General features: G+C 44.7%; 1 protein-coding gene and 1 pseudogene across 1 annotated transcript; one reads left to right on the top strand and one right to left on the bottom strand.

The window, feature by feature from the left end:
• The first annotated feature begins 1,134 nt into the window (after positions 1-1,134).
• LOC114080338 (butyrophilin-like protein 1) lies at positions 1,135-18,126 on the top strand. Its single transcript, XM_027921909.2, is given in 13 exon segments — positions 1,135-1,498; positions 4,292-4,573; positions 4,681-4,881; positions 5,154-5,174; positions 5,263-5,289; positions 6,435-6,461; positions 10,538-10,564; positions 10,919-11,445; positions 16,538-16,718; positions 16,721-16,846; positions 16,849-16,884; positions 17,909-17,914; positions 18,071-18,126. Coding segments are annotated over 13 exon segments (1,881 nt in total).
• Positions 18,127-24,177: 6,051 nt separating this feature from the next.
• Positions 24,178-51,184, bottom strand: LOC114080339 (testis-expressed protein 38-like; annotated as a pseudogene).
• Positions 51,185-72,089: the final 20,905 nt, after the last annotated feature.

Genomic DNA, 72,089 nt, shown 5'->3' with positions numbered 1-72,089 from the left:
AACCCTGGAGAAGGAGAAGTGAGCTGTAGGACCATTTGGAAGGAGGGTTCCTGCAGGGGGAGGAGCCTGTACAGAGCTGGCAGTGTGCTGAGGTGTGAGGAAGCTCAGAGGCCAGTGTTGCTGGACTAGAGCCCATGGAGAGAGAAGCAGCAGGTGAGTTCAGAAGGGTCTTGGGAAGGAGGGTCAAACTAGACAGGCCTGGGGAGAAGTGGGGAGCCACGTGGAGGCTTTGAGCAGAGCAGCAGCATGGATCAGCTCACGTGTTAAAAGGATCACTGAGGTCAGGAATCCTAGTCATTCTCCAGTTGAGATTTAATGGTGGCCGAGACCAGAGTGGAGAGGTACAGGATTTGAGAGTAGCTCTTTGGAGGCCCATTGCAGTGTGTCCTGCAGAGGAGTCATGTGGTAGCCTCAGAAGCCCAAGAGCCCCAAGAGTGGAGAGTGAGGTGAACTGCTTCTTGAACATGCATTGATGGGGGTTTCCGTGAATTATGAGAGCAGGATTTTCATAGCAGTAAGTAGCATTTGACTCTGTGTTTTAAAGTGCATATGTATTTCTCTCCTCCCTCAGTGGAGGAGAAAAATATAGACTGAAGTAAATAATTTAGAATAGGAAGAGGGGAATTTCCTGGGTGTGACTGAATGACCAAAGAGTGCTGACCCAGGCCGCATGTGAGCTCTTTGTCAGTTTTCATGTTTGTCCTGAGACAGGGGTTTGTTAGACCTGGGGTTCCCAGGTCCCAATGTGTGCTCCTCAGACCACCCTTGGAACTCCTTGCAAATGCACATTCATTGCCCGCCCCCCACCCCAGATCTAGTGGATGAGACACTCTGGAGTGGAGTCCAGTGATGTGTGCTCTATAAGGCAGCCTTATGGTTCTGGTGCATGAAAGTTTGAGAATCACTGAATTAGAGATTTCTTCATGGGATGGCCTGGGACCAGGAGCAGAAGACAATGAGGGAGTGTCTTTGGCATTATTTCTGGCCACATGATAATGATCAGAAGACCTCTTCCAAATCCATCAGACTTCTAGGGTCATCTCATGTGGCCCCTGCCCCGGCTTTCCTGGCCTTCCCACCTGATGTTGTATGTTCTCGTTTTTTGGTCTGTGTCTCTCTAGCTTTCTCCCCACTATGTCTGTGCCCACAGAGCAATTCCAGGTCATTGGCCCTCGACACCCCATTTTGGCAGTGCTGGGTGAGGATGTCATACTTCCCTGCACCCTAGTTCCAGCCATGAATGCAGAGAACATGGAACTTGGGTGGTTCCGCACCACATTCTCACAAACAGTGTTCATCTACTGGAACCATTGGGAACAGACTGAGGAGCAGATGGCTGAGTACAGAGGGCGGACTTCATTGGTGAGGGGCTGCCTTACTGAGGGGCATGCTGCCATGCACCTCCGCCAGGTCCGGGTTTCTGACAATGGAATGTACACCTGCTTCTTCAGACATGGAGGCTTCTATGAAGAGGCTGATTTGGAAGTGAAGGTGGCAGGTTAGTTACTTGATGTCTATTCTGGAGACCTTGGGAATATTGGGTTTGATGGGAATATCAAGGATCATCTAATTTAACCTAACATTTTATAGGTGAAGTGGAGAAAAAAGTGGCTCATCTTTTATTAATTGATTCAATACAAACACTGTATAGGGAGCATCTAAAATATTTTGGGACTTGTCCTGTGCACCAGAGATATATCAGTGTAATAGAGATCCCAGCCATGAGGAGTTTACATTCTAGAGACAAAGGAAGAAAAATTATAAGAAATAATTCAGTACAAGATGGCATAAGATGATAAGTACTTAAGACAAAAGACCAAGTAGATTTAAGAAAGGGGCTCAGGATGTGGGCTGAGAATTTAGGACAATCCATAGTGTTACATAGGGAATTGGGCAGAGTCTTATTGACAGTCTAAACAAGGCTCAAAGGAAGTAGGTATTTAGCCAGGTGGATATCTGTGGGGCCAGAGTTTAATGCAGAGGGAGCACCTGCTATGAAACCTTTGAAGTAGGAGTTTGGTTGATTATTCTGGGTATAATGAGGCCATCATGGTTGGTAGGAAGAGTGAAGAGAGGATGGTAAGAAGTGGCAATACTGGAATAAAGAGATGGTCCTGTATTAACACCACTCTCAGGTGTCAGGATGAGGTCATTAGGAGTAGACACCTGGGCTGGCACAAGAGCCCTGGATGTTGATGGGCTGGAATGTAAAACAGCAGAGGACATACAATATGGTGATTGTGGCTACTTGCATTTGACTAAATAGTTCTTGGGGTTGAGTGTAAGGGCTCTGAGGATCTCAGATGGTGGAGTTTGGGGACAAGTGTTCAGAGAGGAAGACAGTTACTGGATCAGTAAAGGCTTTCTGTGCTGTGTTATGGAGTTTGGATGCAGAGTAGGGGGAATCCTAAACAGAGCCAAGCTGGGAATGCTCATGTTGGCAGTTTGAATGGATGAATGGGAGGTGAGCAAGAAGGAGGCTTGGAGTGCATTTGTGATGTGGAGAGAATGATTGCCTGACCTGAGGCATGGTAGTGGGGTGGGAGAGGAGGAGTCAGACAGGTTTAGAAACCAGATTCAACTAAACAGATTTGTGGGCACAAAGTTTGGAAGGGGAAGAGAAGTGTTCAGAGACTTCCAGTGTTTTATTTGAACCATTGTTGTTTCATGGCAGGACTATTGATAATTATGTGTCAGTTCTACTGCTGTAATAATGCTGTGTAACAAACAGCCACAATCTCAGGTGATTTGGCAATAAAAATGTATTTAATTCAGGCACTAAGGGAGTTCAACTAATTGGGGCTGAACTTGGCTAATCTCACCTGGGTTTACTCATACATCTTTGGTCATGTTTCAGAAATAGAATTAAAAACAAAATCTTCCATGCTAGGAGAAAACACTTTTATTACTGAATAAGCAACAAACCAGATTGTGATACATATTATGGTGATCTGTGAACGGATCACACAACTTGAAAGGAATTTCATCTTTGTTTTTAGAGCGAAGCATATATAATCTCCTGTATACTTATTTTGAAAACGAAGAATAACTAATCCTCAATTAAGAGGGCTCAAAGAACTATTGTTCCACATAACTCATCCTAAATTTACATGGTAGTTTGGGAGATCATCTGTGTAATCTATTAGGCTTTATCTGGAAGCAAAATGAACTCCTCCAGCTTTATGACAGGAAGCAGTTTTACAACTTGGATCAAGATGCCCACATAAGTTAGGCTCCTACCTTTCCTCAGAAAAGGGGGCAAAGGGTTGCTATCTTCCCTGATGTTTACATTTCAAAGAAATGGTTCCCAGGTTCTTGAGAAAGTCATTCCTGAGCCACAAAGCTGGCAAAAAACCTAACTAGTTTTCAAAATCATGTATAAAAATTTCAAAAGAGAAGGAAGTATCTATTTGTAATTGCAATTTCCTAAAGCAAATGGTATAAGAAAAAGGAAGAGAATCTTATTTTATTAACAGGGAGAATTAAGCTTTTTACTTGTAATTTTTATTTGTTCTTAAGTTAGCAGAAAAGTTCACCAGGTGCACCTTGGTTGGGTGTGCTGATGTTTCAGGTGGTCATGTGGCTGACCTAGGGCAGCAGTAGCAGGTTGACCAGGCAATGTTACATGAGTCCATCCTCAACTGGGTAGACCAGGATTGTCCTCCTGTGGAAATGGCAGAGGGAATAAACCATGGTTCATTAGTCATTTTTGCTAATTTTTCATTGCCAAATTGAATCCATTACTGGGCCCAGGGGCAGAAGGTAAAGGCAGTAAAAAATTAAGTGGAATTTCTAGAACTGACTATAAAGAAGGGTGAAGTATTGGATTATTTTAATAATCATTTTATCACAAGTGGTGCAAATTAATGAATTCAGTTCTGAATTTGAGTTTGAAGTGTATGTGAGGAAACCTGGTAAAGATAACTCATAGGGACATGGGTGGAGGGTAAGATAATTCAGGAGTCAAGGTGGTCACTGAATACGATTTTGGACATGATATACACAGAGAGGGTGATGTCCCAGGAGAGTGTGTGAGGTGAGAAGACTGAGATCCAAGGAGGGAGCCCTGGGACAAAATTCTTCCTGTTTTTTTCTTTGGGCATCACAGCTGGGGACAAGAGCCTACTGCCCTGTGTGGGTCCCTGTGCTCCTTCCATTTATTCTGTCTTTCCGTAGAATTCCCAGAATTGAACATGAAAACCTTCCCCCTGAAGTTATGTAATGTCTTGGCAACTCTGGGGTCTCAGAGCCCAAGGTGGCCTCCTGGGGCTACACAGCTTCCTTCCCACAGGTATGGGCTCTGACCCCCAAGTGCACATAGAAGGGCCAGAAGAGGATGGAGTGCGCTTGGTGTGCAAAGCCTCAGGATGGTTCCCAAAGCCCCAGGTGCAGTGGAGAGACCTCAGTGGAAACAAGTTCCCAGCGCTTTCTGAAACCCACTCCCAAGACACTGAGGAGCTGTTTAGTGTGGAGGCCACTCTGGTGGTAAGAGACAGTTCTGTGGGGAATGTGACCTGCTCTGTCCTCAACCCTGTCCTGGGCCAGGAGAAGGCCATGGCTATTTACATCCCAGGTCAGTGCTGCTTCCCACTCCCAGCAGAGCTGTGGGGAGGGGCTGGCCTCTCTGAGTGTGCTGGTCTCCTGGGTGTGCCCCTGACCTGCTGTCTGCCTGGGCCACAGAGCCCTTCTTCCCTCAGGCTTCTCCCTGGAAGCCAGCATTTGCTGTGATCCTGACCATGCTCGGGCTCCTACTCTTGGGGGCTTGCTATTTTATCAGAAAAGCACATTCCAGAAGGATGCAGGTGAGGCAGGAAAAGGAGCATCAGCAGCGGCTTAAGAAGCAGGAACAGCAGGCAAAGGAAGAGGTGCTGAAGGCCATCGGTAAGACCACAAAGGGCAAGTGCAAACCTGGTGGTGAGTGGGACAGCTGACGGGGGCCAGAGTCCGAGTCCAGCTCTCTAGGGAGATCCAGGGTCCTGGACTCAGAGGAGGTGACTGAGGAGATCAGAGAGGACAGCTAGAGACTGGTGGGGTTGAGTGGGTTTGTAGTTAGAAATTCTAGTGAACAGAAATGTTTTCCTTAGGTTTTTCAGGCACTCAGTCTTTCCTTTTCTTGGGGATGGGCGTTCACACTGTTTTTCATTTTCTTTCAGGTGAACTCAAGGCAGATCTCAGTAAGTTCTGCTTTCCCTTCTGAATTTTCTGTTTCCTTGGTAGCAGATGTTCTAGTTCCTAGCTCCCCTATTTCTTGTTGTTTTTCAGATCAGAGGAAAGCTGCTTATCTCTCTGGTAAGTGACTCTCCCTCCATGTATTCCTTGTTTCCTTATCCAACCTGTGTTATGGTGTCCCTTCTCCTTGTTTCTGTCTAGGCACAGACATGTGGGGCCTTATCCCTGGGAAGCTAGTGGATGCCAGTACACTGGTCCCTGGCCTTTCCTTGATCTGGTCTACTATTTCCTATCTAGCGTGTGGAAACCTGAGTTTGATGGTGACCTGTGGTCTGTCATGTATTCTGCATCTTATTTCAACCCTGGATTGCCATATATATATATATCAGTCTTCAATGCATCTAGCAGTTGGATTGCATCTAGCATATTAAAGGCAGATATTAAGATCATTAAATGATCTATATAAGTAAATGGAGTCATTAAGTTTAGGAGTATGGCCTTCTGTTCATCTCCCAACAAATCATCAGTGAGGGATTATGTTTTCTCCAGCTCCCGAAGGTGCTAATCCAAGAAGGCTGCTCACCACAGGTGGGAAAGTGATGGAGTGAACCAAGTACTTCCTAAAAAGTGGTTCTTATTCTCTGGAAATATTTCACATGTGAAAAGTTGGGCAGTTTTACTGAAGAACTCATTCCTGTCTTTAAATCATTCTTCATTTTTGGCAATTTCCCAAGTGTCTTTTTTAATTTTATTTTTTCATTTTGTGGTGCGGAGGCATGAACCTGGAACCTCGTGCATGCTAGGCCATCCCTCTACCATGATGTACATCCCCACCCCTTCCTCAAATGTATCTTTTCTTGAGAAAGCCTGGATATAATAATACCCCTCACAATTGTGGAATGAATTATATTTATTCTCTCAAATATTTTCACACATAGTGTAATTTTGATCCTTAGTGGCAAAACTGAATAAAGACAGATAGAATATGGATTTTTATGAGTTTTGAGGCAGACAGTTTTCTGACAGAGAGAAAGCAGTGGGACAGTGGTAGTAGTTGGCCTGTAAAGCAGCCGTCTTGATCTGTGGTCCAGGGGATTTCCCACAATACCCTGTGGACTCTGATACTGCAAGAGCCCATCTACTTTCTGGCTCTCTCCTCCTGTGGGTAGTCCCATCTTTAGAATGGAGAGGAGGCCAGGGCAGGTACATTCATGCTGAGCAGGCTTGTTTTAGCTGTGGTCTCACCACTGTGTGTTCCCTTTCAGCCTGGAGGAAGGCCCCCCTGTATGCAGGTAAGTGACTCTGATGTGTCCTTGGCCTTCCCTCCTCCAGGATCCTCCTCTGCCCTTCTGTGTCAGTGGCCTCTACCCAGGATGGGATTAGGTTTCCTGCTCTCTTGTCTAATTTGTTTTTCACCTTCCCAGTAAATACTATTAACTTCTCTTGTTTTTTTTTCCCTATAATCCTTACACATTAATCTGCCCCATGTCCAATCTAACCAAAGCCAAGTACAATAGGAAAGCAAAATTCTCCTAAAAGGAGAAAAGATAATTGTAAAAGATAATTGCATTGGAAGACCACAGGGACTTCTCCCTGGATTGGATCACAGAACTCATATCACATTCCTGTCTTTTAATCATTCTTCATTAAAAAAATTTTTTTTTTAGTTGTAGGTGGACTCAATACCTTTATTTTATTTTTATGTGGTGCTGAGAATTGAACCTAGTGCCTCACGCAGGTAGGGGAGCACTCTACTTCTGAGCCACAACTTCAGCCCTAAATTATTCTTCATTTTTGGTAATTTCCCTAATGTCTTATTTAATTTTAATTTTGTTTTTTCATGTTGTGGTGTGAGGAGTGAACCTGTTCTAGGCTTATCCTCCCCTGCAGGTTAGGGTTAAATGCACCCTCTGAAAACATTGTGTTTGACTGGTATTTGTTGTTGGTGCAGTGACACTGGAGAGTTCAGTTGTGGGCAGAGCCTGGATGGAGCAGGTTGGAACTGTGGATAGGAATTGCTGGTCTCCATGAAATTTCAGAAATCATATTTGACAGCTTAGGACTTACATCTTCCTAATGTGGGGCCTTGATTCTCTATTCCCTTTACCCTGGATTTTTATCGTTTGGGTCCATGTTTGGTTTTCTTGTTTCTTCATGGTCCTCTGGATATTGGTCTTCTCTCAGCCACCTCCTACTCTGACTCACTGTCCTAGTTTGGTTTCTTCTAAGCATCTAGGTTGCTGAGAAATGAGTTTCTGGTGTTCAGAATTTGGGGTCCAGGATGCTAGGTGATCTGAGAACCACTTGAAATTATATGCAAAGTCTGTGTTTGTGTTTGTGTTACAGGAACACAATGCAATTTATATTGATCACAACACTTTTCTCTGATTTTAAGAGAATTTTGCTTTGCCTGTTGGGCTTGGTCTTTGTTGTTGTTGTTGTTTTTAAAATGTGTGAAGATCATAAAAGGAGAAACCTGGAGAGTTTAATATTATTTACCCAAGAAAGGGTAGAGAACAAACCAGAGAAGAAAGGATGAGGTAGGAGGAGAGAGGAAGTCAAAAGGAAAGTAGAGTGCCCAAGATTCACATAGACATTTTGGTTGTGCTGAAGCAGTGAGAGCTGGAAGATTACATCCAAGGTGGTTTGAGTTGAGTGTGAAGAGGATTTGCAGGTTCTTTGTGTGCCTGAAATGTAATCAATTCCTTGATACATCTTTGAGAGTTTTCAGTTAATACATTGTGTGTGTGTGTGTGTGTGTGTGAATTCCATTAATCTATTTCTAAGTAATCATCTCATTGAGTTTGCTTGTGATAATGAGACCACCTGAACCTTCCAGTAGTAGTTAGGAAAGGCATATGCTAAGGCAGTTTCCAATTCAATGAGAAATTATCCAGAGGACTCTTTAACTCTGGGGGTGAGTTTAGGACCTGTGCCATCTGAATTTGTACAATATGCCCTTTTCCTACTCTGGATGTTTCTTTTTCACATCAGGGATATAGACTGTGAGTGACAGAGGAAGGTGAGCCATGGCATCAAGAGGCTTTGGATTCAGATGTTTGAGGAACATTCTTTGAGAATCTTAATGATTTTCCTGGGGACATTTTTATTAAAAAAGAAGAATCAAATTGTCTTTATTTTTACCATCTCCCCATTCTCTACTGAATTAATATCTATATGTTTTCATGTATAAATTGCATACTCTTTTATTTTGTAAGAATAAACACCATAACTCTACTAGAATCAACACTGTCATATTGAGAGGTCCATAGTGTGAGGTGGACAAATGTCTATCTCATCTTGTTCATGAAATTGTAACAATGAGCTATATATTCAAATTTTCAGTGGGAATTATATGAAGGCTGCATTAAAGTGCATAGCATGGCACTTGACACACTGGAAAGTCTCAAAAGGTTTTTCTCTTTCATTCCTTCTTTTCTCCCCCATCTGCTTCCTTCTCCTCCATTTTCTTCTTCTTTTTTTTTTTTGATATTCTCAGTCAGGTATTATATAGAAAATTATAATTGGATTTTATCTAATATCTTGGTGAAAAATGAGCAAAACTTACTTTTCTTCAAGGATCATCTGGGTCTGCTCAGACATTTTATATGATCTAGTTTCTATTAAGCAACTCCACAAAGATGGAAATACCAATGTATATGATTGAACCTGTATTAGTGGAAATATGGGGCACAAATTTAAACACAAATCTTTAAGAAAGAAAAAATTTTGGTTAATGACCTTCCTATCCTGTTCCGAAAATGGAGTATGGAGGTTGGAGGAGACTTATGTGGCTTTGGAGCAGTGGGGGAAGAGGGACCATGGGTTTTCTCTTAGTTATTTCAGGTGAACATCAGGAGGCTAGTCTGAACTGGTTCATAAGACCCTTGGTTTGGTGTCTCCTGAGTAAAGGCAGGTCTCATCTCATTGCTTGGTCACCCTTCCCGGACCCTGAGGTAAAGTCCAAAGTCTGTGTCACTTATTCCTAGTAGCCATTGGGTTTTTTCCTTTAACCTTCAGACTTTCTCTGGTTCACTGACTCACTGGGAACCTACCTTTTCACCATCCAGCAGAGCATGTGAGACTTTCTGGGTCCTCAGCTTCCCGAGTGCAGGAGACACAGAGATTCATGTTTTCTGCCAGCACATTTCTCTGCCAGTGCTTTTTTCCACATGGGGTGTGTCACCTAAGTGGGCATATTAGCTTTCTATTTGCTGCCATGTTAGTACAAAATTAGTAGCTTCAGCCAACATAAATATGTTATTTTAAATATTTGTAGGTCAGAAGTCCAAGAAGGTATGAACAAGGCTGTGTTCCTTTGTGGAGGCTGTTGTCTTGTGTGGTTTCTAGAGGCCATCTGTATTCCCTCATTTGGGGGCCTGTTCTTCCATCTTCAAAGCCAGCAGCACAGCATGGTTTTGACCTTGTTTATGTGATTCTATCTGCTTCTCTGACCACACCCAAGAAAGGTCTGTGTTTACAAGGGTTCATGTGATGGTTTGGACTCATCCAGACAATCCAGAATAACCTCCTCTGCTCAAGAACCTGAATCTTAATCACCTTTGTAAAGTTGCCTATGTATTTAACCTATTCACACACTCTGGAGTTTAGGACTATGGGTTCTATCATAGCTGGAAGTTTTAAAACTCTTTAGGCAATTCTTGTGGGAGACAAATGACTAGATCCGATATTTTTTGGGTTCTCCCATATGTGTTTTTCTCCTATTGTTCTGTGAAAAGTTGAAGAAAAGTCACTAGTGTTAACCTCTCACTGGATATATTTGTTTCCTGCTTTGAACTTCTTTCTCTCCCATACTAAAACACTATCCATTGCCTCCTAACTGGGCAAAATTTCTCTGAGTTCCCTGCACTCATGATTTATAGTCATCCTCCAAGTTTAGCTAAGCTAGATGTAATTCTCAACTCATGGCTTAGAGGTACCTTACAAGTGCAGCACAGTCAGTTCTTTATAAGTAAATGGAGGTCTTGGAAATTTTGATAACCTCAATTCTATATCAAGATAACCCAGTTGTCCGGATGGTTATGTGTCTGTGTCTTGAGAAAGTATTATTTGGTAGCTAAATCTGAACAGTGACCTTTCAGATTGATATCCAGCATTTTGATCCTGGGGTGTTAAGCTTTTTGGCTTAGTCCTCATGGGAATGCTGCAGCAGGATGTGTGAGTGGTGTGTGTGTGTGTGTGTGTGTGTGTGTTTGTGTGTGTGTGTAAGAGATAAATACAGCACGTGAATGTTTTCACACAGCTTTTCCCTTCTTCCTCCCACATTGCTGTTTCATAAGACTGGGTGCTGACCTTGATGTGTACAGACTCTGCAAATCCTTGATATCAGATGTATGTTCTCTCGTAGATTGGCGGAAGGAACAGTTCCAAGCCTGTGAGTGACTGTGTGCTTCTAGATGTTCCTCCTGTTGCCCTCATGGCTTCTGGCTTCTCCTTAAGTTCTCTGTGGTGATTCAGATGCTGGCATCACCAATGGTGATGCTGTGGCAGAAGTGATAGTCACAACACTGGTACTGGTTCTTAAGGGACCTGTCACAAGTCTACCCCCCAAATCAATCTCTGGCTCCTTCTCCTCGTTGAGGACGTGGGCTTGAGTTACAAGACTGGTATCTCAGGAGGCTTATCCCCTCCTCAGCTCAGGCAGCTCTGTGGCTGTGAGGTGGTGGGTGGCTGTGTGCTTTGTTTTGGGGCAGGGAGGACCTTGCATGATTGATAACTCTCTCAACAGGGTCTGTCACTCTGGATCCATTGTCTGCTCATCACTGGCTTTCTATCTCTCATGAAAAGATGCATCTGTCCTGGAAGGACCCCAGCCTGTTGTACTGTGATGAAAAATGCAGTGTGTTGGGTCTTAAGGGCATCACATCAGGAAGATGGTTCTGGGAAGTGGAGATAGAGAATGAACTCTTCAGCAAGTGGACTCTGGGAGTCTGCAGGAAAGATGTGAGGAGAACAGGCAACTACCTGGAATCATCACAAAGGGGGTTTTGGGTCATGGGGAAAGGTAACAATAAGTATTTTGCCCAAACTGATCCTGAGACTTGTTTATCTCCTAGGCAGGATCCCTGCAGGGTGGGGGTTTTCCTGGACTACAGTGAAGGGGATGTCTCCTTCTATAACATGATTGATGGGTCCCACATTTTTTCTTTCCCTCCCATCTCCTTCTCTGGAGCTCTCTTTCCATACTTCATGCTTAGGTATGGAGGTGTGTCCATGACCATCTGCTCCATGGCAAGTGGGTCTGAGGGGCTCCCTGTACCCCTTAACAATTTTTCCCCTTTGGAGGAAATCCTGAGTACCCCAATGGAGGGGTTCAGCTCAGGTTGTGGTGTTAATTGTGCTCCCCCAGAGGCTGAATCTCTGTTACTTCCCTAACACTTCCAGGTTTTGTCCACATAGAGTGCCTTGCTGTCTGTGATCCCTCACTGTGGCTCTTCCTGGGGCGACAGACTCCTGGTCGCAAAAGCTCATGAGATGAGACTTGGACTGTTCAGTGGGCTTGTCCTTCTGCTCTCTGTTCAGACTTCACATGTGTGGTTATGAGAGTTCAGTTCATATCTTATATTCAGATAGCAGAAGATAAAATTTGGCTGTTTTGTAACTGGTTTAGAGAATATGCAATTTAACTGAGGAGCCCTATTTTTTGGTATTAAAAGTTATTTCAAGCAGCTGTGGCAGTACATACCTGTAATCCCATCTACTGGGGAGGTTAAGGCACGAGGATCAATTTATCCCAAAAGTTTGAGACCAGCTGGGGAACATAGTGGTACCCTGTTTCCAAAAACAAAACAAAACAAAACAAATTCAAACAGAGGGGAGATCATGTTACTGCACTTGCAAGTGTGTAGAGGAACTTTGAGGTTGAGAATGATCCCCAGTTCTATTTTTGCAGATTTAGACTATCAGATGACAGTCATTATCTAAAAATTTCCAGGGAAATTGATAGGTATGTTAGTCACCTTTTTGTCTCTGTGACAAAATACTGAGAAAATCAACCTAAAGGAGGACAGATTTATTTTCCTCACAGTTTTAGAGGTTTCAGTCCATAGTCACCTGGCTCCATTGTTTTTGAGGGAGAATGTAATTTCATGACAGGGAGCAGGTGGTGGAGCAAGTGGCTCACCTCACAGCAGGCAGAAAGCAAGAAAGGAAGACAGAGGGAAAGGGGGGTGGAGGGAGGCAGGAAGGGAGGTAGGGAGGGAGAGATAGATAGATAGATAGATAGATAGATAGATAGATAGATAGATAGATAGATAAGGGGCCAAGACATAGTCTTCAAGGACACATCCAAGTTATCTACTTCCTTCCTGTTTCCTAGTCCCCACCTACTGAGGTTCCTACCACTTCCCCAAAAGGCCACCAGCTGGGGACTAAGATTTTAACATGTGAGCCTTTGGAGGATATTTCAGTTCTAAAGTACAATAAATGATGGAGTTTTAAGAGAAGAAAGAGTACAACATTCTATGTTATCTGCTTCCTATTCTGGGATGAATGGAATATACCCATTTTTCCATAATTCAATAGCTTTCTGGACACAATACCTTTATTTAGTTATTTTTTAATGTGGTACTGAGGATCAAAGCCAGTTCCTCATACTTGCTCCAACAGTGAGCTACAGATGAGACCAGTTGTTCTGACTTGGGGAGAGACAATAAAGTTTGGGAATTGGAAGATAGAAAGTACATATAATTACACTGTCCATCTATAAACAAGGATTGTAATAGCTTTGTATATTTTCTCTTTGCTTGGGGTGTATATGTGTGTATTTTTATGTATTGACCATTTGCTTCCTCTCTCTTCTTATATTCATAATTTTATATACAAATTGTTATCTTTAGGTAACAGTATAGTCAATGGGACTGAGTGAATTTGAAGAGTAAATACTATAGCAGTGTAGTGTACAGTGACTGGGAGTGCTTCTTATGTTGGGGAACAGATGAAAACCTCTTCATTTTCAGGGGCTTTGTCATGATAGATTTGTTGTTTTATGGAAGTTCAAATGGTTGTAAAATGGTGTAACATGTATGCATACATAAAGTATAAAGTCAAAGGTGTGTACAGAGTCCAGTATCATTTCATTTCATTTCTTTTCCAAATCCACTCCATGTTGGTCTTCTTTGTGTTATTGTAACTGGACCTTGTGAACACTTCTTTGCATTCTGACACAATGTGAGACTATTGGTACAATGCACTGGAGGAGCCACTGCAAGGCAAGGTAGTTCTGTTTCTTTCTTTCTTTCTCTTTCTTTCTTTCTTTCCTTCCTTCCTTCCTTCCTTCCTTCCTTCCTTCCTTCCTTCCTTCCTTCCTTCCTTCCTTCCTTCCTTCTTTCCTGTACCAGGGATTGAATCCAGTTGTGCTTACTGAGAAACATTCCCAACCTATTTTTTTAAAAAAATATTTTTCTTTAGTTGTGGATGGACACAATACCTTTATTTAGTTATTTTTTAATATGGTGCTGAGGATCAAAGCCAGTTCCTCACACTTGCTCCACCAGTGAGCTAGAACACCAGCACACAACTCCCCTCCCTCCACTCTTTTAAAAATTTGAGACAGTCTTTTCCTACATTGTTAGGGCCTGGTTAATTTGTGAGACTGGTTTGAACTTGTGATATTCCTGCCTCAGCCTCCTAAACTGCTGGGATTACAGGCATGAGCCACCATACTGGACCGTTTTTCCTTTTATATGCATCTTCCAATGGTGTGCAGAAGGCTCACCTTTTGGTGACATAGTAAGAAATGTCTATATTAATATCTTTATCTATATTTTTAGTCTGTATCCTAGGTTCCTGAAAAGTGGTTTCTCTCCCAGATCCCTGAAAACAGCTCCTAAAATCCTTGGAATTTCCTGATAGAGATGAAAGTGTTATCACTGTTTATTGGTGAAGAGTCCTTACTTCCCCAGTGCTGAAGTTTAACACTAGAGAAGCATGCCAAGGCAAGTTTAGAGTGGAAAGTAGAAGCTTTATTAAGGGGAGCAGAAAAGATATTCTCCTGGAGGAAGAAGGGGACCCAAGAGGTGGAATCCATGGAAAGGGGAGGTCTTCCCTCTTTTATAGCTAAGGTCTTCTTTCAGTTTTCCCACATTCTTGTCCTTTGTTATCTTGCAGTGATAGAATGTAAGTGGGAAGACCTAGAAGGTGAGGGGCAGATGGGCCAGAGGAGTAATCTGGGCAGGAAGGGCCTGGGGCAGCTTTTGATTAGCGCCTCCCAGTATGCTGCAAGCTTCTTCATTAACATTTCTTTAGAATGGGCTCTGGGCCTTGGGAACATTAACATTTCAATTTCCCCAAGTGCTTCTCTGCTTTCCTGGGGCTCCATTCTCAATATGGCCTTCATTCTTGATATTAGACCAATTTACCTAACTACACTAACTACCTATTTTTAAATCTGACTTCAAAAGGAGAGTCTGTTGTTATTAATAACCAGCCCCTTTCAGCAATCTGAGTTTATGTTAATAAGATAACTTTTAGAAAGCCCTTGGATCACCTCAGGATGGGGTCAGGTTGCCAAAAGAACAAATTTAGAGTAGAAAGTTGAAAGAGGGGAGGAAATAGAGCTCAATGTTGAGTTAATTAATTTCCAGCAGTAAATGATTTAATAAATCTTAATGAAATAATGAAATACCCATAAAAAATGTTGAGGGAACTTCTGACTTGATGAACAACAATGCATCCATGTGTTGTGGTGTGCCTCTCAAACTCTACCATGGGACAGATATTCCTGTGCTTGAGGCTTTTTTGGGCCTCACTGTGTACATGTTTATCTGGCTATTCAGTGTATTTTCTACAAGATCTTTTATAATAAATTGGATAGTAAACAGAGCTGTTTTTCTTGGTTTTGTGAGCCCTTCTAGATAATGGCTGTAGAAAATCATCCAATCTGAGAATAGATCTTGGAGTGGAGGATGGGCCTTGGGAATGAGATAGAAATTTGGGATACTACCAAAAAAAAAGTTTCTAAAGGAGAAAAGTGCCTGTTGGGATGTGGAACAAAAATTTGTGAACTGCTCCTGACCTGGACAAAGAAACTTAAGGGAAAGGAAGAGACCAAAGGTAAATATGCACCAATCCCATAAATTACTTTATAAGTTTCCAATTCCATATAAAATTTCTGGAATTCAGCAAAGCAGGAACAAGATTTCAAAAGAAAGACACTACTAACCTCATGAAACTAGGGGCTAACATTTGATTGGATCAAACACCTGATCAAGTATCAGCTGAAAACAACATAGCAGACTAGATTTCCTAACAGGAAAAAATCAATATTTCCCAGTCTCCAGGAAAGTCCTATCCACTTGGATCATATATTCTATCTTTGTACACTATAAAATAACCTGACCTTAATTCCTGGTGGTGTGTCTCTTCTTGCTCTTGAGATGGCCCACATTATTCTCCTATATTCACTTTTCACTTTCTAATCATACTCTTCCTCTCTTTGCTAAACCCCAAGACATTCTTTCATTCTTTTCTGTGGTATGGGCAAGGGTCTGAAAGTTCTGAGTAGAGTTTTCCTTTGCCACTGGAGAGACTTCACTGGACCTCCTTACAGTGACAGGAACCTCAGAAACAGGAGGGTAACTTGAGGAGTTATCTTGTGATTTTCATCTGAAATCATGGGAACATACTTTTAAGACTGTGGGGTCCACTTAACCTCTGGGGTCTCTGGTAATTCCTTAATTTAATTATAGGATACCCAGATATATGCAGAGAATTGGAGAATAACTTGATGTGGAAAACTCCAAACATTTGGTGTCAGAAATGTTTGGGGGGTGGGGTATTATGAAAGAGGACACCTGGTGAGTTGGAGCATTACAGATCCATTTCAACCTTCCAGTGGGCCATGGTTCCATCTTCCCCAATGAGTTCTGTACCTCAGTCTCATTGGGGACCCTGTCATACATTTTTTCCTTCCTTGACTACTCTGCCTCAATCTAAGAGGTACTATATATGCCATTTCTGCATTCTTTGGATCCTTCTTTTACTTCTTTTGGTAGTTAACCACTTTTTACTACTTGATTATTTTTCTTTTTTTCTCAGTGCTGGGGATTAAATCCAGGGCCTCAGACATGAATAGGTCTATGTTAAGTTTTCCTTGTTCAAATGATTTATGTGGTTTCTGGACTTTGACAGAAGCATCTAAACTACAGTAATTTAGTACTTGTTAAAGGAGGGTGCTGAATTGCTCATAGCATGTGAGAAAGAGTAATTGAGGCATTAATCAATTTATTAAAATGCTTAATTCCAACAATAAAGTTATATAAATATGTTGATTTTTTTGTGGATTTTACATATTTTCTATATGTAGATATATTACTTGTCAGTTTGATGGAAAGAGTGTCAGCAACAGAGAAGGAAGGAAAGGAGAAGGAGGAGGATTGAGGCAGTAGTGTTTGTTTCCTCACTCCACAATTGTTGTGCCCTCATCTCCCTCTCAGTCTACTTCAGAATTATATCATCTGATTTATAATGTGATGACATTAATGCTAGATCATGTTACTCAGAATTGCTTGGTCATACCATTGTCACCATATTTTGCTTGTTTCATTTGACTGCTTTATCTTCCCTCTCAACTTACCTGTTGCTACTTGGAATATATATTGGTTCATTATGGTGTCAAGTGGCAACATGGGGGTGTTTTATTCCACAGAAATACAAAATTGAGGTCACTCATGAAAAAAGCCATGATGAAGCTTGGTTTCCTGTTGGGAGCTGCCATATAGGAACCAAGTGTCCCTTAGCCTTGAGGGATGAGAATGTGGAGATGTGGCAAGCCAGCCATGGGCTGTATTGTTATGCCAGATTCATGGGACCCTAATAGACCTCAAGGAGCTGAATCCAATGCAATCACACAAGAGTCTTTATTGCAAGCTCAAGCCTGAACTCACAACCTTTCCTGAGTCAGCAGTCCCAGGGAGTGAGTCCGCCCGGACCTTTGTTCAGTGGGATTTTATAGGATTTTGGGGGAATACTCTATGCATCACAACATCACACAGCAAATTATTCCATACCATGGCAAAGTCAAACAACAACTCTTAACATTGATTAGCACATTCAATGGCAGGAACAATTTGGGTAGGGGTGATTGGTCAATATAAGAGGGGGATTCGTTTGAACTGATTGGTTTAGGCCATGAGGAGTGTACTGCTAAGCTACATGGTTTCCTAACATGTTATCAATCACCATAAACTACTTGGGGGTCATTTGGCATTCCAGGTATTTTCTCTGTCTTATGCTGATTGAAGGTTGCTAGGGGGTTGCTATGGGTCCTCACCTAGCCTAACTGAGTCAGGGACACCTGGCACTGCAGACCTCTCCTGTTATTTACAGCAAACAACTCAGCAGGTGGGTATGTGCTTAGGAGTGCTCTGTGGGTTTTTCCAAGGACAAGGGTCACACCCCCTTCCTTAGGACAGGCCTTGGGGTAGAAGCTGCTGTTATTTATTTATTTTTAAAAATGGAGTCACATTAGTTTCTCAGTATGTGTGTCAACTATGTGCACATAGCCCACAAAGTGGACTGAACTGACATTGCCCCTCTATTTGGGAGGGCCTTGCTCTGGTCATTTGCTTGCTCTGCCATGATCCCTACACAGCTCATGAGATGGGCGTGGCTTCTCTAGATGTCAGTCAATCTGCTGACAGCAGACTTCAGGAAGCTAGACTCAAACCCCTGATACCTGACCTCTTGCCTCATTTGAATGGCTTCTTCCCAATAAAAGGGTTCTGCATGTGAACTCTCTCTCTCTTTCTACGGACCCCTAAGGTTGGAGGAGGTGTCACAAGACTCAAAGAAAAAGGTCTTTCTGTGTCTTTGTGTGATTATTTTGAGAAGCCCAGTTCACCTGGAGTGACCCTAATTGTTTAGTCATGAAATGCAATAGTTTTGTTTTGTTTCTTCATTTATCTTTATAGTATGATTTTTAGATTTGATAAATGACTGAAGTCAGAGAAGCTGTGGATGGACTTAAGAAACACTACAGTGGCATATGATCAACCCAAACTGAGTCAAGAGGACCTACAATTTATACAGATCAATTTCTTTTTATTTTTTATTTATTTCTTACATACATGATAATAGTGGAGTGCATTACTTTCATAATTATCCATTCATAGCACAATTTTTCATAACTCTATATATAGAGTATGTTCACGCCAAATTATATCATTATAAATGAGCTCTCTTATTTTTTTGCATTACAATTCTTAATACACCTTATACCCAATTTATCATATCTCTGTGTATAAGGTATGTTGACATCAAATTCATTTCTTATACATGTATTTTGTATAATGATGACCATCTCCTTTCACTATCCTTGCTATTCCCCTTCTCTCTCCTTTTCCCTCCCACCCCTAATCCCTATCTAGAGGTAATTTTCCACCCATGCTCTCCCTCCCTATCCCACTTTGAGTCACCCCCCTTATATCAGAGAAAACATTCAGCATTTTTTTTTTTTTTTGGGATTGGCTAACTTCACTTAGCATAATCTTCTCTAATGCCATCCATTTCCCTGCAAATGCCATGAACTTATTCTTTTTTAGTGCTGAATAATATTCCATGTGTATAAATGCCACTTTCTTTTTTTATCCATTCTTCCACTGAAGGACATCTAGCTTGGCTACACAGTTTAGCTATTGTGAATTGTGCTGCTATAAACATTGATGTGGCTGTGTCCCTGTAGTATGCTGTTTTTAGGTCCTTTGGGTATAGTCCAAGAAGAGGAATAGCTGGGTCAAATTGTGATTCCATTCCCAGTTTTCCAAGGAATCTCCATACTGCTTTCCAAATTGGCTGCACTAATTTGCAGTCCCACCAGCAGTGTATGAGTGTACTTTTTCCCCCGTATCTTTCCCAACACTTATTGTTGTTTGTCTTCAAAATGGCCGCCATTCTTATTGGGGTGAGATGGTATCTTAGAGTAGTTTTGATTTGCATTTCTCATACAGATCAATTTCAAGCAAGGAAAGAAGACACCATCAAAAACCTATTAACCAAGAAAATTCCAGGACCAGACAGATTCACAGCTGAGTTCTACAAGACCTACAAGAAATAATTTATATTTTATTTAATCCTCAAATAATTCCATGATATAGAAAAGAAAGGAACCCTTTCAAACTCATTCTACAAAGGTGGTATCATCCTGATACCAAAACCAGGCAGAGACACATGAAGGAAAGGAAACTTCAGACCAATATCCTTGATGCAAAAATTCTCAATAAATGGGGCCAGGATTGTGGTTCAGTGCTAGAGCACTTGCCTAGCATGTGTGATGCTCTGGGTTTGACCTCTAGCACTACATACAAATAAACAAATAAAAAATAAAGGTGTTGTGTCCATCAACAACTAAAAAGTATTTTAAAAAATTCTCAATAAAATTTTGGCAAATAGCATGCAAAAGCATATTAAAAAAATAGTGCACCATTATCAAGTGGATTTTTTTTCCACAATTGCAGAGATGTTTCAACATATGGAAATCAATAAATAAATTCATCACATCAATAGACTTAAACATAAGAATCATAATTATATCAAGTGAAAATGCTGAGAAAGCATTTGACAAAATACAGCACCCTATCATGTTCAAAACATTAGAAAAATTAGTACTAGTAGGAACATACCTCAACATTGTAAAAGCTATCTATGCTAAACCCAAGGCCAACATCATTCTAAATGGCAAAAAGTTGGAAGCATTCACTCTAAATCCTGGAACAAGATAGAGATGCCCTTTTTCACCACTTCTGTTCAACATAGTTCTTGAAACTGTAGCCAGAGCAATAAGACAGATGAAAGAAATTAAAGTGATGCAAATAGAAAAAAAAAAAAAAAGAACTTAAATTATCATTATTTGCTGATGACATGATTCTATCTTAGAGGATCCAAAAACCACCAGAAAACTTGTAGAATTAACTAATGAATTCATCAAAGTAGCAGGATATAAAATCAATACCCATAAATCAAATGCATTTCTATATATCAGTGATGAATACTGACAGAGAAATTAGGAAAACCACCCCATTAACAATAGCCTTGAAAAATATATACTTGGGAATTAACAAAAGGTAAAAGACCTCTACAATGAAAACTACAGAACACTAAAGAAAGAAATTGAAGGAGACCTTAGAGGATGGAAATATCTCCCATGCTCTTGGATAGGCAAAATTAATATTGTCAAAATGTCCACACTTCCCAAAGCACTATATAGATATAATGCAATTCTAATTAAAATCCCAACATCATTTCTTATAGAAATAGAAAAAGCAATCATGAAATTCATTTGGAAAAATAAGAGACCCAGAGCCACCAAAGCAATCCTTAGCAAGATGAGTGAAGCAGGAGGCATCACATTACTAGACCTTAAACTATACTACAAAGCTATAGTAACAAAAATGGGATGGCATTGGTACCCATTATAGACATGTAGACCAATGGCACAGAATAGAAGACACAGAGATAAACCCATATAAATACAGTTATCTCATACTAGACAATGGCACCAAAAACGTATATTGGAGAAAAGATAGCCTCTTCAACATGGTGCTGGGAGAACTGGGAATCCATATGCAGCAAAATGAAAATAGACTCCTATCTTTCACCATGCACAAAATTCAATCAAAGTGGATCAAGGACCTAGGAATTAGTACAGAGACCCTGCACCTAATAGAGGAAAAAGTAGGCCTAAATGTTCATCACGTAGGATTAGGCCCCGACTTTTTAAAAAGAGTCCTAAAGCACCTAAAGCATAAGAAATAAAACAAAAAATTATTAAATGTGATGACCTCAAACAAAAAAGCTTCTTCTCTGCAAAATAAACAATCAATGAGGTGAACAAATAGCCTACAACTTGGAAGCAAATTTTTGCCACACATATGTCAGATAGACCACTCATCTCCAGGATACATAAAGAACTCTAAAAAGTTAATACCCCCCCCCCCCCCCCGCAAAAAAAAAAAAAAAAAAAAAAAAAAAACAAACCCAATAAAACAGAACAAAACAAAAACCAAACAATCTAATAAAAAAATGGGCTAGAGCTGAACAGAGACTTCCCAGAAGAAGATGTACCTTAAATCAATGAATATGTGAAAAAGTCTTCCACATCTGTAGTAATTATAGAAATGGAAATCAAAACTACTCTAAGATTTCATTTCACACCAGTCAGAATGGCAGTTATCAAGAAACAGAAAATAATAAATGTTGGTGAGGATGTGGGAGAAAAGGCACACTCATACACTGCTGGTGGGACTGCAAATTGGTGCAGCCACTATGGAAACCAGTGTGGAGATTCCTTAGAAAACTTAGAAAGGAACCACCATTTGACCCAGCTATCCCAATTCTCAGTCTATACCCAAAGGACTTAAAATCAGCATACTACAGTGACACAGCCATATCAATGTTCATAGCAGCTCAATTTATAATAGCTAAACTGTGGAAGCAACCTAAATGCCCTTCAATAGATGAATTGGATGAATAAACTGTCATATATATATCTCCTCAGAGCAGCCTCAGGGGACTCTTTGCTTAGAGACTTTCGTGAGTCTTGTCTTTAGGGATGCCTGGGGCTCCTTTGTCCTTAGAGCAGCCTGAGGGGGATGCCCCTTTTGGGCACCCTTGTGGGTCACATTTCTAGGATCACCTAGGCTTTCCTTCTCCTCAGAGAAGCCTGATGGAGATGCCAGGGTTGGGGACCATTGTGGGTCTTGTCTCTAGGATCACCAGGAACCCCCTTCTCCTCAGAGCAGCCTGAGGGAGAAGCCTGGTGTGGGGACTCTCATGGGTCATGTCTCTAGGGACACCTTCTCAGAGCACCCTGAGGGAGATGCCAGGCCTTGGGACCCTCATGGGCCATTTCTCTAAGTAGATCCAGGGTTCCTATCTCCTCAGAGTGGTCTGAGTGAGACGCCAGTGTGGGGACCCTACTGGGTCTCACCTGTAGGGCATGTCACAGCTTGTAGGGGCATGCTGCAACATGTGGTGCCACAGTCTGGCTGGGCACAAAATAACCGAGCCGCCAGGAGGCACTTGTAGGTACAAACAGGAACTCCTTTATTGCCCGAACTCCCGAGAACAACACCCACACGGCCTTTCCAGGAACACCACCAACCAGAAATCCCTCCTCCAGAAGTTCCCCAACCAAAGCGAAATCCCCAGGAATCCCCAGGAGAACTCCAAAGTAGCGGGGGCTGGGTGCCCTGGGCACCCTAGGCAGACAGCAGGGGTCTATACACAACTGAATACACAGCTTAACTTAGCCATTATCATCTCAATGGCTCACTGGCATCACCTCTCAACCACTCCCTCTGGTAAAATGCTAGGCATCATTCCTACTTGACTGTGGCTCTCAACATCTCCCCCCTGACAGATTATGCTAATGTCTTCTTTATGTAAGTGGGTTTTCCACACTGTGGGAAAAGGAGCAGTTTTAGAAATGTCCCTTCCTGAGATTGTTACAGAAAGACACCAAAGCCTGTGCTCTCCCATAAGGTAGCTATGAATCTTTATGCATGTGATAGATTTTGGAGAGTCCCACACCATTGCTGCTACTGAGATATTGTGGAAATAGATCATATAGGAATGACCAGTCCATTCTACTAGGGTCAGGTAACCTAGTGGAGACTCAGGTGAGGTCTGACTTCCACCTTAAATCTTCTTTGATTTCTGTTTTTGGCAGAAGAAAGATGGTCCAAATTTAGGTATCCAAGCTAGGAGAGACAGTGCAGCTCATCAGTGCTCTCACAATCAAACCTGAGAGCAACAGGCCTCCAGAGACTGCAGACAAATGTGAGCACTGAGCTGGCTTCTGAATATTTCACACAGGCTTCATCAGTTTGCTTTCTCCCACATAGGGAGTGGGAAAGGTGTTTCAGCAGCACTGATGGAACCAAGTGAGTGATGCCTGAGCACAACCGGATGAGGCTGATGCACTTTGCTTCCTTTTAGAAAAAGCCCCTTTTGTACCTGATTTGTAATCTGGTGTATTAAGATTTTTTTGTTTGTATGTTTTATTTAGCGACAGGATCTCACTAAGTTCCTTAGGGAAGAATGGATAATGTTTGGCTGGAAATAAACTTCTCCATGCTGTGTGCATCCAATAATAAGTCAAAAGGTTAGTGTCATATCTTATTCAACCAGCCCTATGTGGTGTTGATGGGACTCATTTTTTCTGTATAAAACTTACTTAAATGTAAATTTTAGTCCTTCTGAAAATCATTACCAGATAATGGTAGGATTATTGTACAGGAAGGGTGCTTAACTTTGGGCAGGGACATAATTAATTGATATTAGCAGATGCATTTACCTCCATTATGGACTTAACTAAGGCACTAGACTGTGTGGTCTGTGACCCCTCCTCTAACAAGTATTATTCACTGTGGAAGAGCAATAAAACCTCCCTTGGATTCAGGCCTTGTCCTGACATTTGGTGCTACATAATCTATAGTAACACTCTTTTAGCACCATCTTATCTTGTAGCAGGCACTCCCAGATGAGGCTTATTGTTCATCTAGAGTATGATTCACTGACCTCATGATGACTTGTTTGGCAAGTGGCATAGTTACTGTGGACTGGCATGGCTGTGTACCCTCAGGCACTGTCACTCTTGTGGCAAGTTTACTTCCCATCCTGCAGAACAGCAGTGCCTTTGGGGACCTAGCCCAGGGTCTTGAACACATTGAATACTTGTTGGAGGGTATTTTTCTCATCCACAAATATTGGCTCAATGTGTCTCTTCAGAACCAGCCTCCAGTTCTCATTGTATTGGTGAGACTTGTGCCACCATCACACTGGGGAAGGACATTGCCTTCCTCCTGGCAAATGAGATGCAAATGACTCTGACATTTCAAAAACTTTACTAATTAACTTCTAAATGGGCTCTGACCTGTGTGTCAAGATCACATGCTTGACTTTGACTCCTTTTTCTAATACCTGGAACCTGAAACTCTCACTTTCAGTGAGACGAGGCTACAACTCTCAAGCAAAAGTCTACACATTGGGTCAGTTCACCCCTTGGGTCAGTGTGGAAAGGGAATAGAAGTGGACATGGCTTTCAAGACCCTCAAGAAAGGGGTAGGAGGCAGAATGGTCCAGTATGGGAGAAAAGTTCAGGCTGCGGAGGGTTGGGGCAGAGGGGATCTCCTGAAAGACAATTGGGAAGGGGGATGGGGTCTGTCACTCTGGCATCCCATTAGGTGAGGGCTGCTGTGGGACCACCAGAGCAGGCTGCAGGGGAACAGGGGCTTCTGCCTGGGGGCTGCTGCCTCTGAAGGCATGACGCCTGTCTTCATGGAGGTGCGGCTCTGATGGAAGATTTGGAATTTGGAGTTGAATGTCAATATTGGCAACAGCCTGAGGAGGGCCTATTCTGATCGCGGCAGTCATGCCATGTCTGCATCGTCTGTTGACCCAGTACAGCAGTGGGCTGTAACTGAAGGTGGCAGCTCTCATCACTTCCACCCACTGCTGGGCACGCTGCCTCCTCTGCAGGTTCTTCCTCCAGTGTAGTAAGAGGATGCAGCCACCAGTTATCATGGTGCAGAGCCCCAACAATCTGAAGAACCATGGGACCCACACTGAGGCAGTAAAAAAAAAAAGAAAGAGGCAAGCTGACTGACAGCTCTAGCTTGGGACCTGAACTGTTTCTCATTCCTCTCCTGGATTTAACTCCTTCTTCCTCTCCTTCCTTCCCACCCTTCTCGAAGACATGCCTAATAATTTCCTGATTCAATCAAAGCTATATCTGCAGGGCACATAAGAGACCCCATTAGCCTTTTCCAGATAAGGAACACTAGGTGTAGAGGGGCCATGACCTTCCCAGACTTAAGTCAGGCCTTCTGGCTCCAGTCCAGGACCCATGCAGTCCTTCAGACTGAGAAGCCTCATGATGGACAAGGACCTCAATTGTATCTTTTCTGCTTGGGCAGAACATGGTCTCTGCCTTTGAGGAGTCCTTAGTTTCCTAGAGGAGTCTGTCTCTTAACTAATAGCACTCCATTCAGGCAGCCACCACCCCATGCATGCAAAGGGTCTTCCCTGAAAGTTTGTCCTCCACACTCAAAGTCTGGGTGTACTTATGGCCTGCAAGGCCCAGATCCTCCTTTTGCAAATTCATAAGGTTCACTCTGGTTACCAGGCCTATAGTTCTTGAAAGAGTGAACTCACCCACTACTCTGCCCACCAATGGGAGTCCCCAGAAGGCCCCAGTCCCAATGTTCTCTAAAGATGAGGTCACTGGGTTCTGAGCCTCAGGAATTCTAGGGCTTGTGCTTGTAGAGTTGTTGACAGTTGATGGAATAAGAGACTCCATCTTGTGACATCTCATGAGAATTTTGTCTTCCATGAAAGACTGGTCCACCATAGAAATGTTTGTCCCCAACTTTGTGTGATGAACTCACAGGGCAGCCTCCAGGAAAGGGCCCTTACACCCTCAGGGGCTTCTACTTGTGTTTTCAGTTGTTAGGGAGCCATTTTCCAGTGGGGAGTGGGGCAGGGAGGACAGTGAGCATTGGACAGCCCTACCCTCAATAAATATCTTACCTAGTTGTCAGGGAACACAACATCTCAGAAGAACTATGTGGTCCAAACCTCCTCCTTTGGCTCCTACCATCTCTGTTTTGTTTCTTCAAGAAGTGTTTTTTTGGGCATCTTCAGGTCCCATGGGACCTCCCCCCACGTGATCCTGCTTCTCTTTCCAGCTCCATCTCCCTTCCCACCCGTCATATACCTTTCTGCCCTGGGCATGCCAGATTCCCACAGACCCTGCTTATTCCCCTCTGGACTTTTTGCTCCCTCACTCAGGAGTGTCGCTTACCACATTTCCACCACACTGAACACCTCCTTATCCTCCCAGGTGGTCAACTCCCCTACTCTGAGACAAATAGTCCTTTCAGTTGATTTCCCAGTTTCTAGAACTCTGAAGCAGATGTATTTGAAACAAATTGGTCCCAGTGACAGGAATAAAAGTGATTTCAACAACTATAAATTTGTATAAAGTGGAACATATAGTGTTCTACAGATTTAATATATTATTTTTAGAAAGTTGTTCTATTTGAACTGGTATAAAAGTGATGCCCTTTGAAATAACACCACCCGCCCACCATGAACAACTAAAGTTCAGTTAAGTATAAATTAAATTAAAAAAATAATCTGAAAAACCCCAGCATGATGATCTGCCACAGAGTCTTATTTTAAAATTGACATTTTTTTTTTTCATCCCCCTCTCCCCATCCCCAACCTGGGGGGAAACAGGATTACTTTTTGTCCCCATCCAGTTATCTATTCTTGAGCACACACCCACCATGGGAGTGAAGAAATTCAGAGTTGGGGATGGCAGCAGAAGACTTAAAAAATGATTATATCCCAGATTAACAAGTGAAGAAGATCCGGGCACACCTGAAATCACATCATTAAAAACCCTCTGTTCCCCCTGATGTGAAGAATCACAGCCTCTGGGACAAGAGTCCCCTGTGTTTTTCCTTTGCTTTCAAAGCAATTAAACTTCTGTTTATCAACTAATATACATATAAACAAATGGGTATATCCATCTAACAGAAGTTATGTGTGGATTTGTGTATGTACATATACATTGTATTTATATAAGATTTTGATATTAGGGATGGAACCCAGTATTTAGTTATTGAATAAACAATATAGGAAGCCTAAATCAATTAAAAATTGATTAGTAATTTTCTCTCTTGAAAAAATGTTAATAGCAATTATACTTATTTTCTACATCTATATTACTTGTTGAGATGTGCATATATATGCATGTTTGTCTATAATATATGTATAATATAAAATATATAATACATATACATATATATCTACATATATCTATATCTATTATCTATCTATCTATATCTATAACTATATCTATATATCTATATAACTATCTATCTCGCTATCTATCTATCTATCTATAAAGTTAGGGCTGATGCATTAAGACTATGTAGGAATAACAGTTAACAAAGAGATGTGCTCCTTATAAGTAATCTTTATTTGAAGGTCCTTGGAAAGATCAATTATTGCTACAATTAAGAAATCAAAACCAGTTGACTTGTATCTAATTTTTCTTATTTTATTTCATAGAGTGCTGTGTGGAGTGCTCCTCATCCTTAGAGATTCACAGATATTCCAGAACACAGTGTCCATGGTTTGCAGGTATCACTCGTTTGATCCTGGAGTTTTTTAAGTCTCTGGGCTGGGGCACCATCCCAGCTGTCTCCTTGACCTCATCTGTTTGTGGAACCTGCTGCCCAGCAGGGATAGCAGGAGTGGTCCTGATGTTGAGAGGAAGGGTCCCTTCACCTAGGATATGGGTGCCTCAGAAGAGACTCCTCCCTTTTTATTGCCCTACTTGTGTAAATGCAACTAAGACTGTAAACGGTGCTGTATGGGTGTGTGGCTACTGGCCACAGGCTTTTAAATAGATTCTAAGTGTTTGATGTTCTAGCACCCTGAATGATTCGAAGATGACTGAGTAAACATCTTATCCTAATTTTTAAATTATCAAGCTAACTTTCATTGTGGTGAAAAAAGATAAACACCAGCTTTTTTGTTAAAAACAATCATGAACATAGAAATCTGTGGGAACAAGTGCATGGAGTACTGCATACATGGCATACCTTAAGGGTGTCTGAGAGGCAAAGCACGGCCCTGTGCTAGGGTGAGTAGCATACCATTCACCCCATAGGCACAGCCCTAGGCATGAGGCCACATGTTGCAGTACCAGCACTTGGTCCATGGCCCCTCCTTGATTGGTCGCTGCCAGGACAGTTGGACAGAAATTGTATTGGTGGCTGCCTATAGTCTGCTTAGCTATTGCCTAAGTTTATATACATGGTAACTGTGCAATAAAATCAGACCCGCTTCCTGCTTGGTCTCTGAAGGTCTTGATTATCAACTGTACAGCCACACTCTCCTCTACCCTGTACCATGGACCTCCTCACTGGATGAGAGAGAGCCCACAGATATCCATCTCCAGGAACTGTGATTGACATGGTGATAACCAGGAAGCAATAGTATGATGGTTTTAGTTTTACATCTGAATCTATACCATTCTCAGTTCACCTTGGCAAAATCACTTAATTCCAATAACTTCAACTTAGAAGGATTTTCTGATCCTTGACAACTAATTTGATCTATGTTTCTCACCCTTGACCAGGAACTCTCATTTGGATTTAGAAATTGTGATTAAGTTTCTTAATAAAATATTTGTGTCTGTGACAAAATCAAGGTTAATTTTAGTGTGCCCCTAAAGCCCCTTCAAGTGTGAATATGAAAGTAGCAAGTTATGTGTTTGTTGCCAGGTTGGAGTCATACAAATCAAATATGAATTATGCCCTATCAAAATGTTTAATTATTGAATAGCCTGAAGAGGTTTTCTGTTTTTAAAAATGATTTACTGTCTTTAAAAGGGACAATATAAAAAAAGTTTCTCTTATGCCACTTATCCTTAAGAGCATGGACAAATGATGCACTATAAAGTAATATGAACATTGGATAAGCCACAAAATACAGAGTTATTCTTAAACTGTCAGCTCTACTATCCATGAATATATCAGAGCAGTTACTTATAATTTTTTAATGTAAGGAAATAATCCACCATGAGTGAGAATCAGCAGGCAAATGACATCAGGATCAGACATTCAAAAATTTTACAGAATGAAATGGTATAAACATTCCATAGTAAAGTATGCTTAAAGGGGAAAATTATTAATGGAATAAAAGTCATAAGAAAAGAAACTAAGAATGTTGAATTAAAAGGTCAATTTATATTTTGATATTTAACAATGGTAAACTTCACAAAAATAAAGGAAAATTGGAGGAAGTACCAAAGAGCAGTTTACACCCAAAGAACATGTTTAACTAGAAAATACATGAAAATATCCATGGTTTAGTTGAGAGCCATAAAGATGTGGAAGGGAAGAAGTAAATGTTCAGGAAATTATAGGACAAAATAAGATCTTGCTGTATATCAAATAGAATTTTCCTTAGAAAAAATGTGGTTGGGAATAATAATCAAAGACAGACTCTGAGATGTTTGAAAATCATAATGTAAGCAAGATCAATAAAAATAATTCTTCACTTAGGCATATTATAGATTTAAGAATACTAGGGGGCTGGGGTTGTGGCTCAGTGGTAGAACACTTGCCTAGCATGTGTGAGGCACTTGGTTCGATCCTCAGCACCACATATAAATAAAATGAATAAAATAAAGGTCCATCAATGTCTAAAAAATATTTTTAAAAAGACATTTAAAAAAAGAATACTAGAAAAACAAACAGAGACGAGTGGGGGGAGAGAAAGGGAGAGAGAAGGGAAACTATGGAAATGGAAGGAGACCCTCATTGTTACACAAAATTACATATAAGAGTTTGTGAGGGGAAAGGGGAAAAAAAAAAAAACAAGGGAGAGAATTAAACAATAGCAGATGGGGTAGAGAGGGAAGATGAGAGGGAAGGGGAGGGGGGATAGTAGGGGATAGGAAAGGTAGCAGAATACAACAGTCACTAATATGGTATTATGTAAAAATGTGGATGTGTAACCGAAGTGATTCTGCAACTTGTATTTGGGGTAAAAAATGGGAGTTCATAACCCACTTGAATCAAATGTATGGAAGATGATATGTCATGAGCTGTGTAATGTTTTGAACAACCAATAAAAAAAAAAAAAAAAAAAAAAGAATACTAGGAACAAGAAAATTTACAATTGGAAGAATAATATGTTTATAAAAACAAATCATAAATGTATTATTTATTATTCAATACCAGTAGTAGAAACCAGAATAAATTCTATTGTATCCTTAAACTGTGCCAAAGTAATCAAAGTAGAATTTGATTCCCAGCTAAGCTATCATCAAGGTTGTCTGAAATACAAACATGCTTACATGAATACATAGGGCATACATTGAAAGCCTTGATTTCATAAGAAATGAGTAACTGCTAGGGTATGTTAAAACAAGGTAAAGTCCTATTTTAAAATTGATATGCATGTGTTCAAAGAAAACTCAAAAAGATAGATCTATAATACTATAATAACATTTACACAGTAAAAGTTTAGAGGATTAAAACATTTTAAGGTTGTTCAGTTACTGGGAAAAAAAGAGGTGCTGGATAAATTTAGACTTAACATTTTATTTCCATAATTCAGTTGTGTGAAACCACAATAGGAAATAAAACATATCAATAGAAGGGAAGAAATGAAGTAACATTAAGGAAGGGTAGAAACATTGATCAATAGAGTAGCATGCAGGGAAGGACTAATTGAAAAAGCTAAAGTATAATAAAGTCTTACCTAGGATTGTACACAGCCTCTTCAGTTACTGCCATTTGCATCATGCATGCAGGACTTTGAACTCTCCTTCTGCCAAATGTTAACTGGGTGAATTCTCTGAATCTCAGTTTCTTCTATAAAATGAGAATAATACTACTTATCTTAAAGGGTGGTTTTCAGAACCCGAAATGAAAGTAGGGCTTTACCATAATCCCTTACTTTGCACCCTTGGCTTATAGTTTTAACACCACTTCTTTTTTTTCCTTTTTCTTTCTTTTTGTAATTCTTAGTGAAACAGCATTTAACATTACCACTCAAATTTTGTGTCAAAAATACATTTGTAAACTACTTGCATATTAGAATTTTTTTATCTATGACTTCCTTTATTTTGCCAGATCCTTTCTGCCAGGATTGGCAATGCCTAGCTCATCTTGCAGATTGGCAATGCAAAATAGGCTGCATGGGATTCAGAGTGAAGTGAGTGGAATAGACAGGTGATAATTTACCTTTCCTACAATGTCCTCTTATTCCCTGTTTTCCTGCCTCCATTGATAGTACATATTTTGAATCTTCTGAAGTTCACATCCTCCATATATTTGGTGTTTGGACAAATGGAAATAGGATGATCACTCCAAAAAGTATTTAGACTCAAACACAATTCACATTACACATTGGTAAAATAAGTTGCTTACTCTTAAGTCTATGGATCACTATAGTTTTAATGACTTACATTCAACATAACTCTACCAATGCCCTAAACTTTAATTTTCAATGCATTCAATGAACTAATAATGTATCTGATAAGGGGTTAAGTGCAAAAATTGTTTTCCTGATGCACATACAACTGAAATTTTATCCATCCACTTGTTTTTATATTTTCATCTCCTCCTCCATATCTCATACTTCCTGACATAAGGAATACACACTTTTTGGATTACAAAATTTTCACACAGGAAGTTGCAAGGATGATGGCCTTTAACCTATAAAACCTTGGCAAAATATAATGAAGAAGTACCAATGTTTTAAAATGAATAAATCATGAAGAAAATTCAGGAAAAGAATAACTATTATTTAATTTTCAGTTGCTTTCAGGACACCATTAGATACTGCACAAATATAGGGCCTGCTATTTTTTTAAGGCCACAACAGCTAGCCAAAGTGGAATCCCTTCCTGGGATGCACAGTGCTAGTGGGATTCATTGCTGGTGAAAAAGCATCATCTCATGATTTTTGTCTTTCCTTCCTTCCAACTGAAAATTTAATCATGATACTGAAAAAAGGAAGGCAGGGAGAGAAGGAAGGGAGTTACAAAAGCAAGAACACATATCACACACTACAGTGCTGCTATTTGAAAAGAGTCACATAGATTTGTGCATCAGATAGCCCTGAAGATGACAGTGGCCTTGTCCAAATCAGTGTATTGCATTCCTAAACTACATTTCAGATAGAAGAGTGACCTGGCTGACATCAATGTCCTGCAAAAGGTGCCAGATGAGCTGACCCTAGCCAGAGCTGAACTGGAGATGCTGACTGAGAACCTGACGGAAGAGTTGGCCTATCTGAAGTAGAATCAATCATGAGGAGGCCAAAATTTGATTTTTTTTCCTCCCAGACCTCAAAATTAAAATATCAGGTTTGCAAATCTGGAGTTAAAACATGACCTGTGTAAGTGGCCATTTGTTTTGGATGTGCCCGTGCATGTACATTGCTGCTACTGCTGTTTATAATGGTTCTTACTAAGGTTTAATTAATCAGAGACACATTCTGATTTTGTCATTTTCATTATAGGTAATAAATTAGGTAATAAGAATTTTAACTCTCTTGATTTAGTGATTTTGAAAATATACATACATATATAATTTCAAAAGTTAGAAAATAAAGAAGTCTACCAATAACATAAAATGCTATCTGTGCCACACATGGCACTCTGATGGACCACAGTGTATACTAGTGACTAGTGTAGAGAATAGATACTGGCAGTAAGTTTTTACTCAATTTTCAGTGATTCTACCAATTCTGCAGGATTGGACACTTCTTGCAGCCCTTGACTTAACAGCTGTAGATGAAATCTCTCTAGCAACCTGCATACCAAGCCTCCCCTTCCTGTACAGACAGGACAGTGGATTCTCTAGAAGGAGGGTTAACCAATCCTTCTGGCTCTTAGACACAGCATATAGAGTCCATGGTCACTTAAATATCCTGTGAAAATATCTTTAGTAGTTATTTTGTTGTTGTTGTTGTTGTTTGATTTAGTGTGCCCAAGAACATTTACTTTTATTTGTTCTAATTAGTTATATGTGAAAGTGGAATTCATTTTGACATATCATACGTAAATGGAGTACAAATTCTCATTCTTCTGATTGCACATGATATAGAGTTATTCTGGTCATGTAATTATATTGTAATGGGCCAGGCTATATGGATAATAACCAATCAGACTCCATTTTGCCCTGAGACTCCACATCATGTAAGAAATGCTTCTCCCAGGGAAATCTCCACCTCTACCCATCAACAGTTGCTTAGCATAGCATGTTTGGCAACACAAAATGTCAATTCTTATACAATGTAAAAGTGTTTTCTTTGTGGTTCCCATTTTTCTTGGACAGTGTGTTCTGTCAAAGATTGATTATCTAGATAATAGTAACCATTCTTTACGATGTACATGACATTTTTGTCCATGCTGGGTGAACAAACAACAACAACAAGAAGTAACATTGTCTTTAAAGTTACCAATGCAGTTTCGTTTCTAGGTCATCAAACAGTTGTTGAAAAAATGTGAATGTCTATAAAATGTCTACTATACATTGTTTCTAGGACTTTTCCTCAATTGAAAAAAAAAATTGATACTGTTCAGTGCACTTCTCTGATATCTTTGATTTTAAAAATAAGTAAATTTTATTTAACATATATAGAATTAATTTTAAATAAGTTTGTTAGAGACATCTAATTGGCTTACAAAGTTAAAATGTTAACTGCTAAATATAACATCAAGTACTCTTGACTCCTAAATTTTATAGGGTAACATACTTAAACATTAAATGTGTTTTCCTAAATTGATAAATAAAAGAATTTAAAATTACTTTGTGTTGTCACTAAAAATTTGTTTTTCATTCTGCTTATGATTTTAGATCTCATGACATTTGTTTATGGTTTTGAATTATACAAACAGCCACTTATTCTTTAATGTGGTTTTGGACTACAAAAAGTGTACTCACACCCTGGGTGGGGGTTGAAGGGTATAGACTTGCAGCCTACCTATCCCTTGGATGGTGGATCTGGACTACCAGCTGGTGAATAAAGTTTCCATCTCCTGCTTTAAAATCAACTCAGTAATTTATTGCAATGTCACCTTTACAATATATGCATGTAGAGTAATAATTTGCAATTCATTCTGCTCTTCTTCCTCCCTTCATACCCCTCTCCCCTTTGTCTAATCCAAAGTATCTCTATTTTTTCCTAGCTCCACTTCCTTATTGTGCATTAGCCTCCACATATCAGAGAAAAACATTAGGCATTTTGTTCTTTGGGATTGGCTTATTTCACTTAGCATAATATTCTCTAGCTTCATCCATTTACTGATAAATGTCATAATTTCATTCTTCAAGGATGAGTAATATTCCATTATGTATATGTATTACATTATTTTTATTAATTCATCTCTTGAACAGTACCTAGTTTGGTTCCATAGTTTGTAACTGCTTTGCAAATATAACCTCGTGACATCTTCACCTTATCATTGTTGAGAAGGTTCATTTACTAGGCCCATTTGCTGGATGAGAAAACGGAATCTCAGGGAATTCCACCTAATTATTCAGAGATATTTTGTAAAGTAGAAATACAAATCTAGTTCCATCAGCACCCCCAATGCATTCTACTTCTACACAGTTCATGGCTGACCTTATCTTACCCACAATCCATCCTGAGCAGGTCCCAGAAGGAAATCAGGCTGGCTCTTCCCAGAGCCCTCTAGACAGAGGTTGGCCTCCTCCACTCTTAGTGTTATTTTTTCTCTGATTGCCTGGCTCCTCTCCAGGCTCTTCAAGCTGTCCTCTCCCATCTTTGTTGTTCAGTGACATCACCTGTCATTCATGTTTTTATAGACCTCTCAGGAAGAGAAAATCCACATGGATTTCAGAATGGCTCAAGATGTAAATGACTGGTCATAATTGGACACCCTAAAAGGGGATGGTATTGATGGCACAGGGGTATAAATCTCATGATGGGCCAGAAAACTCATTTACAGAGCAGCCAAAGGTTTATGTAGATCCATAAAATGGCCACAAACAACCTGAACATCTAGGTAGTAACTCATCTGGAGCAGTCATAACCTCTTTCTGCTGGAGAAATATCAGTGGCTTCTTTTGGAATTGAATTAGGTGTGAAAAATAGCTCCTATGCCATTTGGCTAGGAAAACTGGTAATGATGATGAAGGTGATAATGCAATAGCTTATATTCATAGACCACTTTGCATACATTATTTCATTGAATATTCACAAAGTCCTTTCACTGACTGTCCTAGTCAGTTCTAGCTGCTACAACTAAATACTCGAAGCTTAAGGAACATTTATTTCTCCCCATTTGGGAGGGTGGGAAGTTCATGGTCAAGGTACTGATAGATTGAATTCTTGGAAAGAGCCCTCTTTTTGCTCATAGCTGGCTGCTTCTCACTGTATTCTCACTTGGTGGAGAGCAAGTAAGCCCTGGTCTCTTTTTCAAATTCTGAGAACACTAATCTCATCTTGGGAGACATGCCCCCCCTGGCCTATCAAAATCTGATTAGCTCCCAATGGCCCCACTTCTCATGCCTTCGCATTGGCATTAGGGCTTCAACATCAATTTGGAGGAGACACAAACATTCAGTAGGGAATGCACTGTGGAGGCCCGGGCATATTATGTATCTTCTCTGTGCTTCTGCTGCCTCATAAAGAAAAAGGATGGTAATAACTCCTGATCAGTGTGTGTGTGTGTGTGTGTGTGTGTGTGTGTGTGTGTGTGTGTATGATTACATTGAATTAAAAACAGGGGATTAGATGATATATGCAAGTAATCCTCGATTTAAAAAAATGAATATACAAACACAGGTATCAAAATAAAAGCTGAAACCAAGTTTAAGAAAAAATTTCAGTGTGGGAATAGAACATTTTATCCTCTTCCTGGGAAATATTGAGTTTTTTCCTGATGATATCAACTTTTTAGGAGATCTAATACATATTTATGAAATTTAACATGATAATTTAGAAACAATGATATATACTTATATTATACATGTATTACTTTATTCTGATTCCACATTTTAGAAATCAATTTTTAAATAAAACTCATCATAGTCCTCTCTAACATTGTTTTTTTTTTTTACCCTCTCCAAAACAAATTTGGAGTCTTAAAGGCAGTTTCCAGGACTTGGGTTCTGTTCCCTCTAAGGCGAAGGAAAGACAGGTCCTTGTGAATCAGGATGATCTTGACAAACCACAGTGAGGCCTTCATGTGGCTTAGTATATTTGCAAGTTCATCCTACAGGTGTATGTTTGCGACCACCACAATGTGTATTCCTTTTAAATGACTGAACAACACTTGTACACAACACTATCCATAGACTCAAACCCAAGGCCACATTCCAAGGAATCCTAGCAATCTGTACTTTCTATCTGATCTACCCTAAGCATGAATTGCTGATTTAATAAGAAATAAAAGAAGCAATAAAGACTGTGTTTACCTTTGTTAGTAGAAAATAAAGAGTTCGGCCAACCTCATACTCCAGGACCACTCAGGTGTGGCCCACATTTGGTCACCCTGTCCATCAATATAGTCACTACCCTGACTCCAGAGGCAGGCATGATCTAGGAGGGTGTCCATTTTTGCTCCCTATGCAGCAGGAAATGGTGACTGAAAGAAGAAACTGAGAATTTCCCAGCATGTAAGCCTGTGGGGAGGCCTATGGTGGGGGACATAAACCCATCTTAAAGCCATTTTCTCAAAAGCCATATGATTTCATGACACTTGGGAAGTGAAGGAGCTTCTGGTTCTGGCCACTCCAGAGGAAAGTTCAAGATAAGTGCCAATTCAGCTGTGTGGCATGAGGAAGGACCTATACACTGAGCCCCAGGACCATGTTCTTGGCAACCCAACTCCAACTTTGTCACCCACTGCAAGTCTGTGCTGCACTGGCCCATCTGGTGATTCATTACTTCCAGGACCCTGATTCCCAATGCAGCCTACTGGGCAGCACCTTGAACTGGGTTCAGAAGGATGCAATGGCAGGAATTATCCCACCAGGAGAGATGAGCACTGCCACAACCTCACCCAGCGGCCTTCACTGATTACTGCAGGTCCAGTGGACCCAGAAAAGGCCATGGACAATGGAAGGGGCCCAAGGAGCACCCATTTGGGACAACAGTTCCAGGTGAGGCTCCCTCCAACCTCACTCCTCCAGGTCCACACTCACTGATATTTTGCCCAGTTCAGAAACAAGCCCAGAACTCCACCAGTGAGGAGGTGGGACAGTTCATAATAGCTGAGCATGGAGGAGCATGCAGGGCTGCTTAGTGGGTTATGGGAAGCTTGAGCTTGAAACCTCACAGCTAACTCTGGCAGGGTGCCCTTCCATCCAGGAAAAGCCAAGACCCATGACAACTGGAACCTCCAAAGAGTGAATGCTGAGATTGGACTGGTGAAAGGTAACATATCTTATACTGTAGGAACAGTAGGAGGCTTAGTATTGTCCCCAGAACAGCTAAGCAATGAAGACAGTCAAAACAATGGAGAGCTGGGGTTGTGCCTCAATTGCAGAGTGCTTGCCTAGTACGTGGGAGGCACTGGGTTCAATTCTCAGCACTGCACAGAAATGAATAAAGGCCTGTTGACAACTAAAAAAAATAAATTTAAAAATTGGAGAATCTTGATAACCAAAATTCAAAGAAAGCAACCCAAATATGAATAAAACTCGATTTTGTGAGCACACAGCTGGGTTTTTCTGGTTTCCACAAAAAGAGAAAGGACTGTGCACAGAGGGTAGCATTGCCTCCCAGCCTGCCCTGCTGAACCCCTCAGCCAGACTCTGGGGGATGCCTTAAATGCATTCTCAGCAGCTGTTCCGTCCACTGTTCCCAGAGGAAGTGCAGGAAGACACACAGGCCATGATCCCAAAGCTGCCACCACCTGCAAATGCTGCTCAGCCAAGAAACTTGCCCCCCAGCAGTTCCCCTTCTGACTGGCCAGGCCCAGGCAGGACAGAAGACAGAACTCTGACAGCTCAGGGGCGGGGCCACGGGCTGAGGGATTCTTGCCATTGCAAGAGCTCCTGGCTGTCAAACTAAGCCCCGCCCACCCTCACCATAGCAACGCTAGATACAAACACTAGCTCACACCTTCAAGGGAGGACAAGGTGTCCTTGCCTCACCCTAGTCCGCACGTGCTCCACGCCCCAAGAGCTACCCTCAACCTGCAGCAAGAACCTGCTCAGCCCTCTGACTGCCCCCACGTCCATCGGAGTTCAGCCCATCTGTGCTGCCATCCTGGCTGCCTCTGGGGAGGGGCAGGGTCGCCGCACCAGTCTGAGGGGAGAGATCCCTGGCCTTGCCATAGCTGCCACCCCTCAAACCCAGCATCTACAACCCTTCCGAGATGATCCGGAAACCTCACTGGGTCAGGAGGTGGACCAGCGGGATCTGAATCACATCCCAGTGTCAGCACTCAACAGTCCCCCAGGACCCACGCACGCACCAGGCACGCAGTTCCCTTGCCTATTTCTTCTGCATCTGGTGCAAGCACGCGGACTTTGCACGAGCATGCAGACTTTGCACGTGCATGCAGACTTTGCACGTGCATGCAGACTTTGCACACGCACGCGGAATTTGCACGCGCGCGTCCGTTGCTGGCGCAAGCCTGCCTCTTGCCCAGTATTGACGGTTTTCCTCGCGTGCTCGCCTGTTCTCCACTCATTCCTTCCTCAGCCGCGCCCTGGCAACAGGTCTGACAGCCATTTCGCCTGAAGCTGCGTGAGCAGCCGAAGAAGGCCTTCTGCGATGGCTGCTAGAATTACCCACTAGAGCCTACGCTAAGACTGCCATGGAGACTTCCCACAGCAAGTGTTGTCCCTCACCCCTGCCCCCGGCGCTGAGTGGCAGAGACCTGCCAGAAGGGTCCCACAAGAAGCCCGGTCATGGGCCTCGCCGACTTCCCTCTACTGGTTGGCCACTAAGGGCTTCCTGGGCTGGTGGCACCACTCGCGGGTCATCTTCCAGGTCATTTTGCCGCCATCCTGCAACTGCTCTTCAGCGGTTGCGAAAAGTGCCTGCTCGGTGCTTTTCCAGGGTCCTGCGGACCCTTGGATCTTTTCTCGGAGACTTGGATATTGCCTCCTCCCTCCGCATGCCAGGTCTCCTGAGGAGGACGCTGCTGTCAACTGCAGCTTTCATGAATTCCTGCATCCCAGGCCGCAGACTCAGACAGCCGCCTTGTAGGGTGCAGGGGCAGGAAGTGGCTCCTTGCCATCTTCCAGCACCCCAAGAACCCTGCCCAGGGAGGACTGTGATCACAGCCCCTGAAGACAGTGGCCAAGTGGTGGCTGAGCAAGCAGAGCACCCTGTAGATAGAGAACATCAGAGGGGGCGCCCTCAGGTCACTGGGAGAGCATCTGCTTTTAGGCCCCTGGGGGCCCATAGCGGTGTGCCTGCCTTTGTGCCCAGGCCTGGGCCTCTGTGGAGAAACCTCTGCACCCAGAGCTCCCAAGATAGAGCTGAGAGCTCCCGGGCCATCTGCATGAGCTCCTGCCCCAAAAGAAACCCCATCAGCAGCTCCTACAGCTCCACACGAGGTCTCCGAGCCCTGAAGAGGAGGGCTCCAGACCCATCCAAGGGGGAGCCGCCCCTGGAATGTTCTTCATCCCCAGGGATTCCCCCAAAGAAGGCCCAGGGTGAGAAGGTGGCAGAAGGCAGGGCGGGACACCCATTGCCCAAGAAGAAGTCCTCACCCACGGGAGACACCAGTAGGCCACGGAAACGCAAGTTTCCTCTCCTGCAATGCCGCCGAGGGGAACCTCTGAAGCTGCCACCACCTCTGTTAGTGGCCCATCCAGTGACTGCTGAGGACCTAGACAGGGAGAAGAAGAAAGCTCTGCAGCACATCAACCGTCTTCTGATGGGTGAGACCCAGGCCATTGGGAACAGCTGTGCCATGGCCCCACAAGCCCATGGGGGGGTCCCCTCTCCACTGGGAGGGGCCAGGCCTCTGCCATCAGTGGGCCTCAGCCAGACCTTTCCCCATCCCCCCAGCAGCTCAACCATGGTGGCCCACACCCCAGTGTGGGTCAGCTCTGCTGTCTCTTCCCAGAGCCATCCTCCCATTAACAATCTTACAGGACCGCTCTCCCCCAGCCTGCCAATTGCTGCTTTGGCCCTTCCTCCAAGGCCCTCTCTCAGCACATTGGCAGGCTTGGCTGCACAGCCAGTGGCCCCCTTTGGGGTCACACCCTTGAACACCACTATGCCTTCACAGCCCCCACATCTGGGGCCTCCCTCCACCTTGGGTAGGAGCTTCCGGCGCTCTCACCAGGGCCCAAAGCCCTACTATACTCACAGGCCCTCACCTGTAGCAAGCTCCAGCTCTCCAGCTCGAAGGGTGCGAGGACACATTCTGCAGGGTAAGCAGCCTCTCACCCCTGGAGCCACTGTCCCACCAAGTTCTGGGGTTCCTGGTGGGATGAACCCTGGAGCCCCTAGCTTAGTCAGCTGTCATCAGCTTGGACACGTGGGAGCTCCAGGTCCAGGGGCAGCTCCAATGCCACCCTTGACTGTGGGCCCAACAACCTTGGGCAGCCTAAACTACTCAACCCTTGGGTCTGACAAACAGAGAAACTCCACTGTGGGTCCTCGTGGTAGCACCCAGACACATTCAGTGACTTCAAAGGCAGCTGGGAGGAGAGACTTGTCCTTGGGTCAGACATCACGCAAGAAAAGATCAAGCTCAGAAAGTAGAGAAACCCCCAAAAGTAGAGAGCACTGTGGGGCAAGTTTGGGAAATGACACCTACACTGCCCCTAGCCAGAGCACCACCATGGCACCCAGAAAACACACCAAAGAGGGTAAAAAAGGGCAAGGAAAGAGTGGAGTTCCTACCCCGAGTGCCATTCCTCAAAGCCTGCCCATCCAGAAACACCAAAGCTTACCTCAGGGGACAAGCACTCCCACTGAAAAGGGTATCTCTAGTTTGCCTTCAGTCCCTGGGACATCAAGGAGATCAGAGAGCCCAGACTTGCTTCCTGAACTCATGTCAGCCTTTGGGGCCTGGTGTAGCTCCTCCCAAAGAGGAGAAACCCCAAGCAACAGGCAGCAACAAGGAGCAATGTTGGAACAGAACACCTCCAGTGCCCCTAGCCAGAGCACCACCATGGCACCCAGAAAACACACCAAAGAGGGTAAAAAAGGGCAAGGAAAGAGTGGAGTTCCTACCCCGAGTGCCATTCCTCAAAGCCTGCCCATCCAGAAACACCAAAGCTTACCTCAGGGGACAAGCACTCCTACTGAAAAGGGTATCTCTAGTTTGCCTTCAGTCCCTGGGACATCAAGGAGATCAGAGAGCCCAGACTTGCTTCCTGAACTCATGTCAGCCTTTGGGGCCTGGTGTAGCTCCTCCCAAAGAGGAGAAACCCCAAGCAACAGGCAGCAACAAGGAGCAATGTTGGAACAGAACACCTCCAGTGCCCCTAGCCAGAGCACCACCATGGCACCCAGAAAACACACCAAAGAGGGTAAAAAAGGGCAAGGAAAGAGTGGAGTTCCTACCCCGAGTGCCATTCCTCAAAGCCTGCCCATCCAGAAACACCAAAGCTTACCTCAGGGGACAAGCACTCCCACTGAAAAGGGTATCTCTAGTTTGCCTTCAGTCCCTGGGACATCAAGGAGATCAGAGAGCCCAGACTTGCTTCCTGAACTCATGTCAGCCTTTGGGGCCTGGTGTAGCTCCTCCCAAAGAGGAGGTACCCCAAGCAACAGGCAGCAACATGGGGCACAGTTAGAACACAACACCTCCAGTGCCCCTAGCCAGAGCACCACCATGGGGACCAAGGGACAGAAAGCAAGGCACACACCAGGGAAAGCAACCTCTGGTGTGGCCACAGTTACTGCCATCCCCCAAAGCCTGCCCACACAGAAAGGCTTAAGCTCTCCTGGGGGAACCAGCACCACCTCCTCAAAATCAACCTCTACTTTGACATCCACCCGTAATCCATCTATGAGCCCTGGGAGCCCAGACTGGCTCCCAGATCTGATCTCTGCTTTTGGAGCCATGGTCATCAGCCCACGTGGAGAAACAAGAAGCGTGAGAAAGCGCTAAGAACACACTTGGGCTTTAACACCTTCAGCCCCCCTACCCAGATAGGATGATGCTAACTTCTTTAAGGACTGACACTGCCTAGATCCCAACAGTCCTCCACTGCCCTCAGCTGGGCCTGCCTCCACTCCATGGGTCCACTGGGCATCCTATCACCTCCACCATAGGATGGTGAGTCTGGCATGCTGTAGCCCTTGAAGACTTGTGAGGGCACTCAATTTGGCCAGGGCATCCACCCCAGTGAAGCAGGGCCATACCCCCAAAGACAACAGCCCATGGGAGCAAGGTCAGCTACTTGCTCTGTCTCAACCTATACTTCCTCTCCTCTTCTGGTCTGCCATTTGACCTTAAGTCCCAGAGGCCAGTATGCTGTCTTTACCTTAAAAGTTACTTTTAAAATAGCCACAATGTTTATCATGGAACTAAAATATAGGTGGATTCCCACTGTAGCCAATGTAATTAAATCCAGGCACATGCATTCATCTTTAAAACCTCCCATTATATGAATATCATTAGTAGATAGTGGGATGGATTCTTCATCCACATAGCTGGATGTACTAAAGTTAGATCTGGGAAATAAGTCCAATAAATTTTTCCATAGACTCCACTCACCTGGCAACTCAACAGAACCAGCATAGCCATTGTGGTTGAGACTTATTACCTCCTTGTTGTTGAACTATCTGCTCAGCCTGAAAGGCCAGGTCCTTCAGTTGTCTCCTCAATGACAGGTTGGGTTTTCTGGAAATATAGAGGCATAGCCTTTACCCTATGTTATTACTAAATCTGGTTTATTCTAGTGCTCCATGTGTCACTCAGTAGGAGTGAGACTTTTAATATCACAATTTTGAAACTTTTCAAAATAATTGTGAGATTTAGTTGGGTTATATGGGATTTTGTTTCCCCCTTTTTATTTTTAAAATTGTAGAAATAAGTTGATATTAGCTGGAGCACCATTAGCTTTAGAGAATGGCCCAGCACTGTACAAGTACTTAAACAGCAAGAAGTGACAATACATATTTTTATTTGGCCAGGAAAATTAGCAAGAGTGACCTGTGATGCAAGGGAGGATTGTTAAAGTCCATGCTGTCGAGCTAAAGAGGGCACCACAGCAACAGGAGGCCTAGATTTTTGTTGTTTTGTTTGTTTTTATGAGTCTTATGATTTCCCTTTGTCTCTACTAATGGGCTAAGCAATAAAAGTATAAACTGGGGCCAGTATAGATACTAAAATACAGTACTACAACTTGTTTGTCTTATAAGTAATCACCTTATTATTATAAATTACCTTCAGTTGTTACATTAAAATTAGTACTTGCATAAGGCTTTATGAGATAATAGTTTTAAAACTTGTAAGGATAATACATTATAAAACTAATAAGAGTAAAACATTTAATTTTATAATAGTTATAAATTAAGGAATATAATTTTTATAATTTGAAACATTTACTTATTTATATATAGTGTTTTTGCTTACTTTAGGAATATAGTAATCTTTATAACAAAAGCCTATCTTCTGAATTTAATTTTAAATAAACTTGAATAATTGTCTTAACTTGGAATGAGATGAAAGAATTTTAACTTAGGTCTGGTGGCCACTTGTTCAATCTTAGGTAAGATGTTTTGATTTTGAAACTAATCTTAATTTTTTACTTGAATATTATTTTATAAAAAATTATACATAATTTTAAAATTAATATTAATTAGTGAACCTAATTTATCATTATATATGAAACATGAAACAGACAAGGTAAGAGAGCTTTTAATTCCCTCTTAAGGCAAAGAGGCACAGCATTTTAAAACTTTAAATAAGTGAGGCTCTCTTTGTTGACTTTTAGAAATATATTTAATTTGACTTCTCAGGAGAACATAAAATTTTATAACATTTCTCAGTAATCATCATGAACCATAGAGTGAAGCTGCATGTAGAGGTATCCCATCGGCTTATAGGAGGGTGCAGTTGGCTGAGCGAGGAGGCCAGTGGTGATACCCTGTCTTTCATCCATAACGAGGTGGAAAGGGTGTTTAGGGTTAGGAAGAGAGAGTGCAAGAATATGTAAGAGCATTCCTGAGCTTGCAAAAGGAATTGGCTACTAGCTTAGGGGAGGTGAGGGTCCAATGAGGGGTCTCCTTAGTGGCCTTGTATAAGGGATTGGTAAGAAGTGCAAAGTGGGGAACCCAATGCCTGAAAAAGTCTGCCAGACCCAGGAAGGAGAGGATGTAGTCCACTGTTTTGGGTGATTGTAGGTCATGGAGAGCTTGAATTCTGTCTGATGTCAGGCTTTTAGAGGTTGAAGTGAGAAGTGTACCTAAATAGTTAACTGAAGAGGTAGTAAGCTGGGCTTTGGCTGGAGAGGCCCAATAGTCCAGGGACCCCAGGAAATTGAGGAGCTGAGCAGTGTGAGTTCACAAGCCTTGAATGATGAACCGCATAGAAGGTCATTCACATATTGTAAGAGTGTGCTGCCCCCTAAGTCACAAGCAGTTAGATCCCATGCCAAGCCTTGCCCAAAGAGATAGGGACTGTCCCTGAAGCCTTGGGGTAGGACTTTCCATGTCAGCTGATGATACCTAAAGGATGTAGGGTCTTCCCATGTGAAGGCAAAGAGCTAATAAGAGTCAGGATGGAGGGACACTATAAAGAAGGCATCTTTAAGATCCAGGACAATAAAGTGAGTGCTCAAAGGGGGGACATGAGAAAGAAGAGTGTCAGGGCTGGGAACCACCAGGTGGATGGGAATAACTGTCTCATTTGTTAGGCGGAGATTCTGGACTAAGTGATAGGCTCCTGAGGGTTTGCATCCTGGCAATATGGGAGTGTTGCAGAGGGAGTCAGTAGGAAAGCAGGGTCTCTGGGCAAGTAAGCAGTCTATAATGGGTTTAAATTGCTCCCTATAGGTTTTGGAGATGGGAAATGGGGACATAAAGGAAGTTTAGTTTGCAGTTTCAGCTAAATATGTACTGGCTTGTGGTGGGAGGCTATGACCGGCTTGAAGATGTTCCAGTCCTGGAGATTGACTAGATCAGGGGACGATGGCACAGTAGATACTGTCTGGTTATTAGAGAGGGTAAAGATTAGAGGCAGAAGGACATGGGTGGTAGTATTCTTTGGATGGATTTTGGACCGTGGCTCCTAATAATTGGAGAACATCTCTGCCTAGGAGAGGAATCGGACAGGATGGAAGGACTAGAAAAGAGTTTGTGAATGGGTGTCCCTTCAGGGCACAGGTCAGCTGAGCAGTTCAGTTTGGGGAGGAAGGTTTGCCTTCAATCTCCATAACTGAGACCTTGGAAGAAAACAGAGGCCCAGAGTGGGCAGGCAAGACCGAATAGGTAGCCCATGTGTCCACAAGGATGGTTGTGGACTTAACCACTACCTGAACTGTTATCCTGGGCTCCGTGAGTGTAATGGGGGTCCTCAAGTCTGGGATTCTTCAGTCTTCTGTGAACCCCAATAGTTTAAGAGAAGATACCGCCTAGCTGGTCATACCCTGATGTAGAGGCACCAAGGAAGGGCCAACCATGGGGCAGTCACTCTTCAAATGTTCTGTCTGCTTACAGATAGGGCATGGCCTGGAAGGAGGGTGTGGCTTTGGGATGGAGGGGGAGGGGAAATATTATGTCAGTAGAAGAGGTGTGCAGGGGAGCCTTGGCTGCAGGAGAAGAGGGAGTTGTATGGAGCGAGGGAGGAGGAGCTGTGGTGGCAGGAGGAGGGGTGGAGGGGTAAGAGGGGTGGCAGGAGCAGATTGGTGTGTATTGGGAGGGGGAAGACAGGTAAGGTAGGGCTGAGAGCAGCTCGCGTGGTTCTGAGAATGTGGAAAAAGAGGTTGAAGAACAATGGGAAGGAGTTTGGGATTTTTCTAGCAAGGAAGTCTGGATCAGGAGAACAGATAGAACAGAGAGGAGGACAGAGCAGAGAGTAGAGGGAAGGACAGGATCATTTCCCAAAAAGCCTGAATGTTTTTGCCCACTTTCCTGTCCAGCAACCAAAATTGTCCAATTCAGTGAGGGTTTCAAACCAAAGTTCCTTCTGGGGGCCATTGTGACTCATTGTTTAAGTCTGGTTCTTTTTCAAACATTCTCTCTCTGGGTTCATGTTCTGCCATAAACCCCTTCATTCTTTCAGCTGAATTCTCTCAGATTCCATTGATATTTTTAAAAGATTAATGTTTTGCATAGTTTGTCTGGCAAGTTCAAATATTTGGCATCTGTGCCAAGAACATTATAGAATGTAGGAGGTGTCAGGTTGCCTTGTATTGTGAAATTTCTTGTATTTGTGCTAAATTTGCACTGCCCATGAGATGGATGTGTCTCTGCTATTTATTTATTTATTTATTTATAATCTAGGATGGAACACAGAGGAGCTTAAGCCCTGAGCCAGCCACATCTTCAGCCCTTTTTTTCATTTTCATTTTGAGGGAAGCTATCACCAATTTGAATAGGGCATCACTGTGTTACAACAGGGGCTGGCTTTGAAATTTCAATCCTCCTACCTCAGCCTCCCATCTTCTGGGATTAAAGGCAGGCACTGCCATTCCCAGTTGTGTCTCACACTTGTTTTGGATCCATTTTTATCATCTGCCTTCTCCTGGTGCAGTCGGCTAGGGATGGTTTTGTGGTGTGTTGTTGAGTTTCACTCCAGATGCACTCCATTGCCTCTATTCCCTGTTGCATCTCTAGCTGTGACTAGTGAGGACTGACCCTGGGCATTGAGTTCCACAGTGTGAAGGCATGGAGTTCTCTGTTTGTGAAGAGAGTGGGGAGCCTCTTGTGTTCCTGTGGTGTGATGTAGACAGAAGGGTCTGTGGGTCATGCCTCTCTACTTCTTCCTGCAGTTGGTAGGGAAGTGCCTACCATTAGAAGAGGTTTTCTTGAGCACTGATGGACATTGGTTTTGGCCCTTAAGATCTCATTTTGGAACGGATATGTGTATGCAATTATCCAGACTGCTCCTCTGAGGAAATGGAATACTTCTGACAGAAAAAAGATGTGACTCAGATGCCAATTCTGTGTCCAAAAGAGACTGAAAATGAAAGAGCTGCCAACAATAGTGTGCCCAATTTGAGGGCCATATTGTTTTGAATATTGACAATGAACTTCACCTAAATGTCCAAGACTGTTAGAAAATTGAATGGAAAGGGGCTCAAAAGCACCCTGAGGGCGACTATTGGGAGACAGCTTCCACAGGGAGAGTATAGGTGACTCCTTCAATGTAATTATGTTCTCACCTTTGTCTCCAAAGTAATTCACCAGTTGAGTAAATCTTGAGGAGTTCTTTGGAGACTGTGTGATGCCTGAAGTCTCAATCAACATGGATCACACAAAATATGACTCACACCCTAAAATGTAGGTAGGGAAAGAGCTGGGTAGGCAGATAGGAGACTTGCACTCACCAAGGTCAAGTTTCTCCTAACAGAAAGACGACAGTGGAACAGAATAGAAAGACCACAGATGCAAGGCTGATTTTCAAACAAAGGGTGAGACATCTGTTAGAAAGGGATAAACTTCAACACAGTGACCATAACATGAGGGGAAGAAATGGCACATGAAGTGCACATTGTCCCTGAATGCCTTACCAAGAGTGGGCTGGAGGCTTATTTTCTTAACCCTTAGATCCTTATAAAATCTGAGACAATTGCCACTCATTGGCAACCCTCTCTTGGGACCGCACCCATGCAGGAGTTCTGCTTTCTTTATATTGTTTTTGTATAATCTGACACTTTGCCCTCACACTTTCACTATTTGTGTCTGTGAAATTCCTTCAATGGATGAACAAGGCAAAGAACGCAGTCAATTCCATGGTGTGTGTCACAAAATAACTGAAGACTAATTATGTCAGGAAACTAGATTGATATGGGAAATGATATTACTGCCCAGCTCCACCTCCTGTCTGTCCCCAGAATGGGGCTGCAGTTGAACCCTTATGAGATCATTCAGACCTCACTAAGAAGAATGCATTCTCCATTTTGACAATATGAAGACAGCACTCAATATTCTTTACAGCTGCTGAAACTAATTCTGACCTCCATGCAGGAATTTCCTTCTTCTAGGACAACACCATCTCCTCAGGACCCTTCTCATTCATTCTAGGCAGGAGACTCAATCCTCCTTAAGACATAGAAAAGCCAGAGATCAGAAGTGCAACTCATCGATAAGTGGACAGGCCCTCATGAGTTTCTCCTAACCACGCAGTCACACATTTCTAACCCTCATTCACCACATCTGAAGAGGAAGGACACCACCAGAAGATGATTGTCCTGCTCATCCTGGGAATCCACAGTCCCTGGTTAGCTGACAACCCCTCTACAAATCTCACATGTCTGTTCAGGAGACAAGCCCCAGAGGGAACATACCAAGCTTTCATGTGTTCAATTACTGTTCCTCTTGACCTGCTCTATCTCTCCCTCAATCCAGGTCAGATTTCTTTCCACCTGGTTACAGATTGGGCTCTCAGTTTCTGATCTCCATCATCAGGTAGATGGCTGGGACTTCAGAGAGCTCCCTCTGCTGGACACTGACTAACTTGGAAAATTCGGGCAGCCATTCAAAGTACCAGCAGCAGTTTCCTAACTGGCTCAGATCAGGGGGGAATGCTGCCATGCTCAACCGAAAATGCCTCCTTCCCCCTTCTAACCAGGAGAATCCTGAGATGTTAAAAATCAAGGCTGAGAAGAGAAAATTTGTCTCTTCTAGAAAGAGAAGGATTCGACACCATTCCAGACAAAGGCAATGGAGTAGGTAATGGAGCCAGATGGCTACTGACAGGAGAAGCTGAATGGGTGAGAGATCCACCTCATGTATTAGTACACTACATGACTTTTGTGGGACTCTCCACCGAGTAGATTGGGCTCCCCAAAGATGTGGAATGCAACCATCACTCCAAAGGAGACCATGTGCCTTGGCCTATAGATGCATTCTTGCAAAATAAAGCATCCCCTTTTCTGGCCTATTCAAAATATTTCTTGAGTTGAAGGGATGCTGGCCCCTGATCTAGTGCCCCAACTATAAGTGTAAATGGAAGACTCACACTTGCTGTACGAGCTGCCACCTGTCACCCACTTCCTTGGTCTTGAAGGATCTGCATCATCTGTCACATTGACTAGGGGTCCCACTGCCCACACTTTGCCCTTTCTGAGGTGGCCTCTTCTTTTTGATTTTTTGTGCAGTTTGTGAGTCTTGGGCCAATCACCATCACAAACATCTTAAAAGAGAGTGCAGGCCTGGCATCAAAACACCTGGGCCAGGAAGAACAAGAAAAGAAAACTCACTTTTTTTTGAACCCAGGGAAAAAATAATTCAAGGGTGTAACATATTCTTGAGGCATTGGTGTCATTCTGCTTTGACAGAGGAAGAGTGTCCCCTGAGCACATCTTCCCACTTTGTGGAATTGGGATGGTAGTAGAGTGTTTTCTGTGTGAACAAAAAACTTAATCGCAGTAGAATACACTAAGATGGTTATTCTGCACCTATTTTATAAATTTCATGAGGGAAAATTAAACGGTCATAACTACTAACAAAAGTGGGGTTGGGGGAATGTAGTATCCAGGAGCAGCTGTTGGTTGGGTCATCACTTCTAGGATTCCAGCTCTCCATTAGCTTGATTTGGATCACTTCACATTTCTACCAGGACACTTAATTTACTGAGAGCCATGTTGCCTGCCTCAGAAGGCTGACACCTGTGAAGACTTGTGTTGGTGTTTCTTTTAGGTCTTCCTCCGATGTCATCAAACAAATATCTTGTGGCATTTTTTCTATATTAAAGGGTAGGCTAATTGACAAGTCCCCTCTCTCTCCACCCCCAAAAACAAGCAAACAGTGGTTTTATGTGAAACGTGATACCTCTCCGTTTTTGAGAGCTGTTCCATTCCCTTAATGACTGGTTGTCTCAGTTGTTGGGGTTAGTATCCAGATTTCCTAGTGATCTTTATCATTTTCCCCAAATTTTTACTGATGCAGTATGGCTCAGCTATGCTACCCCTACCACTTGGTCCCTTTTCTCTACTCATCTTTCCCACATTTCCTTTCCTTTTTGTTCTTTATTTTTTTGCATATCAGAGAAAACGTACATCCAATATTTGTGCATCTGAGTTCTTTGGGGATGTTGATGTGTAGGTTTTTTTCCTTGATATATCCTTATCTGGTTTGGGTATGTGTGCGATGCTGGCTTTATACATTTAGAATGTGTTCCATCCCTTTGTATTTCATGGGGGTAATCTGAGGAGTTTTGGCATCACTTCTTCTTCAAAGGTTTTTGGTAGACCTCAGCTGGGAGTCCATCCAGCCCTGAGTTTTTCTTTGTTAGAGACAGTAATGAAAAGCCTTCCATCTTATTACAAGTCATTGGTATTTTTGGGTTTTCTTTTGCTCTGGATTCACTTTTGGTAGATGCTATTTATCTAGAAATGTATTCATTTCTTCTAGGTTTTCCAATGTATTGGAGTACAAATTTTCAAAATAGTCTCTAATGATCCACTGGATTTCTCTGATATCTATGGTGATTTCACCTTTTTAATCTCTAATTTTATAAACTTGGCTTTTCTCTCCTTTTCTCTTGGTTACTTTAGCATGGGGGCTTATCAATCTTGTTTACCTTTTTAAAGAAACAACTGTTTCATTGGTCCTTAGTGTTGTTATGTTTGTTGTCAGGTCCATTAATATTGGCTCCAATTTTATTTCCTTCCTTCCTTCAGTGTTTGCTCCTCCACCATAGCCTGGCTTTTACACCATTTCCCATTTACACAGTGCATGATGTCGGCTTCCTCAGTAGAGGGCGCTGAAGTGACACTGCAGGAAGCAGAGGCCTCTTGTGGTTAAGCTACTGCACCATTGCTCTGTGATGCTGGTATGAGTCCATGTGAGGGCAGCGTGGATCAGGTGAGGAGATCCTCAGATCCTGATGAAGGCTTTTGTCTCCAGGAAAATTTTCCAACACTTTCCAAGCTGATCTTAGGTGATGGTGCCCTCCTAGTGAATGGTCCAAGTGTATTGGGAGGCACCTGGCTCTGAGTTCAGAACTTGGCAGTCCCTGGCTCTACCCATGCCCACCTGAGTTGTAGCACACCAAACACACTGCCCTTACCAGGCACATATTCCCAAGGGTCCCCCATCCCTTTCTGTTCAGAGGATGCTGTGAGAGCCAGGGCTGCTGCTCCCTCAGGTAAGGAAGGTCCAGGTGGGCTGGGGAGTGGACAGCCCTGGATGCTCCTACCATGTGGTCACCCATGCCCACCGGCTTGTCCCCTAGAGATGAAGACCCGGCATAAGGCAGAAGCTGCTGCAGAGTATTGAAGCTACTGCTGATCTTGAGGAAGAAGGTAGGTGTAGGATGCACATCTGGGAAGGCACAGCCAACTTGGGTGGGGGCAATGGTTCTTGGAGGGGTGCTCCCTGGTGACAGGAGCTGCCACATTGTAGGCAGGCTCACCCAGGATGAGCATCTACCTCTGGAGGGCTGGAGGGGTGACCCATGAGTTTAGGGTTCTGGGGCTGAAGGTATGGGGTACCTGTGGTGTCTTTAAGCTGTGTGCAGGGGTGGATGCAGTGTGAAGATCCTCCAGGTTGGGGGCATACCTTGAGGTGAGTGGTTGGGACCCCCTGTTTTGCAGGAAGAGTTGTGTGGGTCTCAGTGAGGGGCCTTAAAGGAGAGACAAGCTCCTGGGGACAGGTAGGCCTGTTTGGGGAGGTCCATGTTGAGTGGGCCTGCCAAAGAGGGCCCAGTGTTCAGCAAAGGAGAGGAAAGTCTCCCTCCTGCACCCACACATTCGCATTACCCAGAGCCACCACCACCAAGAGACAGAGGCCACTTCTTGGGGGTCTCAGGTATGTGGACTGCTCCTTTGGCAGGCAGAGTCCCATCATCTTAACCACCTTACACAGGAGAATGACAAACAGACTTCTGCTGCTCTGCTTCCCATTTACTGTCTCTTGGGCCATGGTGGAGATTAGTCCAGCCTCTGGATTTATAGCTAGTCACCTCTGAGGTCCCTGTAGAGGTGGGGGAACATTTATAGTGGCGGGGCTAAGGATGGCATCTGCAGGTCTGGACTGAGTGTGCATGGGTGCACACATGGCTGTGTGTGTGTGTGTGTGTGTGTGTGTGTGTGTGGTGTGCATATGTGTGGAGTTTGGGCTGCAGTGTGTGAGTATGAGAATGTATGTGCATCTGTCTGCAGATGTCCAAGTGCATTTCCAGACATTGCATGTGAATCGGTGTGAACTGTTTTTGTGAGTCTGTTTTGTGTAATGCATGACTATATATGAATAAATAAGGCTATGGTTTGTATGTGTGTGTGTGTGTGTGTGTGTGTGTGTGTGTGTATGTGTGTGTGAGATTTGCCCTTCTCTTGTCACCCCCCACCATTGCTCAGCCTGGCACCCCTTTGCAGCCATGTTTGCATCTTGTGAGCTGTCAGCTCGAGATCTTGCATGGTGTAGACATTTTGGGACAGCCTGGTCTGTGGAGTGTGTGTGTGTGTGTGTGTGTGTGTGTGTGTGTGTGTGTGTGTTAGGGGTGGCATCATATGGTGGACGAACTGAGCACCACTGAGGCTCCCCTCCCTGTGCAAATGCAGATTGAGCACTTACTCACATGCATTCATTGAGAGTACAATCCAGTCTGAGGACAGGTAGATAAATAATAAGTTCCATGGCAGAAATAAAGGTCAGAAAGACAGGGAAGGGGCTCACCAGAGATGGTGGTCAGCTTGGCCTCACTGAGGGGATAATGTTTGAGCAGAGCATTGAAGGAAGGGAGGACATACACTTCTTCAGGAAGGGTGTTCCTCGCAGAATTATCAACACCTGCAAGATATGAGCTGGGAAGACAGAGTAGCAAGGTGGCCAATGAAACCAGAGCAGAGTGAAGGAGAGTGATGATGAGGTCAGAGAAAGAACAGGGTCCACCTTGCAGTCTTGTGGCTGCTGAGGTCTTTGGCCCTTACTCTGGGTAAGATGGGAGCCCTGGGGGAGTTTGGACCAGAGGAGGAACATGGAAGTATCAGGGACCAGTAGGAAGGAAGCAGGTCACTAGGATGTCAGGCCAAAGAGGAAACTTCGGCCTATTCTTTTCAGAATTTTGCCTCTGGGCTGGGAACCCCAGGCTCAGCCTCCACTTTTCAGCATTCAGAGTAGGGGTGGCAGAATCCTTGTTCATCGAATGGGCACAGAACTTCCAAGAAGAACATTTCTAGGTCCCTTGAGTCCTGTAGGATTGACTCAGTTGAGCCTGTGTGTAGGCTCATGGGGGCAGAACTTCTCATGAATAATGCAGTCCCACCCACATGATGTGTTTTGAGGCTGTTTCAGACTCTGGCAGCACAGCTCCTGGGAGCTCTCGATAGTGTTGGGTGTCTGGTAGCCTTGATCTCCCTGGTTATCAATAGTGAGAGTGGCAAGAAGGGCCTGGCTTTCTTGTTTGCTTGTGTCTCCTGTGCCATGCTGTTGGGTCTCCCTGCAGAAGCCTCATGAGGTGCTATAGTAGCTTGGGGGAGCATTTTGTCATGGGTTAACAAGTAGGAAAGGGCACTTTTGTCACCCCCATGGGCCTGCAATTTCTAAGGCTTCAGGCACCTGATGCAACAGGACATGGCCTGAGTCCTTGTTCCCAGGCCTCTGTCCCTAACAACCATGTGATTCCTAAAAAGTCCCTGCTCGCATCCCCCTGTTCCTGCTTTCTAAGCACAGGAGGTTCTAGAGCTGACCACCACCTCTGGTGAGCCCTAGGTTCTAGCCACCAGCTGGCACCACGCTCTGTGACTGGGCCCTCCCTGTAATTTGCCAAGGCTGTACTTAAGATATAATAAAACAGCAGCTGATAAGGCTTGCTCCCCTCCAGGAAGCCCAGGATTCAATTAAAGACATCCTGAGTAAATAAAGGCATAAAAACAAACAAACAAAACAAAAAATTACCATATGATACCTAGCTGTTCAATAGACAATCTCATTTAACCACCCCCATGCTCTGTGGAGTGAACAACACACCTTCACTGGTGCATTAGAAAACTGGGACAAGGACATAGCAGGTATCATGCCTAAGGTCACAGAGATAGTGAGTGGTTCACCCAGGGATCTGGCTGCAAACCGTGCTTTACATTGCTCTACAGCTGCAACCAACAGCCCATAGGTGGTTGTGACCTATGCTGGGAGTGTGAGTTGGAGTTGGCAAAGGGCCAGAGTTTGGAATCAGACAGTCCTGGGTTCAAATTGTGATCCTGCCTATTTAGTAGCCAGTCTCTTTTCCCTTGTGCAGCAGTGTTGCTGACCTAGTCTAGTGGTGCCATCTGTATGCAGGAAGGACTGCTTCGCTCACTCCAGTGGGAGCAAGATGGACTCAGCTGCAGGGGGTCAGTTTCTGCCCTCTGCTCACAGATGACTTTGCAGATGCTCTCAGAGCATGAGCTTGATCACCTGGATAAGCCCTTGGTAGGGGTGCTGCAGGCCCCAGAGCTGTGCTATATGTTGAATGCAAGGGGTATTTCTTGATGTCCAAAGGGACAAGCTCTTTGTGGGGAGCCTCCTGATCCTGCCATGGAGTTGTCCTGAGCCCTTGGGTGAGGGGTTTCAGAGTTCTAAATTCAGATGGGTCACTGTGTTTTTCTTTTAGTGATATGAGAAGATGGAAGATCCATATTTTTATGCTTTTTCTGTGCCTGATGTTTTAGGAGCTCAGATTGTGGGTGTTCTTAGGAATGCGACAGTTGCTGCCATACCAAGGCCACATTGAAAAATCAGATAGCTGAGGCCTAGGAGTCAGACACTCAGTGATACTTGGGTCTTTGAAAGCATTCCCTGTAGTGATTCTTCAGTCAATTATGCTTAATTAGTAGACTAGAATTATAGAATCTTCAGTTCATCAAACATCAATCCTAAGTGCTTTGCCTTGTCTCATATAATCTACAAGGCTGACTTCCTCTTGTGTAGGTGAAAGTAGCAACTCCTTTATTAGCAAGGAAGTTGAAGCTCTGAGGGTTTAAGGAGTTGAGCCAAGGCCACACAGCTATGAAGCAGCAAAGTGATCCACCTTTCAAATTGGATAAACCCTAACAATGTTAGCTAGAACAATAAGTAAACAAGCATAACTTTACAGGAGAAAGAAAGGCTGACAAGTGGATCGCTTTGGTTCACATGTTTGGGAATTGTGGGCTGAACACAACAGATTTAGGCACAGCTTTATCCAGAGGTTGCAGTGACATCATCAGGATACTACCTCTCTCCATCTCCCTGCGCAGCCTTCTTTGCCCACCCTGACTCTGGGGGTGGTGGCATGTTGCCAAGCAGCTTTAGAGACACAATCTTCTAGTTTGGCATTGGAGGAAAAGACAGTGTCCTAATGATGATAGTGAAAGTCATGGGCCAGCCTGGGTCACTGCTTCTTTCTGCCCATCATGGTGGGATGGATTGATCTCAGTGGTCAAGCCTGGAGGGGCTGAATCATTGTGTGAGAGAAAGAAAGAGTCACCAAAAATATTCAAGGGTAAATGATGAGACAGGGAGATGAAAGCCAAGCAGGCAAGCCACAGATGTCCCCACTGAAGGGGTGAGAGCAGCTGCATTTAGAACACAGCCTCTTGCAGTAGAGGTGGCTGATTTTGCCCCTGTGCCTGTCTTTGGTCCTAAGTGCTGCCTGCAGGCTTACTATTTGCCAGGTGTCCACTGGATCAGGTGAGCAGGCCCTGATATTGTACAAACAGACACCAACTTGCTGCATGGAGAGAGCATCCTCAGCTTTCCTGGGTACTTCCAAGTGTCCAGAGTACAGTACCCAAGCCTGGCTCACATTGCCCAGGTCTTAATCAGTGGAGGCAGTTGTAACTACGACCATCAACTGTGTGGCTTTGATACATCAGAAACTGATTTCTCACAGATCTGAAGGCTGGCAGGCCAAGATCAGGGGGCCAGGATGGCAGGATATGGTGAGGGCCCTTCCTCAGGTTGCAACTGACCCACTTCTCATTATATCCTCACCCTATGACTTTTCCACAGCTCCCAAGCCCTCCTTTCCAATCCTGGGGGACCTGGGGAGACAACAGTGAGCACAAGGAAGGCCCCTACCCTCTGGGAGCCCACAGTCTAGATGGAGAGACTGAGCAAGGACTAGTAAACTGATGAAGAAACAGGATGAATTCAGAAATGGTTGAGGAAACAGAGGAGAGAGAGGGTCAGAGTGTTCCTAGGTGGCAGTCAGAATGGGCTTCTCAGAGGAAGTGTCATTAGCGCTGAGAGCTTATTGATAAACAGGAGCTGCTGGGCCAAGAACTGGGAAGGGCAGCTTAAAGGTAATCAGGCAGCAGGCAGCTGGCAGCCTCTGAGGGAGCAGGAGTGGAATGGAGATAAGTAGGGACAGCCCAGGGACAGAGAGGGAGAGGTGGGCCACCCTAAATCTGAGTCTCCCATCAAGGCCTTCTGAGGAGGTGTCAGGCAGGGCTTCTGAGCTGTCACCATCAGACAGCTTCTCTATAAAGACCCCGAAGCCCCTTGAAGACCCTGCTGTGCTGAGCTTGGAGAGAGGCAGGTTGGGAAGGAGGTGCTGGGTCTGTTTGCCCCAAGCTCTGGTTGCCTGCCCTCAGCCTCTCCCAGTGCAGAGTGACAAAGCACACTTCTTCCTCCTCTTGTTTTTTACTTGATAACTTTTTAGAGCATTTTTAAGCTCAAAATTGAGGGGAAGAACAGAGATTTCCCAAATGCTCCCATCCCTGCCCAGCCTCTGCCTCTGTCACCATCACTACCCACCAGAGAGGCACATTTGTTCCAGTTCAGAAACCCACATCATTGTCACCTAGAGTCTGGAGCTTACCTTAATCTTTACTCTTGCTGATGCACATTCTGTGGGAATGGACAGTTGTAGAATGATATGAACCCACCTTTGGCCATGACCATGATGTTTACTGGCTGTGATCTGAGGAAACAGGTGCATTGGCCATCAGGACAGAGCAATCTGAATCCATGTGGAGCTTCACTGATGCAAAGTGCAGTCTCCTCACAGGCCTGATGGGCCTTGCCTTCCTAGGTCAGCAGCCTCATTGGAAACCTGGGAATGGTAAAAGTGACACCTACAATGCATGGGTGCTATGAATCTTTGGGCTTACACAGGAAGCACTCACTTCTAGGAGGCACCCATAGGGGTTTGTTGAATGAGTGAATAACGATACACTCTTCCAGACTTGGTGTGGGACAGCCTGGATTTGAATTCCCACCCTGGCAAGTCATTTCATCTGACCATGACTCAGTTTCCTCATCTATAGAGGGGGGATATACCCATCACATTGAGTTACCATGAAGAGTTGAAGAAACCATATCCATGAGCATGGGCCAGAAACACAGTGGTAGGTGGTGCTACTAAAACAAATGTATGCAAACTTACTATGCAGCAGCTACTGTCTTCAATTCTTGAAAGGTACTGTATTCTTCCCAAAATTTGGACATTCCTCAGAAGGTGCTGGAGCTGCTGTGTAAAAGATGTGTATTGCTTCCAAGCCCTGGCACATGGCCATCTCCTGCTTGGTGCTGGGAATTCTGGGAACTCAGTCAGCTCTGGGGAAAGTAGTGTTTTCAGAGAAGCAGCCTGCCTGGATGTTTAGAAAACTGAGTAAGATAAGCCCAAAGAGTGTCTGCCTCAGGCCTGGTTCTGTGTAACTATAGGCAGCCTATAGCTCTGGCCTTACCCTGTGGGCATATCCCCTCCCTGTGAGAAAGTTCTCTGCCTCAGGCCTCACTACTCTGAGGCTTCAGGAAAAACAATTTCCACATTTAGGAAGGAGTCTGTGGATTGCATCTGGGAGCATTCCAACCTGCATGTAGCCAGAACAGGGACACTTGGGGAGAAACGAATAGGGTCCTGGCCCTGAATAGCTAGGCAGTAGGTGGTTTGACCCAGTCATCACTCAAGTGTATGTGTAGCACCACCATGGGCCATCATTTGGCCTATTATTTAGGAATCAATGCAGACAAACCTTCTAGTCCTCCTGGAGTTCCAATATTGTCAGGAAGTTAGTCAAGCCCACCAGCCATCTTGGCAGATGAGGGGCACAGGATGTTAGAGGTGTCAGCCTCCTCGCCATCTCTAGGTCTAGAAACCTGCAGCCAGATGTTTGTGAGGAGTAGCTTCAAGGAAAGAAGGGAGTGTTCTTTGGGCCAGTCAGGAGGGCTCCTGTTTCATGGGGAGCTGTTATAAATGATGGCTGGGCAAACCCCAATTTCCACCCTGTGTGATTTCCAGCAGAGGACTCAACTCTGGGGTTTACCCTGTAGAAAGAACATATTGTGGTGCATTTGATTCTGGGTACCAAAGGAACAGAGTAGTGGTTGGGGCCTCAGAGCCAAGCCCTGTGTGGATCCCTTTCCAACACAGCCAATCCAAACCCAGGTTGCCCATGCTTTTTTGTACAGAGACCGGAGAGCAAGTGTGGGGAGCCCCTTACCCACACATGTGCCTCACAGGTTGCCCTTTTGATCGGGTGCATGGACCTGCCTGGCTACTCTTTGGGAACCCATGACGCAGGGACCTTGGGAGGTTCCAGTTAAAAGAGAGGCCCTGTCCATCATGACTCCCTGTTTCACTCCACATTCCACAGCACTCTCTGCTCCATCATCAAAATGCAGCTGGACCTCTATCCAGAAGATTTTTGAGGTCCCAAGACTTGGACAACCTGAAGCTTTTCAGGACCTTCCTGTTTGTCATTATGCCTGAATCAGAGGGGAACTTCCATGTCCTTCCCCAGCTGAAGAACACAGATCCTGTAAGTCTGAGCTCTCTGATGATGGGGTCTGGGGCAGATGACAAAGGTGTGTGCAGAGGAATCTCAGCTGGCGCCCCTGGGATCTGCCATATGTTCCCAAGACACACAACGCTAACATCCTTCAGCTGGTGGAACCTAGTCTGGGAAGATGGCCAATTGTGGAGGAGGGCCAGGACTATTCTCAGAGGCAGGGTTCTGGTGTGAATTGGTAAAGGCCAAAGGAAATTCAGTCATGATGGGTGTTTTCTCCTGCAGCTCTAGCACCATATCAAGTGATATAATTGCCTCCAGCAGCTGTGGCCCAATTTACTTGCTTACATTTGGGGGAGCATGTTATCACATTCCCTGTGAAGGAGGAGAAATAGCCCTCAAAATCAGAGGTTGGTCCAACACCAGCATTGACCACACAGGAAGATATGGAGCCACCAGTGGCCACTGAACCTTCAAGAAGAGGAGGAAGCTTAGCTGCCAATAAGAAAGTCAGTGGATATTGAACATTATTATCTTCCACTTGGTATATATATAGTACATATGGTGCTCCAAGCTGCCATCCCATCCTTTGAAAGAGAGCCACCTTTCCTGGCAGCAATATACATTCAGGGTCCAAAACAATAGAGGCAGGAGGTCAAGAAACTATTAGGCCACAGCCCTCCACATCTCCTAGAATGTATCCTCACTTCCCTAGTTCTAAACTTTTCAATGGCATCTCCCACATGTGAGCTCCTGAGCATTACCCAGTGCCAGAACCCCCAGCACAGCTATCCTTCCCCTCCCCTCTGAGATTACCTATTTTATTTTTTGTGATGCTAATTCTTATGGCATTGTAAGTATTTTTAGTGACATTCTTTTATGTTGACCTAAAAGTGCTTAATCCATTCACCAGGCTGTGCCACCACCAGTACTGCGTATCTGCTGACGGAGCCCATGTAGAGCTCATAGGTGCTGTGAGAGAGGATGCAAACAGGCCATGAAGGATGAGGTGAGATAGATGCCCCTGTTATGGAGCAGAAGGGACTGCCTAATGAGTGTTGAAGATTTTAGGCCATTATAACTCATACTATGATCTATTTTAACTGTCATGTGGCACTACAAATCCCACTCATATAAGATAAAAACCTTAATATGTACATTCTTATTGCTCCACAGATCATGGCTCACCATCCTCTTATTCTTCAAGACACAATATTGAAGTTAGAACCGTTAATGACTCAGTAATGGTCTGTATTGTTTAAATAAAAAGAAGAGTCTTCTTACGTTTTGCACTTCAAATAAAAAGCTGTGACTCTTACACTACTTTGTCACACTGAGAATGCAAAGGAAATGTTCAAGAAGGAAATTAAAGTGCTGCTCCAGGGCATATGTATATGACTAGAAAGCAAGAACAGCCTTATTGCTGATCTGGAAAAACTTTTTATATTCTGAAGAAAAGAAGAAACAACCCACGTTCTATGAAGATGAAGCCAAATCCAGATAAGGCCATCACTTTAGATTGTTATACTGACAAGAGAAGTGAGAAAGCTGCAGAAGAAGTTTGAAGGTGCCAGAGTTTGGTCCATTATGTTTTTGGCAAGAGGCCCCTCTCCATAAAATAAAAGTGCAAGGCAAAGAAACAAGTGCTGATGTAGAAGCTCTTGCAAGTCATCTAGAAGGTCTTGCTAAGCTATTCGATGAAGATGTGTTGTGCTTTAGGTAGTAGGTGTCCCCAGAAGCTCATGGGCGAGCCAATACAAGGATTATCAGTGAAATGATTCAGTTCTGAGAGCTTTAACCCAATCAATGGTTTATTCCACGGACAGATATGAACAGGCAGCAGGCATGGAAGGGCATGTGCTGGACCCTTCCCAAGCCTGGAGGTATAGGTGGCACCTGCAAAGGCATCTAGTGGCTGTGAAAGAAGTCTGGTTTCTGGGACTGAAGCATATAGAAGCCAACCTCAGCGTTCCACAGCAGGGTTTCCCATTGGAGGTTCCCAGTGACCAGGAGCAGTGTCAGCATCCATCTGTGGGGAGAATGTCAAACAGCGAGCCTAGGTGTCTTAAGGCAGTTTGAGGAGCCCAGATGTATCAGTGGCAGGATGGAGAATTGGCCTCAGGCTTGGAGGACAGCCATGGGCAGGAGCCTGGGCAGTGAAGCCTTGGCGTTTGGAATCTGTGGAGGTATTGGTGTCTGAAGTTCAGTTATGGCAGCGGTGGCAAAGGCAACCAAGGAGTCTGTAGGTGGCAACGTCAAGCCAGGCATCCAGAGAGGAGCATTCTCATCCTCTGGTAGTGGCAGGAGTCTGGTCCCAGTGCAGTGATGGTGGCTGCGGCATCACTGGTGGCCCTGTGGGGACTCCAGTGGCCGCAGTGTGGAGCTCTGTTAGCGGAGATGGTGAAAGCTTGGGACAGCAGGCCTCAGAGTCAGAGGACGACTAGAGGCTGTGATGGCCTCTGCAGTGGCTCCTCCAGGCAACTGGCATTGCTCCTGGTAGGGCCTGCCTGCTCACGAAGCAGGGCGCAGGAGCTGGTGGTACCCAGACACCTGCTGAGTACCTTATGCTGCCCATTCCACCAATGCCTGGCATTGGCCTTGAGTCCACCAGGCTGCTCACCTAATCCTTGAGTTCACCCTGCCCCTCCCTGAGTTGCAGCCTCTGAGGGATGAGTAGGCCTGCTGCCAGCTGGGCAGCCTTGGGAGAAGACACCCACCCTCCCCAGCTACATCTCCCCTTGGCTGTGGTAGCAGAGTGCAGAGGTGGGAGGTGGGGGGGCCTAGAAAATCCTCACCCTCCAAGTGCATCCCTGGGGTAGGACAAGGGTGGAGGGCACAGGTGGCAGTGGGATTCTAAGGGCAACGAGTTCTCTGTCTTGGTCTTCTGCCACCCCCAGTCACAGAATTGCACTTTGGGGGTGACGATGTCCTAGGACCTCTGCTTTCTGCACCCACAGTCCATGCAGGATGTGGCTGGGTATGGTGAGGTTCTCTCCCAAGACCGCCCCAACCTAGCAGACAGCCTAGTTCCTCAGTAGAGAGGCTATATCAGGTGATGGGGTGAGCAGACATCCAGTGGGCTCATGGCCAGAGCGAGACATGGCAGATGTGGGCAGCATAAGATCCTGGGCAGCTGCCTAGGTACCACTGCCTCCCACGTGCTTCTTCCTGAGCAGGCCAGTCGACCAGGAGCAAGACCAGGGCCTGGAGCCTCCACCACAGAGGACATCCCAGCTACCGGTTACCTTCTCACTCTGACACCCACTATCCCATGCCCTTGCTGACATGCCAGCCTGGAGCTCTTCGCTGCGGCCAACCAGACTCCCCACATGGCTACTGGATGCCACCTTCACTGCCCTGCAGCCGGACCCCAGTTACTTCTGCAGGATGAAGATTCTCACTGCTGGACACTGCCTGTTGTTGCTGCCCCTGCTTCTGAACTCTTGTGGTGCCACCACCATTGTGCAGCACTCAAACTTCCAAACTCCAGATGGACTCCAACACTGCCCACCCCACACCTGGTGCCCAACCCCTATACTGAGGCTGGACCCCTGATGCAGCTGCATGTTGCTCCCGCCCCTGCCAGACTCTGGAGCTACACCCTGCTGCCACCAGACTTTAACATGGATACTAGACAGTGACACTCACTACTGGGGCCAACTTCATTGCAACTGCAGCCAGACCCTTGTCACTATGGCAGATGAAAACACTCATGGCTGGATGCATCTGTTGTTACAACCACTGTTTCTGGATTCTTCCACTGTCAGCGCCACCATGAGTAGGAAGCAAGGAACTCCCAAATCACAGCTGCATGCTGACACCACCACAGTCACCCACACCCCATGCCAATACTCAACTCCTGACTTTTGAGGCCTGATGCCCTATGCCCAAAACAGCTGGATGCTGCTCTTGCCACCATATGCCACCATTTCATGATGGTGCCATTGCAGTGAAATGATCCCAAGGATGCTTCTCTGCTCAAGATGTATAAGAGCTGGGAAACTGATCATTCTCCATTACAGTCACCTCACCAAGTTCCACTGCATGCTGCCTGCCTTTTGTCACCCCAGGACCAGATACCAGTCCTCAGGACCCTTGAGGAGTTGTGGCTCTAACTCAGGGAACTCATCCAAATAAACAAGTGAGCACTTTAAATAAAGGCTGCAGTCCTCACAGCAGGCAGTGGGTGGGGCTGGGTGGGTCCAGCTCACTGGTGAGAGGGTGGGGTTAGAGCCTGGGAGCTGCTGGCCAGGTCTAGACCTGATCTTGTAGGACAAGATAGAGAGGGGTCTCTGGCTGCTCTGGGAGTCTAGCCCTGGAAGAACCTTCTGGTCCTTTCTCTTGAACTTTCCATGGTGTCTCCTTCCCCTACTCCTCCACTCTTCCCTGAGGAGACTCTGTGTCCTGGACATAGGGTCATCTGGGCACAGGGTCTCTGGGCAGTGGTGTGAGGCCCCAGTACATTGCAGCAGGCTGGGGACAGCCAGAATGGCCATACCTGGACTTGTAGGAAAAATAGCCTATTGGGAAAATACCCTCCTAGATCTACCAAATTTAGCCTAGCCTAACACTGGCTTCTTCCAAGAGATTATCAAGAAAGGAAAAATAGAAGTAAGCAAGTTTGTCTGGCTAAGGGGTAGTGTGAGGAGAAGTGAAGACTTCAGATTGGGTAGAGCTGGATTTAGATCCCTCTTAACTGGGTGACCTTGAGCAGGGTGCAGAACTAGGTACAACCTTGGGTTTGCATCTGGTAAAGTAAAGTTGGTGAGGAGGATAAGCCAGGGGTAAAATTAAGCTGTTGAGCAGTACCTAAACTTTGGGAGCCAGGAAGGCATTTGACATGATTTCCATGCAGAAATATCTTCTGAGATTAAAGTCAACCCACTTAGAGGTGCACCTTTGGAAGGCAACTGACCTGTGAGCAGGCGGTTGAATTTACTTCATTTTTTAGATGAAGTAATAATATATGGAAGATCATAAGCCAATGTTGGGTCAGGCTTGTGAAATTATAGGCTGTTTTCAAATTTGTTTAAAGTTACATTGAGTTAAATCTACATAGTTCAAGCCTCCTGGGATATCCCCCACCTCTTGTCACACCCCCACATAGAGCACTATCTACAATCCCTTACTCTTTTTAGAGTGTCACCAAATATGTTGGTCCTACACCAGCATTGACCACACAGGAAGATATGGAGCCACCAGTGGCCACTGAACCTTCAAGAAGAGGAGGAAGCTTAGCTGCCAATAAGAAAGTCAGTGGATATTGAACATTATTATCTTCCACTTGGTATATATATAGTACATATGGTGCTCCAAGCTGCCATCCCATCCTTTGAAAGAGAGCCACCTTTCCTGGCAGCAATATACATTCAGGGTCCAAAACAATAGAGGCAGGAGGTCAAGAAACTATTAGGCCACAGCCCTCCACATCTCCTAGAATGTATCCTCACTTCCCTAGTTCTAAACTTTTCAATGGCATCTCCCACATGTGAGCTCCTGAGCATTACCCAGTGCCAGAACCCCCAGCACAGCTATCCTTCCCCTCCCCTCTGAGATTACCTATTTTATTTTTTGTGATGCTAATTCTTATGGCATTGTAAGTATTTTTAGTGACATTCTTTTATGTTGACCTAAAAGTGCTTAATCCATTCACCAGGCTGTGCCACCACCAGTACTGCGTATCTGCTGACGGAGCCCATGTAGAGCTCATAGGTGCTGTGAGAGAGGATGCAAACAGGCCATGAAGGATGAGGTGAGATAGATGCCCCTGTTATGGAGCAGAAGGGACTGCCTAATGAGTGTTGAAGATTTTAGGCCATTATAACTCATACTATGATCTATTTTAACTGTCATGTGGCACTACAAATCCCACTCATATAAGATAAAAACCTTAATATGTACATTCTTATTGCTCCACAGATCATGGCTCACCATCCTCTTATTCTTCAAGACACAATATTGAAGTTAGAACCGTTAATGACTCAGTAATGGTCTGTATTGTTTAAATAAAAAGAAGAGTCTTCTTACGTTTTGCACTTCAAATAAAAAGCTGTGACTCTTACACTACTTTGTCACACTGAGAATGCAAAGGAAATGTTCAAGAAGGAAATTAAAGTGCTGCTCCAGGGCATATGTATATGACTAGAAAGCAAGAACAGCCTTATTGCTGATCTGGAAAAACTTTTTATATTCTGAAGAAAAGAAGAAACAACCCACGTTCTATGAAGATGAAGCCAAATCCAGATAAGGCCATCACTTTAGATTGTTATACTGACAAGAGAAGTGAGAAAGCTGCAGAAGAAGTTTGAAGGTGCCAGAGTTTGGTCCATTATGTTTTTGGCAAGAGGCCCCTCTCCATAAAATAAAAGTGCAAGGCAAAGAAACAAGTGCTGATGTAGAAGCTCTTGCAAGTCATCTAGAAGGTCTTGCTAAGCTATTCGATGAAGATGTGTTGTGCTTTAGGTAGTAGGTGTCCCCAGAAGCTCATGGGCGAGCCAATACAAGGATTATCAGTGAAATGATTCAGTTCTGAGAGCTTTAACCCAATCAATGGTTTATTCCACGGACAGATATGAACAGGCAGCAGGCATGGAAGGGCATGTGCTGGACCCTTCCCAAGCCTGGAGGTATAGGTGGCACCTGCAAAGGCATCTAGTGGCTGTGAAAGAAGTCTGGTTTCTGGGACTGAAGCATATAGAAGCCAACCTCAGCGTTCCACAGCAGGGTTTCCCATTGGAGGTTCCCAGTGACCAGGAGCAGTGTCAGCATCCATCTGTGGGGAGAATGTCAAACAGCGAGCCTAGGTGTCTTAAGGCAGTTTGAGGAGCCCAGATGTATCAGTGGCAGGATGGAGAATTGGCCTCAGGCTTGGAGGACAGCCATGGGCAGGAGCCTGGGCAGTGAAGCCTTGGCGTTTGGAATCTGTGGAGGTATTGGTGTCTGAAGTTCAGTTATGGCAGCGGTGGCAAAGGCAACCAAGGAGTCTGTAGGTGGCAACGTCAAGCCAGGCATCCAGAGAGGAGCATTCTCATCCTCTGGTAGTGGCAGGAGTCTGGTCCCAGTGCAGTGATGGTGGCTGCGGCATCACTGGTGGCCCTGTGGGGACTCCAGTGGCCGCAGTGTGGAGCTCTGTTAGCGGAGATGGTGAAAGCTTGGGACAGCAGGCCTCAGAGTCAGAGGACGACTAGAGGCTGTGATGGCCTCTGCAGTGGCTCCTCCAGGCAACTGGCATTGCTCCTGGTAGGGCCTGCCTGCTCACGAAGCAGGGCGCAGGAGCTGGTGGTACCCAGACACCTGCTGAGTACCTTATGCTGCCCATTCCACCAATGCCTGGCATTGGCCTTGAGTCCACCAGGCTGCTCACCTAATCCTTGAGTTCACCCTGCCCCTCCCTGAGTTGCAGCCTCTGAGGGATGAGTAGGCCTGCTGCCAGCTGGGCAGCCTTGGGAGAAGACACCCACCCTCCCCAGCTACATCTCCCCTTGGCTGTGGTAGCAGAGTGCAGAGGTGGGAGGTGGGGGGGCCTAGAAAATCCTCACCCTCCAAGTGCATCCCTGGGGTAGGACAAGGGTGGAGGGCACAGGTGGCAGTGGGATTCTAAGGGCAACGAGTTCTCTGTCTTGGTCTTCTGCCACCCCCAGTCACAGAATTGCACTTTGGGGGTGACGATGTCCTAGGACCTCTGCTTTCTGCACCCACAGTCCATGCAGGATGTGGCTGGGTATGGTGAGGTTCTCTCCCAAGACCGCCCCAACCTAGCAGACAGCCTAGTTCCTCAGTAGAGAGGCTATATCAGGTGATGGGGTGAGCAGACATCCAGTGGGCTCATGGCCAGAGCGAGACATGGCAGATGTGGGCAGCATAAGATCCTGGGCAGCTGCCTAGGTACCACTGCCTCCCACGTGCTTCTTCCTGAGCAGGCCAGTCGACCAGGAGCAAGACCAGGGCCTGGAGCCTCCACCACAGAGGACATCCCAGCTACCGGTTACCTTCTCACTCTGACACCCACTATCCCATGCCCTTGCTGACATGCCAGCCTGGAGCTCTTCGCTGCGGCCAACCAGACTCCCCACATGGCTACTGGATGCCACCTTCACTGCCCTGCAGCCGGACCCCAGTTACTTCTGCAGGATGAAGATTCTCACTGCTGGACACTGCCTGTTGTTGCTGCCCCTGCTTCTGAACTCTTGTGGTGCCACCACCATTGTGCAGCACTCAAACTTCCAAACTCCAGATGGACTCCAACACTGCCCACCCCACACCTGGTGCCCAACCCCTATACTGAGGCTGGACCCCTGATGCAGCTGCATGTTGCTCCCGCCCCTGCCAGACTCTGGAGCTACACCCTGCTGCCACCAGACTTTAACATGGATACTAGACAGTGACACTCACTACTGGGGCCAACTTCATTGCAACTGCAGCCAGACCCTTGTCACTATGGCAGATGAAAACACTCATGGCTGGATGCATCTGTTGTTACAACCACTGTTTCTGGATTCTTCCACTGTCAGCGCCACCATGAGTAGGAAGCAAGGAACTCCCAAATCACAGCTGCATGCTGACACCACCACAGTCACCCACACCCCATGCCAATACTCAACTCCTGACTTTTGAGGCCTGATGCCCTATGCCCAAAACAGCTGGATGCTGCTCTTGCCACCATATGCCACCATTTCATGATGGTGCCATTGCAGTGAAATGATCCCAAGGATGCTTCTCTGCTCAAGATGTATAAGAGCTGGGAAACTGATCATTCTCCATTACAGTCACCTCACCAAGTTCCACTGCATGCTGCCTGCCTTTTGTCACCCCAGGACCAGATACCAGTCCTCAGGACCCTTGAGGAGTTGTGGCTCTAACTCAGGGAACTCATCCAAATAAACAAGTGAGCACTTTAAATAAAGGCTGCAGTCCTCACAGCAGGCAGTGGGTGGGGCTGGGTGGGTCCAGCTCACTGGTGAGAGGGTGGGGTTAGAGCCTGGGAGCTGCTGGCCAGGTCTAGACCTGATCTTGTAGGACAAGATAGAGAGGGGTCTCTGGCTGCTCTGGGAGTCTAGCCCTGGAAGAACCTTCTGGTCCTTTCTCTTGAACTTTCCATGGTGTCTCCTTCCCCTACTCCTCCACTCTTCCCTGAGGAGACTCTGTGTCCTGGACATAGGGTCATCTGGGCACAGGGTCTCTGGGCAGTGGTGTGAGGCCCCAGTACATTGCAGCAGGCTGGGGACAGCCAGAATGGCCATACCTGGACTTGTAGGAAAAATAGCCTATTGGGAAAATACCCTCCTAGATCTACCAAATTTAGCCTAGCCTAACACTGGCTTCTTCCAAGAGATTATCAAGAAAGGAAAAATAGAAGTAAGCAAGTTTGTCTGGCTAAGGGGTAGTGTGAGGAGAAGTGAAGACTTCAGATTGGGTAGAGCTGGATTTAGATCCCTCTTAACTGGGTGACCTTGAGCAGGGTGCAGAACTAGGTACAACCTTGGGTTTGCATCTGGTAAAGTAAAGTTGGTGAGGAGGATAAGCCAGGGGTAAAATTAAGCTGTTGAGCAGTACCTAAACTTTGGGAGCCAGGAAGGCATTTGACATGATTTCCATGCAGAAATATCTTCTGAGATTAAAGTCAACCCACTTAGAGGTGCACCTTTGGAAGGCAACTGACCTGTGAGCAGGCGGTTGAATTTACTTCATTTTTTAGATGAAGTAATAATATATGGAAGATCATAAGCCAATGTTGGGTCAGGCTTGTGAAATTATAGGCTGTTTTCAAATTTGTTTAAAGTTACATTGAGTTAAATCTACATAGTTCAAGCCTCCTGGGATATCCCCCACCTCTTGTCACACCCCCACATAGAGCACTATCTACAATCCCTTACTCTTTTTAGAGTGTCACCAAATATGTTGGTCCTACACCAGCATTGACCACACAGGAAGATATGGAGCCACCAGTGGCCACTGAACCTTCAAGAAGAGGAGGAAGCTTAGCTGCCAATAAGAAAGTCAGTGGATATTGAACATTATTATCTTCCACTTGGTATATATATAGTACATATGGTGCTCCAAGCTGCCATCCCATCCTTTGAAAGAGAGCCACCTTTCCTGGCAGCAATATACATTCAGGGTCCAAAACAATAGAGGCAGGAGGTCAAGAAACTATTAGGCCACAGCCCTCCACATCTCCTAGAATGTATCCTCACTTCCCTAGTTCTAAACTTTTCAATGGCATCTCCCACATGTGAGCTCCTGAGCATTACCCAGTGCCAGAACCCCCAGCACAGCTATCCTTCCCCTCCCCTCTGAGATTACCTATTTTATTTTTTGTGATGCTAATTCTTATGGCATTGTAAGTATTTTTAGTGACATTCTTTTATGTTGACCTAAAAGTGCTTAATCCATTCACCAGGCTGTGCCACCACCAGTACTGCGTATCTGCTGACGGAGCCCATGTAGAGCTCATAGGTGCTGTGAGAGAGGATGCAAACAGGCCATGAAGGATGAGGTGAGATAGATGCCCCTGTTATGGAGCAGAAGGGACTGCCTAATGAGTGTTGAAGATTTTAGGCCATTATAACTCATACTATGATCTATTTTAACTGTCATGTGGCACTACAAATCCCACTCATATAAGATAAAAACCTTAATATGTACATTCTTATTGCTCCACAGATCATGGCTCACCATCCTCTTATTCTTCAAGACACAATATTGAAGTTAGAACCGTTAATGACTCAGTAATGGTCTGTATTGTTTAAATAAAAAGAAGAGTCTTCTTACGTTTTGCACTTCAAATAAAAAGCTGTGACTCTTACACTACTTTGTCACACTGAGAATGCAAAGGAAATGTTCAAGAAGGAAATTAAAGTGCTGCTCCAGGGCATATGTATATGACTAGAAAGCAAGAACAGCCTTATTGCTGATCTGGAAAAACTTTTTATATTCTGAAGAAAAGAAGAAACAACCCACGTTCTATGAAGATGAAGCCAAATCCAGATAAGGCCATCACTTTAGATTGTTATACTGACAAGAGAAGTGAGAAAGCTGCAGAAGAAGTTTGAAGGTGCCAGAGTTTGGTCCATTATGTTTTTGGCAAGAGGCCCCTCTCCATAAAATAAAAGTGCAAGGCAAAGAAACAAGTGCTGATGTAGAAGCTCTTGCAAGTCATCTAGAAGGTCTTGCTAAGCTATTCGATGAAGATGTGTTGTGCTTTAGGTAGTAGGTGTCCCCAGAAGCTCATGGGCGAGCCAATACAAGGATTATCAGTGAAATGATTCAGTTCTGAGAGCTTTAACCCAATCAATGGTTTATTCCACGGACAGATATGAACAGGCAGCAGGCATGGAAGGGCATGTGCTGGACCCTTCCCAAGCCTGGAGGTATAGGTGGCACCTGCAAAGGCATCTAGTGGCTGTGAAAGAAGTCTGGTTTCTGGGACTGAAGCATATAGAAGCCAACCTCAGCGTTCCACAGCAGGGTTTCCCATTGGAGGTTCCCAGTGACCAGGAGCAGTGTCAGCATCCATCTGTGGGGAGAATGTCAAACAGCGAGCCTAGGTGTCTTAAGGCAGTTTGAGGAGCCCAGATGTATCAGTGGCAGGATGGAGAATTGGCCTCAGGCTTGGAGGACAGCCATGGGCAGGAGCCTGGGCAGTGAAGCCTTGGCGTTTGGAATCTGTGGAGGTATTGGTGTCTGAAGTTCAGTTATGGCAGCGGTGGCAAAGGCAACCAAGGAGTCTGTAGGTGGCAACGTCAAGCCAGGCATCCAGAGAGGAGCATTCTCATCCTCTGGTAGTGGCAGGAGTCTGGTCCCAGTGCAGTGATGGTGGCTGCGGCATCACTGGTGGCCCTGTGGGGACTCCAGTGGCCGCAGTGTGGAGCTCTGTTAGCGGAGATGGTGAAAGCTTGGGACAGCAGGCCTCAGAGTCAGAGGACGACTAGAGGCTGTGATGGCCTCTGCAGTGGCTCCTCCAGGCAACTGGCATTGCTCCTGGTAGGGCCTGCCTGCTCACGAAGCAGGGCGCAGGAGCTGGTGGTACCCAGACACCTGCTGAGTACCTTATGCTGCCCATTCCACCAATGCCTGGCATTGGCCTTGAGTCCACCAGGCTGCTCACCTAATCCTTGAGTTCACCCTGCCCCTCCCTGAGTTGCAGCCTCTGAGGGATGAGTAGGCCTGCTGCCAGCTGGGCAGCCTTGGGAGAAGACACCCACCCTCCCCAGCTACATCTCCCCTTGGCTGTGGTAGCAGAGTGCAGAGGTGGGAGGTGGGGGGGCCTAGAAAATCCTCACCCTCCAAGTGCATCCCTGGGGTAGGACAAGGGTGGAGGGCACAGGTGGCAGTGGGATTCTAAGGGCAACGAGTTCTCTGTCTTGGTCTTCTGCCACCCCCAGTCACAGAATTGCACTTTGGGGGTGACGATGTCCTAGGACCTCTGCTTTCTGCACCCACAGTCCATGCAGGATGTGGCTGGGTATGGTGAGGTTCTCTCCCAAGACCGCCCCAACCTAGCAGACAGCCTAGTTCCTCAGTAGAGAGGCTATATCAGGTGATGGGGTGAGCAGACATCCAGTGGGCTCATGGCCAGAGCGAGACATGGCAGATGTGGGCAGCATAAGATCCTGGGCAGCTGCCTAGGTACCACTGCCTCCCACGTGCTTCTTCCTGAGCAGGCCAGTCGACCAGGAGCAAGACCAGGGCCTGGAGCCTCCACCACAGAGGACATCCCAGCTACCGGTTACCTTCTCACTCTGACACCCACTATCCCATGCCCTTGCTGACATGCCAGCCTGGAGCTCTTCGCTGCGGCCAACCAGACTCCCCACATGGCTACTGGATGCCACCTTCACTGCCCTGCAGCCGGACCCCAGTTACTTCTGCAGGATGAAGATTCTCACTGCTGGACACTGCCTGTTGTTGCTGCCCCTGCTTCTGAACTCTTGTGGTGCCACCACCATTGTGCAGCACTCAAACTTCCAAACTCCAGATGGACTCCAACACTGCCCACCCCACACCTGGTGCCCAACCCCTATACTGAGGCTGGACCCCTGATGCAGCTGCATGTTGCTCCCGCCCCTGCCAGACTCTGGAGCTACACCCTGCTGCCACCAGACTTTAACATGGATACTAGACAGTGACACTCACTACTGGGGCCAACTTCATTGCAACTGCAGCCAGACCCTTGTCACTATGGCAGATGAAAACACTCATGGCTGGATGCATCTGTTGTTACAACCACTGTTTCTGGATTCTTCCACTGTCAGCGCCACCATGAGTAGGAAGCAAGGAACTCCCAAATCACAGCTGCATGCTGACACCACCACAGTCACCCACACCCCATGCCAATACTCAACTCCTGACTTTTGAGGCCTGATGCCCTATGCCCAAAACAGCTGGATGCTGCTCTTGCCACCATATGCCACCATTTCATGATGGTGCCATTGCAGTGAAATGATCCCAAGGATGCTTCTCTGCTCAAGATGTATAAGAGCTGGGAAACTGATCATTCTCCATTACAGTCACCTCACCAAGTTCCACTGCATGCTGCCTGCCTTTTGTCACCCCAGGACCAGATACCAGTCCTCAGGACCCTTGAGGAGTTGTGGCTCTAACTCAGGGAAC

The sequence above is a fragment of the Marmota flaviventris genome, chromosome 6 (assembly GCF_047511675.1).
Source record: "Marmota flaviventris isolate mMarFla1 chromosome 6, mMarFla1.hap1, whole genome shotgun sequence".
Classification (NCBI taxonomy): domain Eukaryota; kingdom Metazoa; phylum Chordata; class Mammalia; order Rodentia; family Sciuridae; genus Marmota; species Marmota flaviventris.
Note: the sequence above shows the minus strand (reverse complement) of the source record. Positions and strands in the feature narration are given on the sequence as shown.